We start from the raw sequence: 59,393 nt of genomic DNA on the forward strand, positions 1-59,393 counted from the left end.
TAATTTGTATGAATGAAGAATACCAGATTATCCTGTTTGACTCGTCTTGGTTAGATGTTATATGTGATGCATTCGACCAATTACTCCACCTAAATGTTTCCAAGTTCTCTCATTAGTACCTAATTCTGTTAAACAGTCCAAAGTAATAGAAGTACTTTAGGCCTGATCTTTGTCCCATAAAAGTGTGTAATGACTGCAGTGTGTCTTGTCATCAGCCACCTGTGGATCCCACCCAGCATCTGCCAAGATGGGGGCTGGGCCAGGGGCTGGTCGGCACACTTGAGAGGGGACGCCCTGTCAAAAGAACCCTAGTGGGGTTCTTTTGTGCAGCTGTTGAGTCTTGTTCACCCAAACCCCCAAGAGCCACCTGTCATTGCAACTGGAAAGCGGGGGATGCTGAAGGAAGTGGGGGTTGGGTGTGCAGATTTTCAGTCTCTATTGAACATCCAATGGTGTGCCTTTACTTGTAATTACATTTTCCCTGAAGTCCTTCGTGCATTCACACCATGACGGAAATATTTTCTTAAGATCCCAGTGCCTCCAAGCTTATTAAACTCTGTTGATTCTATCTGAGAACCCAAACCTTGCATACCTTGTTGTAGATTCTATACTCTGAATAGGATAAGACTGAAACAAGAAGCTTCAGAGGTCGTGGATTTCAATTGTAAATTTCAAGTGTTTTGCAGATACGCATTTTTAGATCCTTTGTGCTCCCTATTCAACAAGCACACTGACGCCCTCAAACCCTTTTCACCCTTTCTTTCCCAATCTTTACCAGCTTCTCAAGTTGACATGTTTGCACACACTTTGATCAAAACACTTGTTAGACACCAATATACCTTAAATCACAAATCATTTTAAAATTTTCATGAAGCATTTTCTTGATTTTTATTCTTAAATTTACTTTAAAAATACTTTTAAGAGGCTGATAATACATCAAATGAAGGGAAAGTAAGTTTCTTTCCTTTTGACAAGATCTTATATTATCTCTTAGAAAACATTAAATATTATATCCTGCACACTTTAGTACAGAACTGTTGCATGAGCCAACAATCTCATAATTATGAAAAAAAGAAATCAAAGACTAACGGTAAAAGCATTCCTCAGTGTGAAGAGTGTGTTCATGCATCACACATGTGCAGGTGAGTCATGCAAAGTGAAGCCTAAAAGGGACACCAACTGTTTGGAAGGGTTGAAATGTTGTATGATCCTCAAAGATTCTGTAGACTAAAACAGTCTGCACAAATAAATAAATCTAGTTGTTGTTGTTGTTTTCTTACTATCAGTTTAATTCGTAAACTTTGAACTCAGGTTAAATGCATCAGTGAAACACAATGGGGGACCTCACCATGCACAGGAAATGAAGGAAACACTCCTCCACCCTTTTGTCTGTTCTTTTAGGTAAAGATGTGATTTCTGGGCCTCAGCTTCACTCCTCATTTAACACAGAGTGCCTCCATACCTCCCACACGAGCACTCACACATGAGATAAGCCTCTTTTGATCACTCTGAGCAGTGTTTGTACCGAAAGAGGGCAGTAAATGGACAACGCTGCATGTAAACAAAAATAAATTGGTACCAAAAAGACATGATTGCATCAATACACAAACGTTCTGAACGCAGATGTAGTTATTCAAGACACAATAGAGGAGAAGAAAAAGGGCCACATAAACAGAGGAAATCTGACATGCAATAGTCGACAGAATAAGATACTGCTGGACAGAGAGGAGCTGTTGACAAGAGTTTATCAGAGGAAAGATTGCATCCTGAACCAATTGTCTCTGAATTTGAACTTTTTAAGCACTGGGCCAAGTGTCGTTCTTTAATCAGTTTATTTGCACATTTTAAGTTAATTGTAAGCATGAACAGTTTTTCAAGGAAGACAGTGCTTCAGTTTGATTGAATATTTTGCAGATTCGTAACTTGAGTACCAGCCTTGACAACGACTGAGTATAAACGTGAATTGGTTAATGATGAGTCCAGACTGTCCCTCAGCTCCCACTGACGTAATTGACTGACGTAATGCCTTTACATCTAACCATATAATAAAAATCATTTTTGTGCCACCCTGTATGTATGGCCAGCTCTGCTGGACATAACATATATAACTTACATGAAACGATCCTCCCAAATAATCTCTTTGGTTGCTCAAATTTACATAGATTGCCATAGCACGACTCTGCAACATGCATTGTCGAACTGAATAGTTTTTGTCATTTGTTTGTTTTGTTTTGTGATGCCCTTTCTGGGATCCAAAACTCCAGCCCCCAACACCAAAGGTCAAACTTAACCAAATGCTCCGGCTGGTATTTCCTGGGTAGGTAACTTATCATTTCCGCTGGCTACTCATCAGATAGGACAGTAAATTAGCACAAACAGGTGAAACAAATATCTGAGTCTGAATTCACAGCCGATGTAATAATAACATTTTTCCTGTTAGCTGTCAGGAAAAAAAAATAAAATATGATTGAAATGCATTCCAATGTGGACATGACTTTTTATACAAAATACATTCTCTCAAACTACATCGCTCATTCAGCACCCATGTTTTTCATAGAAAAATGTTTGTGGGCAACATTAAACATCTAAGTGCACGAATTGGACTCAGAGTTCTGGAAAAAAACAAACAAAAAGCGAAAAACAAAACCCAATCGCCATCTCCAAAACTATTTGCAGATCATCACCTTTACAGAAAGCGCTCACATTCAGTTTCTATTCGAAGGAGAATGGTCGCCACTGCCACCGCCGCCAAGTCTAGAGGTCAACTCCTGTGAATGGCAAGGGTAACCCTCATCCTGGTAATGAAATAACAATAGCAAGAATGTTCAGAATGTCCCCAGAGAGAACTGACCCTGCCTATGGTATAGACCAGTCAGTACACTATCTCTGCCTTTAACAAATGCAGCATTTTACCAGAAGGGGTGGGCTAACGTAAGCAAAGGGTGGGTATGACTCCGAGCAGCCATGATTGATGTAATGCTGAAATATGTTTGCTTGATGCATTGAAGGTAAAACTTTTAGCAAAGTTTTTTTTCTCATAACACAGGCGTGATTTCATTGACGTTTGAATAGTCCGTTGGTTCACTTTGCTGTCGGGTCTCAGGGAGCAGGCTCTATTTTTGTGACCACGCCATTGTCTCTCAGCAGGGTGAAAGGTCAGCTGCACCTGTAGGGGGGCTGTACTTTCAAATAATTTACAGCCATGACGTCTTTTGTTTCTTGCGGTGTGATTTAATCATGTCCTACATGAGATATCACATCGGGAAATTGTGTGCATACATGCCAGCAGAGACAGAGTGTGGGAGAGTTGCCTGTTTCTTTGTATTTCTCTCTAGGGTGCTGGGAAAAAGCACATCGTTTGGTCTGCATAATCTGAATTTAGCCTACCTCTCTCACTGCCTTGTGTTTGGGCTGGGAGGCCTTGCTGTATTATAAGTTTCACATCCAGAACTTCAGTCATTTGACTACTTTAGAACAGTTGTCTGCTACATTGCATCCAGACAGGAGAGTGCATCTTTGCTGATACATGCCGAACTCTGAAAGACACAAAGATTTTATTACAGGACGTTAAATGAATAAACTACAAATCCCACACACGGAAAATAGTCTCCTGTCTTGATAATATTTCCAGACATAATGCGCCATTTGCTCTCACTGCCGCACTGATGCCTCTGTTCACAAATCTTAGTGTGAGACCACAACGCCAACCACTGCTCCACTGCGCCAGTAATGTACCAGCACTCTCATAAAGTCAAGGACTCTAAAATGACTGAGGGAGATGCATTAAAGACTGCAGCTGAGTAAAGTGATTTTTAGTTCCTACTCTTAGCAGAGATCCAGGTTTAAATTTCTGATTCCCACATATTTTTTTTATGTTTGGAAAGTTTCAAAGTCACATTGTTCACATACTTTCACTGTAAAATGTTTATTTTGTGCTTTTTAGGGAAGAAAAAGCTAACTTTATGCATACAAGTTATTTAGTTGTTGCACAAAAAAAATCACCTCTCTCCACATATATGGAGTGATGAACACAAAAATGATGTTTCTAGATCATTGATTTATTAATGGATTTTGAAGCTTCCAAAGCCTAAATAAATAAATACATTTAAATGCATTTTCATGTCATTGTTTGCAAGTTTCAGCAGTCATGTTATTTTACTGTTTTTTTTATATAGTATAGTGAAGACTGTGGTAGTTAAGGCCTTTTGAACTTCTTTGAGCTTTTCTCTGGCCTCCGCAACAACAGGTGGCCTTACCAGCCGCTCCGCTTCCACTCTTCCATGAGGAATGAGATTCCACAGCAGAGAGCCCCGCAGACCATGACGTAATGGCTGAAAACGTGTTATCTGTTAGAAACAGGACCAAAACACGTGGAGTTGGCTCCTCTTTCCGTTCACCCCCGAGGCCCCTCTCTCTATTCTCCTTTTCCTCGCCTCTCCCTCTCTCTCTCTCTCTCTCTCTCTCCCTCCCTCCCCAGCCCCTCCACTTCCCTTCTGCTCCACCGCACTCTCTGTTTATGAGTGCATGAATTGCTCCATTTCACTATTACCAACTCCCAGCCCACCGCCAATCCCACAACTGCTTCAATAATAGAAACACCCCCCCCCCCCCAAGTGCTTTCATTTCCATGGCAACCCCCCCCCCCCCCCCCCCAAAAAAAAAGGAAGGAGGGAAGAGAGAGAGAGAGAGGTGAATGAGAGGGTGGGAGTGCCTTCGTTTGACCTCTGGTTCAATCTGTAAGGAGGGAAACCTGCACCACAACAGACTGAGTTTGACTGGGGTTAAATGAGCAGACATGAGAGCACCGTCAACAGCCAGCGATGCTGCAAGAAGACTTAAAAGAAAGAAGCAGGCTGCACGCTGCTTTTTATCACACACATGCCAGAAACTTGAGTGCAAGCATGGCAACACTATAGGAATTTGTCAGCTAAAGAACATGCTGTTTTAGCTGTTAATCTTCATGGATTAGATGATGTGAGTAAGTAATGTAATGTATGCATCAAGTAATGTAAAAACACACATTTTTAACTACAGGAAAGTACGGTACTGAGAGAAAACCCACACATGGCTGTGAATTCATAATATTGTAATAGCAATAATAATAATATCACATTAATTGCACATTAAGAAGTAGTAAGCAGTAAGAAGAGAAGACACGTCTTAAAATACAGATGACTACTTTTTGTCTTCTGTCAAAATGCGAATAATATTAAGAAGTCAAACAGTCAGACCACTGGGATGGAAATCAGTCTGCAGTGCGACAGAACGGCAAGAGAGATAAACAAAGGGTTAAAGATCTTGAGGTCAAGCCCTGGAGGAGCTGTGCAGCACATACGTATAGACAGATGCTCATGTACACCCAGCTAGATTACGCTTTCTTTTAAATTAAAGTCTCTAGATTACAGCCAGGATTAATTCTACACCCCTCAGAACTGGTGAGAGTATTTTCAGCGCAGCTGGAAGTATCATCGACCGATACATCCAGTGCGGTGTCTGTTTCTGGCACAGACGCACAGTGAAGGCAACACTATTGGATTGACGTTAATTGCTTGTAAGATTGTTTCCTGCTTCTCCAGAGGGTCATAAAGATGTGTCAGATGAGGGAGACACACACGAAGATTGATATACAGTTGGTCCATGTGGAAAACTGTAAAGAAAATTTGCGAATGACAGTTAATCTCTACAGATAATATGTAAATATTTTTACCAGCTTGAAATTCCTACAAAATAATGTCACACAACCGCACTTGCAAAGACATTTGCTCTGCACCTGAAATAAAGTTTGTGTCACAAATATGTAATGACGCAGTTCATATGAGCCCCAAAGCAGAAATGCATAAATGAGCATGCACTTGCTTTAATTTGAATCATCCCTGTGTACAAGATGTTTTCTTTCTTTCAAATTAAATCCAACATTTTGTCCTAAGCTGAGTCCAAACAGTGGGATGACCTGTCCTCAGGAAGCTGGCGAAGAAGAGGGTGAGCTCAGTAATCCCCGGGGTCCTCGGCCTCCCAGTGTGGCGTCCTCAATTCCCCCAAGTGCGTGCCAAAACTCCCCCCTGACAGCAGTCCTTATTATTTGCCGATCAGTGGTTTTGGTCCTCCAAACAGAACGGAGATGGAAGGATTTCGGGCACATACGGAGAGATAAACTGAAGGCAATATGAGTGCCACGTCTTTATAAATAAAGTAATCTCAAAAATAAGGGCAATCCAGAAAGCAGAAATACTGCCAGAGGGAAGAGAAATTCAAGCTAAATGCTTAAAAGAAGACAGATATAAGGTCAAAACTCCTACTGTAAAAGAAAACAAAAACTAATCAGCTCAAATTTAGGGTGCACTCAGAAATGTAATGCGTCTGCTGTGTATGCCAGTGTGTCCGATCAAAGCCAACATGTATCCTATTAGCTGGACAATCCTAATACCGCCGTGTGACAAAGCTTATTAGAATGAGCGAGACTCAGGGGGATGCACTCAAATAATATTCAATTATCCGTGAAAAGAAATAAGCTGAAGGTGACAGCTTCTGCAGGTTTTTCAGCGATAAGGCAAAATGAGCCACAGTCATGAGGAAACACAAGAAATCTGATTTAAACAGTCAAATAACGGTTATCTTTAACATTTGTAATTGGACATTCAAAAAAGTCAAAATGAAAAAACGCTGCATTGCTTTAAAAATGCAGAGGGCATTTTGTTGTGTTGCAATCATATATTAATTTATGAGACGAAGAATTGAGGTGAGGGGACAAGAAGACAGAAAATTGAATTTGCCTGATAACATCTGCGTATCAGTTCTCTTCCTGACACACTCCAAGGACATAAGAGGAAGAGGCCTTTATTTATTATTCACCTTTTGATCCGTTTTGCATCCTGGATCATTGGAACCGTAAATCAAAGTTTGTGATCTTCACAAGAAAATCAAACCTGCTCAAGGAGAGAAACCTGATGATGCCAAAGACATAAATCATATGATATAAGGCGACATCCCAGCATCACATTAATGTAGGAGTAGTGAAGACATCTGGACAGGAGTGGATTTTTATTATCAGGTTGACAGCGTGCAGAAAGGCGTGCATGGTCAAGGGTATAAAAGATAAAGTATCCTCAAACATCCACCTTTCTTCAATGTCACTATATTCATCCTGGGGTCATGGTCAGCTGCAGATCATCCCTGCAGACTATCTGCAAAAATAGGTTTTGTTAATTTGGCTCAAATGTATCGTTTTGAACAGATAGCGAAAACCTGACTACCATAAGAAAACCCATGTATGCACAAGGAGAAATGGCAAACCACACACAAATATACATAAATAGCAAAAAACGTTTTCTAAGTTATATATCTACAAATAAAACAATAACACGTTTTCAATATGAACAAGGAGAAGGTTATTTGGTTAATAAAGTCATAACCTGACTGAGGGAAACTGTGGCGAGCATGGATCTGATCATTCCAGTCTCCCGTTTCTGAACCTAGTCATGAGCCTTTCTTTTAAGAATCAACATTCCAAACATTACAGTCCCCTAAACGTGTTTCCCAAAATTCAAGCACAGTCATGAATTGAAAATGAGACAAAATCATTTCCCAGAAGATAATTCCACATTAAACAGTAGATCTACTCATATGCGGTCATGCAGCACAGACACACAGACACACACAAAGTCCATGCAATGGTTGCTAAGGAGACGTCAACATTGTGAAAACAGATGAGGAAACACATGTGGAATTTAAGGACTGTTCACTAGTTCATCACTTCTTCCATGGCTCGTCACTCCGTCAAAAGAAGAAAAAAAAAAAAATCTGTCCATGTTGAGAACAAATAGCTTCATTCAGACAGCAGGCCAGCCAGTTACTCAGTGTTCCTCTTCAGTATTTGGAGTATTTTCAGCAGGATGCTGCAAGGAATCGCACTTGCCCAGAAGGCAGATGTATTGATCTAAAACGTAATCTACCCCCAATAACTTTGATCTCGGTCTGTCAGACACATTACCGAAGCACCAGGAGAAAGATGCTTTAAATGTCCAATACTGAAGTTAGGTCAGTAATAATCTCATATTTTCAGAGATACAAACACATATAGTACTATAATATCAACATAGTAATTCTGTAGAAAAATGCATAGAGCCTATATTTAGCAGATATCACATTGAGGAAAAAAAAAACATTTAAGCCCTCCAGAAATGTGTGATATTACATCCTCAGCATTACCCATCTTTCCACATTTCTTTTAGAAGAAAATACCTTACAGAATTGCACTGCATATAAATCCAAGGAAACCCAGTGAGGTGGCCCGAGACTGTTTAGATCACGGCACCTCATACAAAATAACAGCAGACAACAAACAAAACACACATTTTCATTAGCATAGCACTTGCTTTTATTGCAGCCCCCCTCGCCAAAGCCCTGAGAACCTTTAAAAAAATACTGCTGGTAAGACCTCACTTTTAAAAGACGTAAACAGAGGTCAGTTTCTTAAAAAAACAAATACATTCACAGCTTAACAAAAAACTAAAAGCGATCATCATCCATGTTGACCAGTGTCTCTATTAGTCCAAACAACACAGGGCCAGCCTGCCAGTAGACCTGTCCTTTGAAGAAAGAGATCAAGCGCCACTAGAGGAGCGTGTCCTCGCCGTCCTCGTTGAGCGTGCTGAGCTGGGTCTTTCTCCGAGCCGTGATGGCGGCCCAGACGCGACATAGCATGCCACCCCTGAAAGGGCGATTTCAGACACATTTAAAGGCACAGTGTGGAAATCAGATAAAAGAAAACAACAGACACAATGTTGTCCCATCACCGCCTGTGTTGGGCCGTGTTTTTAACATTTATAGATTTAACCAGCTCGTCGAAACTGGTTTGGACTCTAAAATCTAGTCTGTTTGGACCAATAAGAAAAGTAAGTTGAAGAAAGAAAGGCGGTACCTTGTGGCAAATATGAAACAAACTGTTAAAACTCAGACGGAAACAGACAAAAGTTGAATTTATGGCAAACTCGGTACTTCAGCGACTCCATACTGCCACCTAACGCACATAGATGGTACTACATAAATGTACACACTGTGCCTTTAATCACATTTTTTTAAGTTTCAATGTCACATTATTTTTAAACATAAATTAACAGATATCATGACTAATTACTATAAAACCTTAAAATAGGTAAATATATACTTAAATATTAAGCATTAGGTAGCAGTAATAGTCGTATATTCTTTCTCATTTCAGGCTTAAATCAAATATATAATACACCAAAAATCAGATGTCACCACAAGCAATGATCAATGTGCAAATTAATGCAAGATTGACTAATTAAAAACTAATTATATAGCAGAAAATCAATCCATGCAGCTAATCATGATTATTCAAATACAATCACACCACACAGTAAGTTTGAAAAATCATCCAGTATCTAATCTTATGTTGTTTTCACTCTCACAGCACTCGTTGCTGTTTGTGCATGAAGGGGCTGAGTGAGTGTGACGTGTAGAAGCAGCTCACCTCAGTCCACAGTACATCAAGTCGTCCCTGGAGGCCATGTGGAGGAGACAGTCCAAGGTGAACTCATGAGAGAGCAGCTAGAGAACAGGATCACACAGGAGTGGATTAACAGTAGGTGGATGAGTAATATCTACCAGCCTCGGGGAAAAAAAAAAGGCAGGGCTCCAACTGAGTTTACCTTATCAATAGTGTCTTGATCGACAGGAACAGTCTTCAGCCAGCGCACCATGGCCTTTGTCTCTGGATTAGCTGTTTTCTGTGAAGTCGGCTCCCCATCTAGTGACATACGGGAATGTACCCGTTATGTTTCGGTCAGATTTTCATGTGAAACGTGAACGTGCTTGTCATCCGAGCACATGAGCCACTGATCTAGCAGTCTGCGCCTCCCACAGAAAGCAGTCGGGCAGAAATCCCCCATCAGCCTACAGCTGAGGCGTGGCTCAGTCTGACTGGTAGAAGTGTGAAGAAAGAGTACTGGGAATCAATAGTTGATCGTAATCCAAAGAGGGCTTGGTCCCTTCGTGTAATACAGGTCATGTTGCTTCTTGTGTAATTTTAATTCCCATATTACTGACTGAGCCTCGACCGCCTCGTCGAGAACGGCGTGTTTTTCAGGTGGCGCAATATGAAGGATGGGATATTCGTGAGGAATGATACCCTGCTCAGGTTTTTTAACTTGCATGATACTAAATTGAAATTATAGAGTTGTGATTCCAAACTAAATATCTGAGCTACAATATTGGAGGTGTCTTCTCCTCCCATTCTTCAATATTTTCAATTCAGTCTGATATTTAAAAAAAAAAAATCTCTTTTCAATTGAGGTAATTTCTCTCTTGGCTTTTTTTATTCTGGCTTTAATTGTAATGCAAAGTGGACCAAATGTATTGTGCAATAGTTGGGTCAATGAAATTAGCCTTTTTTAAATTTGAATTCAAAAAAATCCATTCAAACCTGCATATAACAATAACAGCTCCTCTCTCCAGATAGATTCAGTGATGGTGTGATCGGAGCAGGCTTACCTTCAGTGACTGCTGCTATCCTCAGGGCATCTATCTGCTCCTGTTTCCTCTGGACTGATTTTCTCAGCAGGTCCTGGTACTCTCTCTCCTTCTCACTCAACTGACTCAGCAGTCTGAAACACAGCAAAGCCACCGACGAGAGGACAGAATAATCATTACAAGCCATTCACGCCACAACAGTGCAACATTTCAATTCCAAATGTTTTATTTGTTATAAGGCTCAATGGAATAATCCACAATTATAGCAACATGTGGAAAAATATTTAAAACATGAGGAGATCAGCTGAATCTTATACCTCTTGGTCTCCACCCTCATGTCTCTCAGCTTCTCACTGAGCGGAGAGTTCGTGGTGATTACGAGGTCCGTAGGGGAGTTCGGACTGGACGCAGACAGGAGGTCAGTTGTGGAGTGTGTGTCTGTCAGCACCATCGGCTGGTCCGGGACAAGAACTATAGGAGTGTCTGGGTCAGGCGACGGTTCCCCCTGAGTGTTCTCCTCCATCTCAAATGAGGACTGAAGCTGGATTTTCAGTTCTAGGACACAGACGTGGAGGGTGAGGAAGGTTAATGAACAAAGTGAACAAACACGCTCAAAACAAACACATGCTGCATTAAAACAAGTCCATGTTTCAGAATGACCATCCTAAGCATTTGTCACCTCGGATGAGACTCTTGTTCTTGACACTTCTTAAACAATAGAGTAAAAGTAAGCTCTACCTGGAAGCAGCACAGTGATGGCGTCCTGCACCGCCTGCCTCAGAAGGTTGTCCAGAGCGAACATCCAGTGAGGTTTCACCTGCTGCTGTCTCAACACTTTCTTCACCTACAGTGCAGAAGAAATATATTGATATTACAGTGTATTTCTATAGATGCCTTTCTTATTTTTGTTTATGGTCTCAGAAGTGACTTACAGCATCTTGGAAGCTAAACAGCACCGCCTGCAGGCTGTTCAGAGGCACTGATGCGGCGAGCAGCGTGGCTCGCAGGTCCAGCAGGCCGCTGGTCAGCTGCTTCCTGTCTGGGGAGTGGATGTTGTCTCGCAAGCAGGTAATGAGTTTAGTGATGTGGGCTGCAGTGAGCGAGGAGCCCTCACCATACTTTAAAAACAGAGACAGAACAAAGGTAATGAGGGTATAATTCAAGTTTCCTGAAAGAACGTTTGGACTTAAAATAGAAAATAGATACATAAAAATAGATCCATATTTCCGCATTTTGAATAGTGTTCAGCTACAAAATATATTTCTCTGCTCCTGTATATCATGTTTTTGTAGTCATTTTTAAATGATTTTTTTTTCTGTTTTGAAACTGAACAGCCTAAAACACAAACATGTTTAGATCTACAAGACAAAACATCAGTATTCCTTGATATAAATGATATAAATGAACTACACAAGGACATTTTTAAAATATTTTCCATAATTTTAATAAATGCAGGGTTGTCAGAGAAATGCTAAAAAACTCCTATAGAAGGTTGAGAAGCTGCATATGAGATGATACACTGGCAACCTGAAGTACTGTAAACAAATAAGTATGAAAATAAACCCGTCACATTTGCAACTGTATCAATGCGTGTATCAATAGTGCAGTGTCAAGATAAAAAAACATCTGCTGTGTGTGTGAAATAATAAGCTTAAATAAATACATTTATAAAATAAATTAAAGAGGAAACTGGACTTGGTGTGGGGGTGGAACCCTCGCTAACCATCAGTTTTATATCCCACCTTAGCTCTTCAAACACAGAGACACGCCCAGACTCTCATCCAACACTCCAAATGAAAAAGTGAAGAACAAATAAAAATCCTCAATATTCAAGAAAAATTCTCCATGTGTGTTGCAAAAAGCAATGCAACAATAATTCAGCTTTTTGAACGAGAGCTATGACTTTTCTTTACTCACGTGAGGCACGGCCTCCTGTATATTGGACACCACATTATTGATGTAATCGGTGAGAACCCGGTGCAGCGTTGCTCTCCTCTCGCTGTCCTTTCTCAGCATGAAGAGACCGATATTCTCTTCTGTTGCAGCTGGACTGCTCAAGTCCGTGACCGAGTCATCTGGAATCCTGGATGATGAAGACATGAAACAAGATCAACAAAGAAATATGGTTGTTAATTTGTTCCCATTTTGCAATTTGGCCTTTTTCTACCTCGACAGGATGTAACCTGACCCGGCTGTCAAGCCGAAGCCTCACTGCGGTGTACCAATCACGCAACAGATCAGGCTTTGAATTTGCAGTTGAGCAATAATCTACTCACGGCAGGAAGCGGTTGGTACTTGGAGGGCTCTCGGAGATTTCATCTCCTCTGAGGTCTGCCTGGTTCCTCCGCAGGTCGAGAGAACAAGAGAGGTCTATTGAGCCCGAGTATGAGTCGGTATCTTCCACAAAGATGGAGACGGGCACAGACAGGCTGCGCTGATAGTCAGCTGCAAACACAACGAGACAGTGACTTTTAGATACTTCAAGTGAACACAAGTCAGAAATCATTTGCATTCAGTCATTTTTGGGTGGATACAACACTCCCAGATGCTCTTCACATAAAAAAAAAAAAATCATATTATCTCCTGTAGTATAGAAGATGGATGGATGGATGATATGAGGACGGTTTGTGAATTTCAAGGCCTCACCAGAACTAAGAAAGTCTTTTGGGTCTGACTCCTGGACAACTTTGGCTTTCTTCCTGGGAGACGAGCGGAGGAAAGGATCCGCCAGCAGCTTTGTGGCAGTGGCCCTGTCGTCTGGGTTTGGCACGAAGCACTTCATGATGAAGGCCTTGGCCTCGTCCGACATGCACTCTGGAACCTGGGGGTGGATCTTGAACATGCCCACCTGGAGACGGTTTGTGACAGAGCAATATATTATTTCCACTTCATAAGGAGCCATTTCATTTCAGAGATATCAGTCGTCTAACAATGGAAGGCCAGTCGCTCTCTGTGACTGCAGGGCAGCTCACATGCTGAATGATTTTACAGTATTGACTGTTAGCGGCGAGGTGGACAGAAGTCCCCCACAACAAGTCACTGCTGTCTCAAACAGGATTTAAATCCTGTTATTGCCATGCATTGGATGTCTTTGTACAATGATGATCATTAATTATGAATAAAGGAATTGATGCTAACTTAATTGAATTGGAACAAGAGTTCCAGACTGGGCATCACCACAGCATTAGTATTTAATCCTCCAGGGATGATTAATGATCTGAACATAACTGTGCACGGATGCTTTCCATCCAACGTGACAAAGTTTGAGCAGTGCTGCAAAAAAGAATGGCCAAAAATAACTGTGCAAAGCATCATATTCTTAATGAGCCGAAGCTGCACTTGCTGCCATGAGTGATTCAACATCAACAGAGATTTGAGCAAAGGAGGTGAATTCATGTGATTTCCTTGTTTTTCCATTTTTAACAGATGTGAAAGCATTTCAAAACATCTCTTTTTCAATTCTTGTTGTCATTATGGAAGAATGTGTGTAGAATTTGTAGGAAAAAATTGTAATAGTGCTGCAACATAACAGAATATGGAAAAAGTGAAGTACTGTGAAGATTTTTTGGATGCACAGTCTCTAGTCTCAAAAGCAACTTTCATTACTCAGAATGTATTTTTATAAAGCCTTTTTTTTTCTCTTTTTTTCCATTATAAGGTCACAAATGGGCATGAAACACAGCTTTCTCTTCATTACCTTGAACATGGCTGCCTGAGGGCTTCCCAGCTCGTGGAATGGTGTTTTGCCAGTTGCCATTTCTATAATAGTGCACCCCAGAGACCAGATATCTGCAGGCTTCCCATAACCCCGAGGCCCCTGGTCTATGATCTCTGGGGCCATGTACTGAAGAGTTCCTATTGAAAAAGCATCATTGAAATTATGAGAAGCAGTTAAAAACACTGAAAAAAGTCATTGCGATCTCTTTCGATAGTCGAGACGTGAATGTGTTTTACTTACCAGCAAAAGTCTCTGTGCAGGGGTTGATCCCTGCTAAGCGTTTAGACGTTCCAAAGTCAGAGATCTTCAACACTCCGCTGTACGTGTTGATCAGCACATTGTCGCCCTGTGGCAGAGAAACAACACAGATGCTACTTACGATGTGCAGATTAGTGGGGTTTTAAAGCGAGGGGTGCGTTTTCCCCTTGAGGGTCGCCAGTGATCCTCAAAGAAAATCCCCGATCCAGAACATAAAGACGATCGATCCGCGCTTGGCTGACCTTGATGTCTCGGTGGACTATCTGATTATCGTGGAGGTACTTGAGTCCCTCCAGGATCTGTTTGGTGTAGAAGATGATTGTGGCCTCATTGTCTTTCAGAGGACCCCACTTGGAGCGTAACAGAGATGACAGACTTCCTAGAAGAACCAAGCAAAAAGAAAAAGAGTTATTTCTATACAGAGGACGATAAAATACTTTTTTTTTTCTTAATGTGAAAACTTTCACAATGGTTTCTACTGAATTTTGCAATATTTATCAAAGCTATGAGCGGGAGTGGTTTCAACAGAGTGTTTCAGTGGTTTTTCTCGTCACAGCTTGAAGTTCTCCTCCCGACAATGGATGGAATCACCCACTTCTTTAGAACCGACATCCAGTGGATGTTACGTATTTATTTTACAGACACATGACTTCCTCAATGCTAAATAAAGAACATATCATGTTGCAAAGACACACACGAGTGAAGAAATGCAGACTAAAAGTGGGTGAATGGTTATCTGCATATTTTGAGAAGTTTCCACCAGAAAGACAAGACTCCTTTCTGATCTCCCAGAGAGGGCAGAGCGCCACCTGTTGACCGGCCTATTAATGCACAATTACTAAAGGATAGATTCCAAGAAAGCGCAACTAACTGTCAGCTCAGATTTATACATGAGTCATGTTTCCGAGTCAAATAAAAGAGAAAATGATTCAGTAGTTGGACAAACAGATGTGATCACACAAGAAATGAGCTTAGCTTAAAGGAAGGGTTTTCACCCTATATTTAAATGGATTTGTTTTAGTCAGGAATTCATTCTGTACACAGTCTAAACTGACAAACAGGATATCTGCATGCAATACTGTAAGATGTTTGATACCTCCTGGTACTTCTTCCATGAAGATCTTGATGAATCCATCCTGACTGACTGAGCCCAGATACTGGACGATATTCCTGTGTTTCAGCCTCTTGTGTAGAGCGATCTCCTCATGGAGAGGCTGGGAATACCTGGGAAAAAAAAACAAAACAACAACAACAAAAAATGAATACGTGTGTGACAGAGGTATTAAGGATATTATCTTTACATGAGGAGGAGTTGCTGCTTTGAAGAGAACAGTCTAAAAAAAAAAATAAAATTGACGAGCTGCCAAGGAAGCTTTGAGTTTTCCAGAACACAGATGTCTTAGTAAAAGCTTGGATTTGTGGTATATTTGCAGAATTCTTCTTTGTATACAAAAATATAATTGAAGCAATGAGAAGTTTAAATAGCTTCTCCAGTATTAAACAAAAAGCGCAGTGATTATGTTTGCTGAATTCCTTCCTTTTAAGGGCATCTTAAAGGCATTGTGAGAAACAGAGAGGCTTCCCGTTCCCGAGCGAGAGATTACTTGGACAAAAAAAAAAAAAGAGTGTTTTCCCGTACGTGCTGTCCTTTTCAGGGATCTCCTTGATAGCGATGCGTACTTGGTTGCTCAGGTCTCTTCCAGCATAAACCACCCCGTATGTTCCTTTACCAAGAACCACCTTGTCACCGTTCTCATTGGTCTCATAGATGTACTGCAGAATGGGGAAAAAAAAAGGGTTGAATGAAGATTCAGTAGAAGGAAAGACTGCAGATCTGTGAGGAATTTCACATTCACATAATGAAAGAAAAAAAACTTTGGAGGAGAGAAATATGACATCAAAACAAGAATTCTCCAACACTCCACATAGAAAAACCATCTTGAAATGTAATCATGTGCTTTAAATTTGACATTCCCATGTAGGAGCTGCTGTTTTTCCTTCTTGTTGAGACACTTGAGAACTAAAATCATGAGAACTGGACAGAAATGACGGACGGCGACTGACCTCCAGCACTCCCTCGGTTAAATGCTGTGGGTCCTGCGCAGGGTCCACAGCCTGCTGGAGCAGAGAGTTCACCAGCTCACAGAACCTGGCGGGATGTGAACGAAATGAAAGGAAATTCATGGAAGAACAAGGTTTTAAAGAAGAACACTCGAGAACTAAAAGGCTTTTATTCATACAGTCAAAGCAAGAAAGAAAGAAAGAAAGAACCATGTATCTTTGTGAAAACAATCACCTGCGCAGGAATGTCACCTTGCTCTATTTCTCGGAATGATGCTGGTTTCTCATTAACTTGGTTTTGTCAATATATCCAACAACAGCTGCTTCTCAGTGTCGAGTAAATCAGAGAGACAGAATCATGCAGACGCCTGCGGCAGTTCATAACCAAACATGCAGAGCGCTGCCTTTACTTTCACACACCCAAGACGTCAGAGAAATCCATGACGGCTCCAACTGTGAGGAAGTTAAGCAATATAATTAAAGATATATTAGATACTGCTTTATCCTTCCATCCTTTATACTGTATTGACCCATTCTGGTTTTCCCGTCTGAAAACAAAACCTTCCAAATCAATGCAAGAGAAAAAAAAAACTTAGTGAAAAAACATTCATCTCTCAATAAAAAATGATTGATATGAGGTTAAATCAAAGGAGTGGATGTGCGATGGCAGGAAAAGGACACATGAATGGAAAAAAAAAAAAAACAGAGATACTACCTGTTGCGTAAGATGGCACCAGAGGAAATGACAAGTGTTGTGATTTGGGTCAAGTACTTTCTGCAGCAGGAGTGAAGTAAAGATCTGGCCTGAGGGGACTTTTAAGAGGGCAACAAAGGATATGACTCACAGAGAGCGAATAGCTGACGCCCACTTCTGCACGTCACCAATTACGCTAATTCTAAAAAGAAAAATGTCTTTCCCATTCTCCTGCCAGCATCAGACTGTCCTCCTGCAGCTGGTCATGATGGCCCGTTTATCTTTATGGAGGTGATTCACGGCCCATTGGTCAACGACAGGCTGCGGTTTTACAGTAGAAAAAACAGGCAGAAGCGAGGAAATGTGGGGGGGCGGGGGCATCCCTGTCTGGTTGTTGCGCAAGTCACTCAACGGGCTTCACACAAATGCAACACACTGAAAAACACACACTGTCCTGTCGCATCTCTGCAGATGTTGCTCACCCTTTGCAGTGGATCTCTGAGGGGAAGCAGAGCTGGAAGTCGTCGGAGTTGTAGTGTACATACAGAAAGCAGCTCCTCTCGTCAATCTTTGATGCACTTTCGAGACAAATATTCAAATATAGATTTTAATTCCACATTAAAAAAAAAAAAACACTGACATACACAACATTCACACACATTCCAGATAAGTTCATCTCTTTGTATTCTGATGTTAAGATTCCTAAATTGTGAGCATTTTAAAAGAAGCCTTGCAGTCGAGCATGTAACAAAGCTGAAAGATAAGATGGACCAAAGTTCACAGAAGCACTGATCCCCAGTGAAGGGGGGCCGGGAATCCATCCACAAACGTCAAAGAAGAAATGCCAGAAACTATACTGGCAGCCAGTCCAGGGTTTCCTTGACAACTCGTATGTTACGGGTCCTTTAGATTTCCTGTGTTCTGAAACACGCCCTGAACTGCTGAGAGGAGATGTTTACACACGCTGCGCTCCACTTTACCTCACTCCCCGGATTGCAGATGCTGGGAAAGTCCACTGGTGTAATCCTTTCTGGAAAAAGTGTGCATGAGTGAGTTACCGAGCAAGAAGATTACACGTCAATTAAGTTTTTTCTGTGCATGTGTGAGGGAAATTAACAGCTCTGAGCCAAGAGAAAAGAATGCGCGCGCGCACACACACACACACACACACACACACACACCTGAAGAAACGACACGCCCTGATCTTTATCTGAGCAAACATTTTCCAGAACATAAGTCTTCACTTTCTGACACAATTCTGAGCAGGTAAAACTATCAGGATTTAGCAGCGAAGGGCAGCTCACCTTTAAGGAAGTGACATGTTGCAGCTGGACAGTGCGACTCTCGTCTTCCTCACTGACACGGACTATTGCCGGCTGAAGGAATTTACTGGGCTCCAGAATGAGCACCTGAAAATTTTTTTAAAAAGTTGAAAAAAATGAGTCTCCGCTGTTTGCATTGGCTTCTATTGCTACATAGTTTTCATTGATATGTTCTTCTTTTCAGTTATATTCCTTTATTGACTGCAATCGCTCCAGTCCCAGTTGTAGTTAGACACACACACACACACAGAAATACAGCAACATCAGTAGGGAAAGGAGCAGCGTCACAAATGTATGATATCTTAAAAAAGATTAAAAATGATGAGTAAAAAATATTTAGATGAACGAAGGGATAATGTCAACAATAACAAAAGCTAAGCAGACGAGCAGACAGGTATATGCACAAAAACATGGACATACTTCCTGCTGCAATCAAGACAATGACCACACAACAATAAAAACTGCATAGGAAGGAAGCTTCCTTCCCCCCCGCCCATCTCTATGCGTCAGTTGAACAGTTAATAACCAACAAGTTTAGTCTGGAAGCCTGAGATCACTGATTTGTGTGACAAAAGGTTCATAGAATTCTCCCTCATTTCACATGATATATTTGATTTGATTCATTGAACTGACTTCATCTCTGCAGCGGATAGTTATGCGCTGCTGCAGATCGTATCGGAGTGCTGTGTGTCGTCTCACCGGGCAGCGGTCTGTTGACACGGTGGGTTTACAGGTCTGCAGAAGCAGCTCCATCCAGAAGTCCACCGTGTCTTGTTTCGGCGATCTGACCTCGGGGAGCTTGGCGAACTGACGGTAGAGGATGTACGTCTCCATGATGGATGCCACATACCTGAAACAAACCCATTTGTCAGTCCACAGTGGAAAGAATACATACCTTATCCCTTTTTTTTTACTGCTGGTAAAAACAGATCATTTGATGGATGACTGAGTCTTACCATATAGGGGCCTTGAGTCTGTATAACTTGTCAGAGGCTTCAATAACTTTCTTGTGTTCCTTGGTGAGGATGTTTGCACCGAGGTAGAAACCTACATCCCAGTAGTCCTTCATCTTCTCCAGACTACCCTTCCTCCCAAGCAGGGTATTTAAAGTCACACCTGGATTCAACACAAGAGCACAGAAAGGGGAAAAGGCTGAGAAATACTCACTAGATGCATAAATGCAAGAGCATTCAACTTTCAGGGAGCCGAGATGGACCAAAGATTAACCGCAGCAGCCTCTTTTTAAAGGTAAGTGAATTATTTGCAGAAAATCAGATTAACTTTTGCATTTGTGGGTTTTCTCTAAGGTACTTTGGTTTCCTTCCATTGTCTAAAATAAAAATATTCCGCTTTGTTGAATAGTAGATCTCTGAGATATTTAAATTTATGATAAAAATTGAATGTTAAACAGTGAGAGAGTGCAGGATAATTAATATCTTAAACTTCCACTTATACATTTGCAAAGGCAGCCAGTCTTGGAGGGCTGTAATCCTGCATGGTTTATTGCTTCCACTTCAACACATTCGATTGTAAAGAGCGGTTCACTATCAGGCATCCTGCAGAGCTTCATGATGACACATTTATTAAATTCAAGCGTCTAGAAGCAGGAAAACATTGAAGACGTAATGGACCTGAAGTGTCTGGGTTAATGTGTACACTGCAATACCGCGGCATTTACAGCACAATATAAACCTGCAAAGAGCAAACAGGGATCGTCATCAAAGACTTCCTCTGGAGGTAAAAACCGCCTCATAAATCACCTATTTTGCGCAGCTCTATAGACGTCTCAAATTCATGTCCAGCCGCCATGAGGAGGACCACGCTGTTGATGCCTGAGTGGAGCGTTGGTTCTGTCTCAAAAGCTTTTCCATACCTGCAAAATAACCAATAAGTACTTGTGTAAACCAGGGAAAAGAAAGTGCATTGCAAAAAAACAAAAGCTACCTTTCTCAAAAGTGGAAAGGTTTGTGTGACAAGTCGTAAAACAAACTGTACCAGTAGCAGGCCTGGTCTCTGCTGCGCTGGTCAGTGAACCCTGAGCTCATGAACATGTCTTTGTAGATCCGTCCGCACAGGCAGTAGACATCTGATCCCACTTTCTTTCCCGACTCCACAATGGGAAGGATTTCCTCTAGAGCTTTAGTTCGATCTCCTGTGTGATTCCTCCTGACATGAGAAAAAAAAAAACCCCAAAAACATTAATATGATTCCGCTTTGGCAGCGACGTTTCTATATCGCCTGTTTATACACAAAGCAACTACATGCTGACAGCTGCAAAAGGCTCAAAAGTGAAACTGAAGAACTGGAAACTGTTTACAGGTCACTATGCTGACTCGCCACAAAAAAAAGCCAGGACATGCAGTAGGTGGTGTGAGGGCGCGGGTACCTGTTCAGAGCAAAAATATAGTGAAACTTGATATTCTGATGCCTTGCTACCATGCACATGGGCAGCTCAGTGAGAGTCTCCACCAGTTTGATCATGGCATCATAATCCTGAGGAAAACAATTCCCAATTTTAACATGCAATTTACTTTTGGCATCATGAAAACAAAAAGCTGTTTTTTTTAAAGATGTGTTTTTAAGTAAAAAAAACAAACAAACAATGAAATAGTAAATAACTATTCACAATAAATTAAGCAATAATTTTGTAAGTATTTGCACATTTTCAGTAGTTTCTGTTTTTCATTATTTTGCTAAATGATAACATGCATTCGAAAGGAACGGTGCTCATGTTCTTGCATTCAGCCGCAGACACACATACATAAACACAATATATAAACACAAACCTGGATGTCTCTGTAGGACAGCAGCAGGTTCATGACGATGTCCGGCGTGAGCAGCTCCACGCTGTCCAGGCGTTTCTGGATGCGGCTCAGCTCCTCGCTCAGGGCCTGGCCGCTGAATCTCTCCCTCGCCATCCGGATCTCATGCCTGACCGACTCCCGGAAGTACTCACTGTCAGCACAAAAACCCAGACGAGTAATTCCACTCTTTCACAATTTCCACAGAGGCAGCCGGCTGAGGGTGGAGGAAGTTGTTATTTACAGCATTTATGTGTTATTCTTCACATGACGATGAGCCGGCCCGTACCTGGACTGGACGTGCACGTTGTTGAGCAGGTGCACCAGTCTCTCCACCAGCGGCGTGAGGAGCGGCTCCAGCTGGAAGGTAGGCTGCATTAACTCTTTGATGCAAGTCATCATGGTGGCATCGCAGGCGAACACTTTGCCCTGAGGTGACACCGTGTAAGGAATGAAGGTGTAGCTACCACACTGCTCCTGCAGGAAGACAATGTGGACATTATGTGAGAACAATTCACACTGGGAGGCTTGGTCAGAAAAGTGTCACCTTTGATCATTCACCAATAATTACAAGGAAGTTTTCATCATTGTAGGCAATATTTCAACTAATATTCCCTGTCTATATATTACATAATTACACTGCTTATTATTATAGCTTGAAATATTTGTCAAGTTCGGTTGCTTCTCTCACTTTTTACGAGTCAGATTTTAATACTCTGATCTTAAAACCTTTCTTTTAGTAACTCATTATTTTCCTTTCACTATTCTGTCTTATAATATTTAATTACCAACATCACTTATTATGTATTCATGGTTGAAATGCAGTTTTATCTGGTGTTGAAAATAAGTTCTATAATGATTTTATCTTTTATTCATGTTCTAAAATATATTTCCAATCAGGTTTTCTTTTTATGAAATTTAATAATTAATATTAGTCTATCTTTTAATCATAGTTTTCAAATCTTGTGTTGGACTGACTGTCCTTTGCATCACTGTCAATCATCTGTGAAGCCCTTCAATTTGAACCTGTATGAAAAGTTCAATAAATTGGGCACACAGTTATTCAAAAAGGACAGTATCTACTAAAATTGTTCTACCACACGCTGGTTTAAGGGTTATTTTCTAAATACTTTTGTATTTTGGTATTTCTTTGCATGTGTGAGGGTCAGAGTTATGTCTTCTCCCAAAATCTTTTAAAATGACACTTTTTTCTTATGAGTGCAAAGTGAACAAAGGCCATCTTATATTTCCAATTATACTGGTCCAACTTGCTTACAGAGTTAATCTTTTCATAATCTGTGGCTTTGAGACATGTTAACAATAGTGTAGTGTGAGGTGAAAGGTGAGAAACATTAGTTTTTCAAACACTCAGCCAATCAGCACAACTTGAGAGGAAGGGCGTGTGCAAGAGCTGGGGGCTTGTTTTGGGGACTCGTGGACCCATATTTAGGGGAAAACTCCTGATCTTGAGCCGATGGGGTTCGTATATGTTTACCTTCACAGCCTGGAGGTCCGTGTCTTGCTTGTAACAGTACAGGATGATGTTATTGGTCATGCTGAAACTTTCTCTCACTCCGAGGTGATAAAAGAGCGAGGGCTGGCAGAAAGTGTCGCTCATCTCGACCACCGCTACATCTGCAGGAGGAGATCAAAGTGCGCGTGAGTTAAGTTTTGCGTAAACACGCCGCATTCCCCTCGGCGTGCCTGCACTTGCCTGCGTTGTAGAAGTGATCCAGGATGTCTGTGGTGCCCATGGAGATCCTCTCAAACGAGATGGTCTTGAAGGCGGCGTGCGCGTCCGCGCACGCTTCCTTCAGACACTTGAGGGACAAGTTCTCCTCCGTGTGCGGCACGGACGCGTCCTCGCTCACGATGTAAGTCACGGACACCGGTCTGGTGCGGCTCCGCGGGGAGACGAGGTGCTTCCCCGGGCCGCTGCCTGCGCTCAGCTCTATGGCCAGGCTGTCCTGCCACAGACTCCCGGCGGACACCCACACCGGATCCTTCCTCCTCAGCTCGTGCAGGCTCATCCGCCTGCGCTCCGTCGTGTACATGCTCCCGCTTCAGCTGCGCGGATCGAACTCGGCGCGCGGTCTGCTTCCCGGCCGCTTCTTCGGAACACAAATGTAACAACTGTTGCAACTCTCCCCAGGTGAGTCACCGCCCTCGCTCGAGCCAAAGATCCAGCGCTCCTCTCGCCTTGACCCGCCTCCTGGCTCCTCTCCTCGACCTCCCCCGCCCCCGTTCCGCGCTCCGCCCGCCGGCCTGAAACAGGACTCCGCTCAGGCTCGACTCTCGCATGATCTCTGCTGGAAAACTATTGCGTGATACCAAATTGTAGCTCACGTTCTTCTTCTTCTTCCCATGCGCGTCTTGCTGATCCAGGTTTGATCTCAACTGACTGTGAAACCACCGAACCACGACATGTCCAGACAGCAGCAGACTGTCACACCATCAGCAGAGTTCTTCAGTCTCGTCATGGACAGGAGCCAAAAGTGCATTTCAGGCTGTGACCCAGATTCCCAACTCTTTCTCAGGCTTTCTGTTGCCTCACTTGAATGTTTTTCTTTTTAAATGCGCCTCCTTGTTCCTCTCCAGCCCACTTTAGTTTCTATATATCCACATGTGTTGCATTCAAATTCAAACTGATTCTGTTAATTCTGCTTTATTTCCTGCATGTCTCTTTTTCTTGAATGTGAAGTAATTTGTGATTTTTACCTGTGGAAACTGCAATGAAATAAAATAATTGCAGCAGATTTCTTAGCAACATGCCAAAGATGTGAAGAATTATTTTTGTATATTTTTGTATTATCTTTTGAATGAAAATAAACCAATATTTTTTTTTAAAATATGACTTAAGTATTTCAGTCTTGTTTTCTCATTCTCATGTTCAAGAAAACCAATTTCAGAAAAGTCAATCCTCACAAAAAGATCGGATATTGACGATCAGGATCAATAATTTAAGTTGTAGTCTAACACTTTGTTATAATAACAATGTAATTGTGGCATGGCACAGACTGACTGTTAATTTCACACTATTTACATGAAAGACAACAAACATGTGGCATCTCGCGCTTTCTCACTCAGAGATGTTTTTAAGTATATTTTCATTTTGTTGTCACGCCAGCCTGCTCATTCTTGGCCCTGTTACACTTAACATTCACATACGAGTGAGTCACTACTCACTCATTTGTGAATCTATAAACAGCTACCTACAGCAGAAATGTGGACAGCTGCTGGCTCACAGGTCACATGTGGCCCACATTTCTACACTTTGCATTTTTTGAGCCAGAAATTATTAAATTTGGGCACTATTTGGCTCTGAGGCAGTGAGAATTCTGTTTTTCAACCTGAAGGCTGATGGTTCCAGACTGAAGCCCTTCAATCACCAACTGCTCACACTGAATCACAAAGGGTTTCCAGCTTAAAACTTTTACCAAATTAAACATGAATTAAGTTCTAGCCAGCAAAAATTCTCACACCATTTAGGAATCAAGCGGTTTGTTGAAAGCCCCATAAGTCAATGTCTGAAAATCAAAAAACCAGTCAATCATCTCCGTTAAATGACTTTTTCCTCAAACAACTTCACTTACAGCTGATGACAAACCATACAGGCCCAACAGTGGCTGGTGACAATGTGCCACGATCTTTTGATGAATGACCTCATGAAGAGAAGAATTTCATGTTAATCTAATCTAAAATTCCTGTAATTACTTACTTAAAGTAAATTATCTATGGTAGAAGCACTGCAGACATTTGAAAAACAAGCAAAAACCTGGCTATAGGTCAAATAAATTATTCAGGCAGTGTAAATCTTAAGTCTTTATTGATATAGTACAAAAATGAAAACTGACTATGAATGCCTCTGAACTGATGAAAACGAAAAGGGAAGAATTTAAATACACACTGGGAACCACAAAGAAAGCATCTGCGTCTTTCCCCACACTAAACAAGGCTTTAAGCAGTGTGTTTGTAATGTTTACTCTGACAATAAGCAAAGCTTAATGACAATAACTTGAGTTCACGTTCCAATAATGTGATGTACACTTCCACGTATAGAACAGACGACGAGTTAGTACTCAGTGCAGACACCCAAAATATATATATATACTATATAAAATGGAAAAAAAAAGAGAAAGATCTGGCACTGAGCACTAATTTATGGTGAGCGCTGTCCAGTGTGAGAACAGTCATGCATCACACCGACATTACACAAACAACCTGAGAATAGGAAGTCTTCTTTGAGACAGTTGTGGCGAGTTTAAGCAATAGTTCAGTAATTACACAGTATATGCTCCAAAGCCAACCTTGTTCCAATAGTGAACCTGATTCCTGATTACACCAGATCAATTTGTTGCTCCCAGAAGGACCTTTTTGTATCTTGACACCTACGATGCCTTTAACTAACCTGAATTAATTTTAGCCAAACAATATGCTTGAACGGTTCATTCATCGAGGCCCTCGTCTTCCTCATCTTCTTCTCCCTGCTTGGCGTCCACCTCGCTGGTGTCTGAGAACTCGTGGAGGAGGACGTACTCGCGGCTGCTGAAACCGAATTTCAGAACATCCTTCTCTTTGAGCTCATAGTAACGCTGGGGGTCGATGCGCTGGTTGTTCAGGTAAGTGCCGTTTCCAGAAGCAAGGTCAATGATGTAAGGCTTCACTCTGCGGCCAGTAGTGCCATCTGCCCGTGTGAACTCCACAAGTCTGCAGAAGAAAAGGAGGATATTATTTAACTGTTCAGTAACAGCAACAAAACAGGAAGGTATCAAAATCTGCAAAGTGGTACTAGAATGTTTCACTAATATTTTAGCAGAAGAATTTAACTCCTACCTGTACTGGAACACTGCATGTTGTTTCGAGCACGATGGGTGGTCAATGGGAATATCAGCAATTTTCCGCTGACGTCCCAACAAGTAGGCACTTTGTCTGTGGATGTACATGACTGGGAGCGGTTCGTCATTCTTGAAAGGGTACAGTCGCCATCTGCGCTTCGGGATCCGAGCCTCGGGTGGCTCGTTGTACTTGATCACCACTCCGCGGAATGTGTTGGTGTCTTCTGTGAGCGCCCCCGAAAGTTCGAAGTTGGGCTTCTCCTTCTCCGCTGGAGGAGCGTTTGCGTCACTGCCCTCTTCTGCCGGCTGTCCAAAAGCCTGTTCCTGGTTTTCTTCGCGACGCTGACGGTTCTCCCTGCGCCGCTCATCGTGCTGCTGTCGCTCCGCCTGCTGGGATGCCAGCGCGTTACGCTCTCGATTTCGGTCTCCACCACGATCTCTCTCCCGCGGCCTGTCGGACTCCCATCTGCTCCGCCTCTCTTCTGGTTGATCATTTCTTCGTCTCCTCTCATCACCGCTCCCCCTATGGTCATCCCGTTCCTGTGACATTTTTAGAGGGAATATATTGATTATAAACAGTTCAATCCAATTACACTTTTGTATAAATATGGAATATAATGGATTATAACCTAAGTATAAATATTTAAGCCATTAAAACTAAAGCTTTGTGATTTATAAAAATTAAGCTCAAAAGACAAAAAAAGAAATAATGCTCGAACATGCCAAGATCATTTACCCTTATGGTCATACTCTGTTTCAATCAGTGTAACAGCAGGTTAGTAATAGTGACACTGCAGTGTTGAAACCTACTCACCCGCTTTATCTTCACATCGCCTCCGCGGTGAGGGCTGCGGCTCCTCCGGTTTCTGGGGGATCTGCTGCCTCTTCTTGGGGGAGAGGGCTCCCTTCTACCCGGTGAGCGGTCCCTCGTCCGAGCAGGAGACCTACACAATGAAGCGAATATAGATCGAATCGTTTCCACATTGTTGATTCTATTTTAAAACGCCACCAGTTGCTATGTGTTGAAACAACTCCTTTTAGCCTTCGACGAGGATCAACATGAGTGTCGTATAACGTTAAGTTAAAAAAAAACAATGACAATGAAACTACTGTGATGTTAACTTTTTTTGTGTTTACCTGCTTGTTCTTCTCCTCTGTGGACTGGAGCTGCCGGGGGATCTGGACCTGGAACGGCGGGATGTTTGTGGCCTAGGCGGGCTAAGCTTCTCCTGTTTTATTTTCACCTCCGGAGAGTCTCTTCTCCTGTGCCGCTTCTCTTTAGCCATCTTTGTTTAGTTGTACTCGATCGAGTGTCGTCTAATAAGCTGAACTAACCATGTCGCCAGTAAAGAAAACCAAACAAAAGCTTCGCAGTGACAGAAACTTCCACACTCTCACACGACGCCTTTCCGCTTAGCGTGGTCCGTCACTGAATAGTGTCCGGTAGGACGCTGTCTGCGTTTCTCTTTTGTTCCGCTGAGACTGCCGTATCTGTATCTTTTAAAGTTTTATTTCCTTCAAAAGTACCAAACCAGTGTAAAACATCTGTGGCCTGATATTGTCTAAACACGTTGCCAATATTTTGTTAATGTTTTGTACTATGATATTTTACAACAACAAACATTTGTGATAAAAGAAAACCGTTCGCCACTAATGCTCATAAAAACTTACATCAATATTAAGGTTTAATTTCTTTATTACCTGTTCCATTTGTCTGTTATTGCATATATGTCTCTGAATTAAATTGATGCGGATGTGGGAATAGTTGGTTTTTTCTTCATTTTATTCACGGTTTTATTTTTTTCTTAAACTGAAGATGACAAACATAAACGTTTTATTTTTTCATCACAGAAACAAAAACAATGCTTTCATTTAATGTGCTATTTAGCCGTAAATGTTATTCGAGTCGGATAAAATAAAATGAAACGCATGGGCACTGTTGTCATGACAACATAAACACAGCGACATCGGAAACAGCGATATACATAATTTTTTTAACTCACATATATAAAGACTAAACTAAGAAAGTTCTTTCCAGACATTTTTTTTTCTTCCACCAATATACGCGATGATTCCACCAGCGGATTCTCTTCTGAAATACGACAATCCAGTTCTGATCAAGAGTACAGATCCAGTGTCACCAAAGGTGAGTTCACGGGAGCTTAACGTTTTGAAATATGAAGGACAGGTAATTGTAAAACAATGTAAGATGTATCTTACTTAATTTCATGATATCCTGTGAATATCAATATGTCAGTGGATGAAAAACGTTAATTCAACGGTAAAACAGCACAACAACAAAATAAAAAACTTTTTTTGATGTATATCTAATCGTCAGTATTTTTACAATCACGACTTTTAAAAATGTTTCCGAAACATGTCAGTAGACAAGCGTTATTTTAACATCCAAACAACGTTGATCAATTTACCATAGAAGAAGTGTTTATGGGAATGTTAACCCCGCCTTGTATTTCTTTTTCTTTGAGTCTGTTTTCATTGTCTAGTAAAGATAGAATTATGTCTAAGAAAAGAGCCACCAAACGGCTAAATTTACAACATAATTTGATCAAATTGTGAACTTGGGTGAAACACAAAACAAACATTTTAAAAACCACCACTTTGCTTCAGGTGTGTTGCACCGTATTTCAGGACAAGTAGTTTTCTGCAAACTAGTGGTCAGCCTTCCATCTACATACCAAATTGTCAGCTAAGGATGTTGCTCGGTCGTAAGTTCGAATCCCGTGTTCATCCATCTCCAATAAAATGCTGTAGTGGCAGTTAGAATATGCCTGACCTTCAGACTGTAAACCCGATGGTTAGATTATCTACATTAATGGTCAATTTGATTTATATTAATCTGCACTTTTGCTGCTTATACTGCTCAGTGTAGCTAAAACCAGCATTGACTCATTGTTGAAAACATGACATTGAAATAACGGGATTTCAACCTTGAACATACATATGAAACATTCAGTTTGGAAAATATCATTTCTAGTAAAATAAACAGTAGTTTGAAATGTCAGTGATTCAGTTTATTACCCTTACGTTTCCCTCGTTTTCCATGGAGGTTCCTCACGTCACATTATATTCTCGTACTGACCACTAATGTCTTGTATTTTCCACACAGGCACGACCTTTGAGAGTGAGCCCTCAACAGCTGGTTGACTCGGGACCTGTTCCACCTCCCCCCAAACCAAAATCCCCCTCCGCTGAGGCCACCAGGCAGCAAAATGAGGAGATCTTGAATGTCATCCTTCCACCCAGGTCATAACTTCCCAGCATGTGCAGTTTATGAAACTCAAAACATCATCACCTCATTTGAGACAGCAGTAGAAGTTCAAATCCCATTGCTGACTAAAGGAGATGATTAAAGTATCTGACTATAAATATTATTCTGCATTTACAGGGAATGGACAGAGGGAAACCAACTGTGGATGCAGCAAGTGTCGAGTGCACCTTGCACAAGAGCGGATGTTATCAACCTGGAAGAAGAACTTGATAAAAAGATCCAGCAGAGACAGGCCAGAGTGACCGGCGTCTGCCCCATCCGCAGGGAGCTGTACTCCCAGTGTTTCGGTGGGTCACCGTGGTTTCAGTGCAGATGTACACATAAAGATGATCCCATTCAACTGTAAGGCATGGAAGAAATCACGTTTCCACAATCAAGTGTTATTTCATTTTCAGATGAACTAATCAGACAGGTGACAATCAACTGTGCCGAGCGGGGTCTGCTGCTGCTGAGGGTCAGAGACGAAACCCAAATGACCATCGCAGCCTATAGGACACTGTATGAGAGCAGTGTGGCTTTTGGCCTGAGAAAAGCACTGCAGGCCGAGGAAGGAAAAACCGAGACAGAAAAACAAGTAAGTCTCTGTAGGATACAGTCAAAGCAATTGGAAAATAATTGAAAAGTTAAATGATTTGTCAGTTTGACACTTAAGGTTTCAAGGATTAATAATTTTCCCTAATTGTGGCGTTTAAAGGTATCAGTGAAAAAAACATTTGTGTTCATTAAATTTTCTACTTCAAGATAAAAAAAATGACTTAGATAAAATAGCCAAGAAAAAAGGCATTGGATATTTCAGTTCACTGTAAAATACATATTGATTTTTTTGAACCATATTTTAATTTTTACACTGTAATTTCACTTCATGTCCAACAGAGAGCACCAATTAGCTACTTTAGAATCACAACAGTGACTAGCAGACTTGACTGAGCAACAATTTTTTTTTAAATTCTCAATCATATTCCCAGATTCTAGACCTGGAGAGTGAGGTCCGAGACCTAAAGAAGCAGCTGAATGAACAGAAAGCCAAAACTGAAAGTATTGAAAAGAGAGAAGCTGAAAAGCGCCTGCTGGAAGAAAAGAAGCATCTCGAGGCCATTCATCTCCTGAAAAGAACCAATGAGCAGCTTAAGGTGGTGTTTTCAAACAATAACATATTGCTTTCCGACAGCAGTCACTGTCATCTGTCTAAAGTTTTAAACGGCCTTTTTCTTTTATTTCAGACCCAGCTGGAAGGGATAGTCACACCAAAGTAAAAGGGGAGCAAGAATCGATTTTTTCCAATACTTGATGTTAATAAATGAAACCTTTTTTTTATTACAGTACTGTATGACAAGTACACTTCAATTACTGTACATTTTCTCTTGAACACTTGTAAATGATGAATGAAACATCATTCACAGTTCTGGGCTGCAGTGAAAAGACAGATGTGAAAAGGTCACATACAAGACATCCTTTCCCTGATGTCAGGGGTCATTGTTAGGCGCCAAAAGTCCTTTTCAGACTGACTTTTTACCAGTGAGCTCTACACCTTCTGTCAACTTGTTGGTATCAATAAAACAGATTTATTAAATATCTCGTGTGATTGTGTTTACATCTCCAGTTCAGTGCTTGGATCTTTTGACCCTCTGACCATCTCTGGGTTCTGTCGGAGCCTTTTTGTTCTTGTTCTTGTTTTTGACGTTGTGGGAGTCGTAATAACGAACACCGACTTTCTTTGTCTTCTGAGCGCGATCCTGTGCTCTTCTCTGCAGAGGTGGAGGGAGGGAGGAGGAGTCAAACTTCTTTCTGATATAAATTCTTGGTGCATCCATGAGAAACAGACATTTATTTTGCGTGGAGACTGTTGTGTGTTTTGACGGCGGAGAGAACAAACACTGCGTACCTGTTTGGACGTCAGTTTCTGTGACTGGGTTCGCTCCACTTCCTCGGCTTTCCTCTTCTTGCCTCGCTGGTTTCCAGCTGAATTCACAAGAATTAACACAATCAAATGTCAATACCTGATCAGCTTTGTCTGGACACGCAAATTATAAACACCAAATTCACGTTTGTAAACGGTGCAGAACCACAATTTATGTTTCATGTTCTGATTAACTGGAAATTTTGAATCATTACTACTGAGATTAATGACAGAAGTGTTGACAACCTTTGTTCTGAGCCTGCTTTGTTGTTGCTGCTTGTTTAGTCTTCATGTCTGTGAGCGCTTTGTCAGAAAGTGCCTTTGGTATCCTGTGCAAAGAAATGACAGAGTAAATAGTTATTCGACATAACACAATGTTTACTGCTGCTGGATTCTGCTGAAATGAAAAGTAATTAAATTATGCTTGGAGCAACTATGCAGCCGCTATTTGACTTTTGTTTTTTCCAGTGTGTGGGCTGGAATCAAACAAGAGGAGATTCAGATTAAAGAACACAGTGACACACGGAAACTATGGAAACGGGCCACTGATCAGACGGCTAAAACTCTGACTGCTGGCCATGGATGGGTGAGGGGTCACCTCGCATGCGTGCCATAATGAGAACAATACAGGAGACTGAGAGCGCACGGAGTGGGGGGGGGGGACTGGGAAACGGCTCACTGACCGGATCGCAGAGAAGCGCTTGGATTTGGCTCGGTCCAGGAACTGTTTGTACTTTGCGATCTTCTCGTCCAGCTCTCGTATCACCTCCTTTGAACTCTTGCTGCCGCCTGCGTTCTCATCCTGGGGGGTGCCGGACTCGGGGGCCTCCGTCTCCTCGGCGGCCGGCTCGGCCCCGGTCTCGTCTTCCTCTTCCGCCTGGTCTGCCTCCTCGCTGCCTTCCTCGTCGTCGGAGCCGGAGAAGTCTGACATATCCAGGTCAGGCATCTCCACTGGAACCAGGTCCTCCTCGCTGAACTCGGGCGCCACGTTGATCTTGCCAAAGTTCTGCCGAACATTAGCCAGGATCTTCTGGACTTGCTCCTTCTGTCGGTCCTGCTGTTGCTCGGAGGTGGCGTCTGGATTGTCTTGCTCTTCCTCCTGGACGTTCTCTTCTACCTCAGCTGGCCCTTCGACTGGCAGAGGCTTCTCCTCCTAGAGCAGTCACACTGATGAAAACAGACACGCACAGGCTGCTTCACAAACCACGACGAAATTTCCTTTCCTTACCCCTTGATCTCCTTCGGGTCCGGGGGGTTTCACAAAGAAAGGGATGCGCCCTCTCTGCCAATCGTTCAGCACCATTTTGGAGACTGTGGCAAGATCTGGTTCACCACCCTGTGGACGAACATCAAAGACTTAATAGAAGCACTTTGTGTTGTCTTTGTTTGAATAAATGAAAGTTTTCGGAAGAATTCAACCTAAAATATAAAAACCACCAGAATCCTGCCAGCATCCAGCACTTCATCAAGAGGATACTCAAAATACTTTGATGAAACTGAAGTAAATACTTATTTTGATGTGAAGTGGATGTTTGCAACCATTTTTTTGGTCTCTGTTCGAACCGATGCTGCACATACTTGAAAAAACATATCACTATTGTGTAAACATGTGATAACAGTGTGATTTGAGATAAATAAGACTGATGCAGATCAGCCTACATGTTTCTGGGATCACATGTCTGAGATTCCTACAAGGAGAATATCAGAAGCATCACTTTTTGACTTGTTTTTATTCATTTTCTTCTTTTATTTTTGCGCTTTAGACTTCTGTCCTGTGACCACAGTTCTGAAATGATCCGATCTGTCAATCAAATCAAATTTCACATTTTATGTGAACTATTTTTTTTCTTCATACTCACAATTGTGGCTTTTTGATTTTGCGGAGCATGAATAATGAATGAGAAAGTCAAAAAAGTACAAACAGCTTCCAAGGCTGAGCCAATAATCTGTCGCAGTTCAGTCTTTTGCAATATGTATTTTGGAAATTTTGTCATAACAGTAAAGATAATCGATGAGGGGTTACAAAAGGCTCTCTACACAAGAAAACGAAAGCTCAACCTTCAGAAGTTTCCCTGTGCGAAACGCCAGCTTCTCCAGAAAGTCCTCGGCAGACGTCCACGAGGGGATGCGGTAGGTTTTCTGAATGTATTCTGGTTTGGCGCGCTCCAGGACGGCGCCGATGTGATCCTCTGGGTCCTTGATCTTCTCCACTTGAACCTTTGAAGAAAAAAGGAGGCAGAAAAAAGCTGAGTGATGTGAGGATAGAAACCTGCAACCGCTCGGGTAAAACTCCAGACCCCGGAGAGGATATTGAGCGTCAGCGTCGCCGTCAACGGTAAAGAAAGAGACTCACCACTCCTTTCAAGACGATATCAGTTTCACTGTCATCTGAAGGGTAGACCACACCGGGGCAGTCGATGAGGAAGATGCGCCTCATCAGAGTGATGTACTGCCACACCTGAGAGAGCAGCCAGAAGAACCATGAGCACATCAGAGATGACAGTTCGAGTTTTCCATCTATTGATCTTTAATCAGGATGGGAATCAAAAAGCATTTCTTCGTCTTTAAATCCCTTGGACTCATTCGCCAGTTTTGCAAAGGATTCCCTTAACCCTTAGTAGACCTAAAAGTAATAAAACACTATTTTGAATGCACTCACAAACAAATTAGTGTTTTGTTTCCGTGAACAAGTAGATCTCAGTGCTGAAATGGAAGATGTGCTGCAAGACATGAGGTTCACGCTGCGTTCACCAGTGCTGGATGAGCGGCTTGTATCAAAGATAAGGTGAGAAATAAAGAGACGCTGGCCGTGAGCCCATCAGGTTCACTGAAAAGGTGAGAGGGGAAAAAAACTGCTTTGTTGTGGTCCAAGTTTACAACTTTGGCAAACAAAGAAAGCTAATAATTCCCCTCACTTTCCCCTTGACCTTTCTATGGACTCTGGGCGGTTTCAGTACCGTGTTCGTTTCCAGAGAGGATAAGCAGCCCAGGAGAGAGGAAATTACAGATAAAAAGTGTTGTTGTTCTTTCACTCGGTCCGATCTGCACTCAGATCTCCAGTCATATAGTGAAGCATACGTAGCCAGTTTCATTCTGTTGCTGCAGCGATCAACAACTACCGAGTCGTCTCACCTCACGCCACCTCATCGCAATCAAAGCACAATTTACCAGCATATAAATCACACACTGCGATGCAAGTCAAACACTTTTCACTTTTCAATAAATGCTCATTGACAGTACCTTGGTTTCTCCAGCCAGAGGAGCCACGTTGCAGACCTTCTTCGACCGCAGAGTGTTGATGACTGAGCTCTTGCCCACGTTGGGATAGCCAATGAAACCCACACTTATCTGTTTCTTGTCGGTGTGGAGCTGCGAGAAACCAGCAGACGAAAAAAGAAAGTTAAGAATGTTGTTAAATCAGCCATTAGCCATGTGTAAGAGAGTGCGATATATATATTTTTCCCCTGTTTACCTGCTGATAAACTCACGACTCGTCCAGTTTGATTGTTTCGTTACTCTGAACTGTGCTCTCTCTCTTTCCCTGTGCGACCGACCAGGTGTACTACAGATGATTGTTTTATTGTAGCTCTTTTATCAGGAGATCCAGAAATGCCTACAGTCAGCTGGAAAAGGCTGCAGGTCTATAGAAGCTCCATGGATCACATGTGCTACGAATCAAGGTGGCGTTATGGTATTCTACTGATATCCAGTACATGTACTGACCTGCTGCCAGTTAATGTACTTCATTGTAAAATGCATCTGCAGTTCTTAACCAGTGGACTCCATTTACCAATGAACACAACACTTCATTAAACCCAGAGAGAAATTCTTTACATGCAACAGAAAATAGCCTTAATCTTCAAATAAAAAAAAAGCTCTGTCGACCACTGATCAATTTCTGAGGAGAGAGCAGGATCTGTGGTGTGGTACGTCTTCTTTTTTAGCAAATAAGTACAAGAAATCCAAGATGCCTGTGAGTTTCTGCTCACCTTGCCAAACTGTCTGAGCAGCTGGATGAGCGAGCCTTTCCCAAACGAGTTGGTGAGGCTGGCGTGGAAAGCCAGAGTCGGGTACTCCTGGGACAAAACAGCCACCCAGCGTTTCTAGTTCAAAGACAGCAGCATGAATTAAACACTGCGACAAAACAAACAGCAGCTCCCGGTCAAATGGAAATCATGAGAAGTGGTGAAAAAGACTGACCGTGACCCAGGTGGGGATGAGATCACACTTGTTCAGAACAAAGATCAGATGCTTCCAGGGCTTCTCTTTCTTCAGATAGGACTCTATGTTCTGGGACCGGGTTCCCATGGGGTCACGGGCGTCCAGCACTTGGATGATCACGTCAGACGAGTCGATCACCTGTCACAGTGCAAGAGAGGCGTGTAGAGCGACCTCGCAGCAGAAGATCTGCGGCGGCGTGAGGCTCGGGAGTTGAGGAGACGGAAACGGTACCTTGTAGAGTTCTCCCCAGATCCTCTTGGACTGACCCTTTTTGAAAATCTCTTCCCGTACTTCCTCTCTGCCGCACAACAAAAAGAAAAAGAGAAATTTAAAGGAAAATTCTGCAGATTTACAAAAGATGACTTTCCTGTTCATAGGTTGTGGAGCGAGACTCTCACCGGACCCCCGTGTCCTCCGTCACAAGGTTCTTGTCCTTGTCGGCGTCGTAGCTCATGGCGGAGGCCTCAGCCTGCTCCAGCAGGTCTTTCACATCCCCGACCATGAGACTGGGCCTCTTCCTTTGGGCTTTGGGTCCAAATGTGGTTTCAAACGCCTCTGTGTCCAGAATATGCACCTTGGAGTTCTGCCATCGTAAAAAGCACAAAAGTTTGTAAGAGCTGTGAAAAATTTATTCTTCCAAGAACTAACAAAGACTGTGCCAGGAGATCTTATATTAAAGTTTGACCACAGTTTTTAGTTCAACAGACTCAAAAAACATTGATACTGACAAATTACGGTTGAGCAAAAAAGACAAATAAATGGAATTTTCCCTATATATTATTGTGTAATATCATGTACTTGTTATCGTTGGGTTCGAACTGGAGTTGGAAGATCATGTCTTCAACTAGATCATCATATTATTGGATTTACTTCAGACATGACTGCGAGCGTGACTACAGTTCATACCAGCAATTATGCATCTACCACGATCTCTGGTAGCATCACCAAGAAGAGAGAAAACCCCCTGAACCAATCCTTCGAATCAACAATCAGATCGTCCAGTTTCAACAACCTCGGTTTTTCGTCAGCAGGAATAAAATGCTCTGAAAATACATCTACAAGTTACAGCTGAACCGCTGAGCTTTCGAAGTGCACAGTAATGTTTCATGAAGATAAACGCTCCACACAGAAAAAGGCTTCTTGGCGTCGTTGCAAATTTTTGATACAGTTACTGCGATACGGCGAGTGACAAGTTATTTTTAGAGAAACTTTCACAGGAAAAGGGTCAAAGTGCGCTGCACAGGGAGCCTTAAGTCAAATAAAAAAAAAAAAGTCCTTCAGAAGGCCGAAGACAGAAACAGAACAAATGTATACAGAAAACAGAACCCTCAAATATGCAGCGACAAAGCCAGTGAACCGCTGAAGGCTGTGCCAGTGCTGATTGCATTTTCCAGTGACCTTCAAAACACAAGCCGTCAGAAATGAGGCTCTTTTTAGCGGCTGCCAAAGTCTTCAGACAGGGTCCCCTGTTTCTTTTAAAAAGTAATTTCCCCGACCAAAACAAAAGTCTGGTGATTACTTCATCTGTGTCTTTGGTAGAAGGTAATCAGCCTGCAATTACCTTCATCATCAATTAATCTGTGGATTATCCTTCAAGTGAAAGTCAACCAGTTTTCCAAAGCCTGACTTGCTCCCGTCCTACTGTTCACATACGCATTTTTAAACGCAGGAATCTGAGACTCTACTTGAAAAAGTGCAAAAAGTATTAACTGACTAGGAAAATAACTGTAAATACCCAACTGATTAAGCCAATTGATCATTGCAAACTATAAGAGGCCGACTAAATAAAAAAAAAAAAAGCTTCTGGGCCAGTCAAGACATTAACTTATTGACCCCAGGCGGCCAAAGCGAACAGGACGGGACATGAACAGAGACAGAGACAGAGACAGAGACGGGTCGGTCAGGCTGTTATTCGGAGCCTCGCCGGTTCTGGAGTGAATTTAAAATTCTGCAGAAGGCGTCTTCTCATAAGCTAAACACAATACTGGTGACCTCGGCTTCACAGCCAGCGTGACAGGGTTGAAAGAGGATTCAAATCTGTTTTCATTTTTATGTCACAAGATAAATAAAAAAAATCCCAGGAAAGAGGAACTTCTCTGCATCAAAGCCAGGTCAAATTGTTGAGATGTTTAAATGCCAATGTAATGATGCTAACTAAGATTTTTAAAAAACAAACTAAATCAGAAGCATTTCTTTCATACTCACATGGGCTTTGACTCGATCGTGTAACAGGGACATTGGAAGTTTGCTTTGTCTCATCACAACACGATACGGATCCTTCTGTATGGCTCCCATCTCTTCTTGGAACTTCTGGAGGGACGACTGCTTGATCACACGGGTGTTTGCTACAGCAGAGACGATGCAAGATGTCAGTATGGACAAAATGCGGAAGCTTAAATAGCCTCTCTTTTCCTAAGGTTTCTTGTCATTTCCAGACAAGTTACATCAGGCCAGTTAAAACACATTAAACACAAACCTTCACAACTCCAGGATATAAAATCTTTCCGTCAACAAATACCATCAGGCAAACCAGCCAATAGCATAGAATGAATACAATGTCAGTGCTTCAACTTTCCCGGATAAGCCATGGAAGATGGATGGATGGATTGATGCTTCAACTTTTCCAGACGTCATTGGGAAAAACATGTTTACCAAGTCTTCTTGACAAATTGATCTTGGAATTTAGTCGGAGATTAAAATGTGGCAGCAAAGAGCTCACTGGATCATTTGAGCCCTCCTTCAGATGATCATCTTTTCAGAGTGTTAGATATTTGCAGCTGGACAAAGCTGATGGCAGAAACTGACAGCAACAACGAGCTTCACCTTGACACACACACTTAAACTCTCTTTGTCTTGCTCTTTTAACGAAATGCCTGTGAACACCTTATTAAACAGGTGCATTTCAACATTATCAACAGGAAACATCCCTCTTTATTTCCATGCATGTGCACAAACGAAAGTAAATAATACAAAACACAAAGTGACAAAAAGGCTCCCTCAAATGCTAATCATTTCTGTAGCGTGCACTGCAGTACCATGGAGAATATAGTCGAGATGTATACTTACCGAACCATTTGATATTGGGTTCAACTCTGGCCACAGTTCCCGGTGCGACTGTGGACTGAAACTGAAGAGGTTTGATGACTTTTCCACGGCTATTGCTGAGGAGAGAATAACCATCCTCAAAGTCAATACAACACTCACATAAACACAAACTAACATCGAAGCTGCAGCTCCTGAGATTTTATATTAATTACCATCTCTGCTTCTGTCTGTACATATTCAGACGTTTGATTGTGGCTCGGTCCCTCATGTTGTTCCCACCAGCACCTTTGACTCGATCTATGAAACAAACAGAAGAGTTCACACTGATGATTCATCTGAAACTGCAATGCAGTGTTTCCATTAATCCACATGTTTCTAGAACCTTAAATAATCGACTTTCAACAACTTTTTGGTTATTTTTGACTGGAATGGCTATCCTATACCTACCAATAAAGTTTTAAAAACTATTGATGCTACTATAGTATAAAATACTACAAGAAAGCATGTGTTAAGAAAACATGAACTTTTCAAAGAATTTAAATTGATAATTATAGTTATGGGTAATTTAGAAGTCAATATGATGAGAAGTTTTCATGTAAATGAAGTAAAATTAACATTACACTCTGTCTGCACCATAAAGTCTGAAATCTGTGTGTTTGGAACTGAATTTCAACAACCACACTATGAAAACTAAATTAGCCTACAACCATCCAAAGAATAAAATCCAAGGATCCCTTTTAAAACTGTACACCTGCTCTATAAAGCTTTGAATGGTGTAGGGTCAATATACACATCCAGACCCCTCTTGTATTCAGAAGAGGTTTACTAAACATTACCAGAGTCAGAAGCAAACAAGGTGAAGAACTTTTAGTTCCTAAGCTTCTCACCTGGAGAACAATCGGGGACTCTCTCACAGACACACTTCTTTAAAACCAGGCCTTGATCAGACCTCCCTTAAACTATTAATTTTACTTATTCAATTTCCTTTATTTTAATCATTTTTAAGCTTTTCTTAACTGCCTTGTTTCAATATATTTCCTTATAAAGTACTGTGAACTGCCTTGTCTGAATGGTGCTACAGAAATAAAATTGCCTTGCTTCAAACTTCATTCATTTGTGATGGAAGCTCATTTGAATTCTACAGACTTATCAAAGTATCATCTAATTGCAGACACGAGGTTTTATTTCTATAAATTATTGACTGTAGTCGTAAGTCAATATATTTATAAGTTTAAAGGGACCAAGTGTATCAAGGCAGTATATAACCTGAAGCAAACGTTGAGTTAAATCACAGGAACATAAAAGGATGTATGTAGACATAAAACGTCGAGTCAGGGGTTGCATTTCACAACTTGCTGAATTTAAACAGCTGGAATTAGTCCCAACACCGGCTAGCAGCAGTTAGCATTAGCTGTAAACAAACTGCTGCTATCGTGGAGTTAGCTCACCGGGGTTGCTGCTGGACGTGGAGGGGTTTATGGAGCTTTTCCCCTTAAACCGCGGCTTCACCATTTTGAACACTTGATCGGCAAAGCCTTCCGAGGAGAGAAACAGAAGAGACCACACGACACTGTGTGTAAAAGCCGAGTTTGAGCGATGCTTTCCCCTTCAGCTCGGAGTCCCGCACCGCACACGTGTTCCTCTGGTGAAACAGGAAGTGTGACGTCATCGGAGTGACAGCCACAGTAACCAATAAGAAGCGCCGCTTTCTCAGCAGAGCTTCTCAGTACAGTAAATATGAGTTACTATGAAAATTATTTGAAAAATAAAAATTGTTTTGTAAAAAAGTATAAAAAGAATTAAATACATGATAATGTTTAAAAAAATATGTAAATGCTTGCTCAGAAATGACAAATTAAGAAGAAATGTTGTGATGAATGTTCCATAGAAAGTCAAGCTGTCACTGAAATCCAGAAAAAAAAAAACTACATTTCACTGCTGACCTGCTCCAGAAGGGGGTGCTACAAAATGTATCTGTCGCAGGAGTGTGCCATGCTGTCTTCAGACACTCGTTACTAGGCTGTTTGCAATTTAAACTGAACAATAAAGGTCCGAGAAAGCCCCTACATATACAGGCTGGAGTGAGGCCAAGTGATGACTCTAATTTCCCCCACTTGCATAAATGTTACAGTGTGTGCGTGACTGTTTTGCTGTGTATTAAAGATGGACCCGAGGGATGGATGGATGGATGGATGGATGCATGGATGGGTAAATCATAATTTCAGATACAGAAATCAGATTTTCCAAAAACTAGCTTTTATGTTGTATGTTTCCTGTTACTGGCAGATTTTCTGTCGGTTTCTCAAACATGTAAGTCGAGATGCTGAACAAAAAGACAGCTGTGGTCCAGCTTAAAAATATTTAAACAAGTCAAATCGGAGGAACTACACATTTCAGATAAACCATATGTGAACACTGACTAATCATAAATGTCTGTTTTATTCGGATCAGGTTAGTTTTATTGAACAAAAAAAAAAAAAAAAAAGTATTTCAGTTCAGCCGATGATTTCCATTAAAGCCGAACGGATCTAATCCTTCCACAGGACTCTTTGATTCCAAAATGTTTGAAATATGAGTTTGTCTGGATGTGGTGATGATGCTGCTTTCACAGTGCATACGGTACGCTGCACAAGTGTGGCTCACTGCCAATATAGGCAAGTTCGTAGAGACTCCGGGTTGGAGACTCGCCATCCAGTCAGTATTCAGTTTATACAGCAGGGAGACTGAGGAATGTTCTCTGTTCATTTTCATGCAGATGAAATTGGAACAGACTGTATCAGTGAGCCTCTGCAACAAATGATTTTTAAAATTAGATAATAGACCTATTTCCCTCATTAGGCAGAAAATTAAGCGGAAAAAAAAATCACAGCCGAGAGAAAGAGTTTTTTTGTAGTTCTGATATTTTCAAGACAAATTGTTCTCACAGAGCCGTTTCAGGAAAATCCTTATCTTAAAATGTAATTCCATCATATCTTTTTTCTTTACGGTTGATAAATTGTCGATAAACTCTCCTTGCAAACAGTATCTTCATATGAAACCAATCATCCTAAAGCCCTTTAAAGTCATTATTCTGACAGCTGAGTTCGTCACAATGTTCTAAACCACTGAAGAAAATGATACACGATGAACCTGATGAGATTTCCTGCCACTTAAAGCCAGTGAAAAGAAATTGAACACAGTTTATGTTATGTGCTCTCAGTCGTCTGTCATCATAATGAATGCAGGGTATATTTTGTCTGTCTTCATATCTGTACTCAGAGGATGTACGTTTTACAGCTGCTAAACCAACAGGTTGGCTGAACTTGACGCGACCCTCTTCAAGTGATTCGCATGGAAACGTCTGGTTAGACGAGGCTTCCACCACAAAGACCTTTAACTGATTGGACAAGCATTCAGCAGAATTTGCATGCAGAAATTCAACCAGACAAGGATTGATCCATTTATCTAAGATCTTTGAAGCAAGGCTTACAATTTCTGCGTAGAATGAAAAACACAGCATACCAAGGAGAAGCACATGATGGGATGCCAGGAGAGAAACTGCGGTACCGTAAGAGGAATTCAACGTTTGCAGATGACAATGTAGTTTGCAGTGAGAGTTAAGATGTAGTGAAGGAGGATGTGGTGGGGATACGGTAAGACGGAGACTGATGGTCAGCTGAGGTGACCTCTGAGCAGGGAGCAGTCAGAAGACAAAGAACAAAATGAAAACATAACAGACCGACACACAAGTTACAGTTTTAAACCCGTGACAGATCACATGCGGAACCTGACAAATGAAAACACTCAGTGATTTCCTTGCCAAGGAGAAGAAAGTACAATAAATTTAACAACATAACATCTGGTGTTGTTGTCGTTACTCCAGCCACACTAACAACCATGTTTAATTCCAGCCGGGGCCTTTCTGTGGTGAATTTTGTTGTTTCTGCTGATGTCAACAACAGACTTCTTCTTTTTATTTTTTTTTAATTAATGTAAGCGAGATCTTAACCAGCTTCCCTGTAATCCATGTGTAGATGACTAAGTAATAGAAAAAGAATGTCGACTTTTTATTATGTCTGTGCCAGCTAGGTTCATCCTGGTGTTTGTTCTACAGAGAGAGCTTCGAGTCTAACATCAGAAATATCATATTGAGGAAGCAGTTTATCTCACGACAGACAAAAACCAAAATTCTACAGACTCAGAACAAAATGATGAGTACAATTCAATTTTAATATTTCTGGAGCAGCCAGATTGTCTATATCTGTCAAATAATATGACTGAAACTACAGCATCAATCACTGGAGCAGGTTTTGGACGTTCGCTTTAAGTCTTCAAAGGTTGTTATTGAAGATTCTTAAGTTATAGGGAGAGAGTGTCAGCAGTTAACACACAAACAGCTGCGTCTGATAAATTATGACAGGACCTCGTGCAGATTGATACCTTAACCGAAGCATGTGTCTGACAGATTTCTTGTTTCCAGCTAAAGAGATTCATTCCACAGTGACATAAATGATGAGAAGACCAGTGCAAAACACATGACACATTCTTTTGAAGTGAACAATAGTGTGAAAAGCATCAAAAGTAAAAAAAAAAAAAAAAAAAAAAAATATTTTGACCTTGATAAAGGAAATAGTTCTGGAGTCACACCTGCTTGAACATTTTTAATATATTAAGTGCATTTCAACACAGGCAACACAGAAATTGAACCATTCTGGAAAAGAAAAGAAAAAAAAAAAGAAATAGGAGAGAACTAAAAACAATAAATTAGATTTGAAAGTGATTTCATTAATGAAAAACAGTGAAGACCTGTAAAAGCAACACTACATCAGAAAATAGGAAGATTTTAATCATAAACAAGGTAATTTCGTTAATACTTTTTTTTTCCACTGTTTTTGCTGCAAATATCACAATCCTTTGTTTTCAAAATGCTCCTACAGCCCCCCACAGTCGCATAGTCACAGGGTGACAGACACCAGAAGCTGTGGGTTTCTTTGGTGCAGTTATTCACAGTTTCTAAAATTTATAATACAAAGTAAGACAGGAATCAGTAAAATAGGGTTAGTGTGACAGACGCTATTTCACATCTCAGCGGCGGTGCATTGAAGCGGCCCATAAATGCTCATGTGGATGTCTGCATTTGTGGATAATATTTCAGCCTGGCTCACTCGCAGAGTTTCTGCTTTGAGTCAAAATCGGAACTCCAGATAGATGACAGAGCGCAGACACCGGTGGGCCTGACTAAACAAAAACAGAAAGCTTGACAAAGGCCTAAAGAATGCCTCTCTTTTACCGCCGCCCTCTTGAAACTGTTTGCGATAAAAAAAAGCCTGAATTTCTGCTTTAATTGTTTCCTGGAGGGCTACTGAGGTGCTAAGTGTTGACACTGTTGTGCTATGCCCTTATTTTAATGAATATGTTCTGTATTTTGATGGAAAATCTCCATGTGAAAAAATGTATATTGATGAAGAAACACATTCTTTCTCCACGAAATTTAAGTGAAAGCAGCAATAATTTTGGATAATACCAGCAAAGTAACTCAAAATAATGCTGACATATTGAAGATGATTGTCAAAGTTACTTTAAGTCATTATTATTTATTAATTAAGTGGTTTTCTTAAAAGATAACAATAGCAGCACAAGATACCATGAAACAAAGTATTCATGTCAAAGGGGAAAATGTAAAAATATCCAATATAAAACCTTAATTAGATTAAATTCCAAAATATGAATTGCTTCTAGCTAAACTTTGGTTGATAAGACATTTTGAAATACTATGATCCTCATGAATAACTTTGGATTCCTTGCAGTTAAGCACTTCAGGATGACACAAACACCTCATTTATACTGAAAGATAATATTGCATCTCCCCAAAAAAAAATTGATTGACAAAAGAGGTAATAATGAGAAGTGCGCACCATGAATCATCGAGCAAATGAAAACCTAATGTTGGAAAAACCCAGCTGGAGATGAAATGATGGAATATGTTGTTTTTCAAGAGAGTTGGTTTCACTAATGCGTAATCGCCCCCGCCATTTATTTTCACTCAGCTTAAATCTTCCACTCGTTCGGTTTGCAGCTTGTCGTGGCCGCGAGTTTCACACTACATAAATCAAAGCATAATCTGTTGGCGAGGAGCTTTGGGAGGCGCTCGCCGAGCGCTTAAATGAATGGTGTTTATGACTGCTAATCTGTGGCATGTAAACCACAGTTTTTTTTTCTCCTGAAGATAAGCCTCAGTAAGGTAATTTTTTTATTTCTTGGTGTAGACCCACACCGTGTGAATAACTGAATAATTCAACTCTTAGTGTGAGGGATAATACGAATATCAGGCCAAAATATTTAGAGTTTCCTGACGTCACTGAGGATGTTGAGAACATTCACAAGCGTCACTTTGAATAATTCATCGACGGTTGCTTCACCCCTGACATGGAAACTGAATGTGGTTTTTAGGAAGAATTGGGTTTTTACAAGAAGCCATTTGGTTAGTCTGACACTTTGTTTTGCTGCCCCCACAAATCCGTTGTGGTTAGTATTTTTGCCTGATAAGATTGCTATCTTTTACAAAGCATGTGGGAGCTATTACATACCTGGAAACAATCTGTGAGGGTCTAAACAACCACAATTTCAAAGGGATTTTAAGCGAAAAGTGTTTTGTGGCAAACCACAGAACATGACGGATCAAAGAGAGACAGGCTTGTGTCTTGCACATTTGATGGCAACGGAGCATCAGCGAAGCCCTCTCACACATTGTAAAACAGCCAAGATTGTCTACATAGCGCAGAAAACAAGGCAAGAATGCGAGTTATCCCGCGGTAATAAGATGATTACCTTCGGATGAGAAAAATATGTGTATGAAGAGTTTCTCAGAAACTTAATGCTAATCTGAAGCGAATAGCCAGAATGCTCCCCTCATGTAATTTTGATGTACCAAGCTCTTTTAGTTGCTGCTTGAACACTTGCTCAAAGTAGCTGGCAGCAGGTCCGTCTTCCCTTTTGTCCAAGTCAAACACAGCGTAGTCCAAAGATGAGCTGTAGTGAGGTTCGGGCCCTTCCTTTCATCGCGCCCGTGCATCTGGTCAGCAGCACCAGCTTGACCTTGCCAACTGGTGCTCATGCAGACGCAGTTTTTACTTCCACTACCCCGAGTGTCGGTAACAAGCCCGTATGACGGCCATGACGTAAACCGAAAGGGTCAGCTGAAATTAAGTGTTGCGTGGCAGGTTTTTGGATGGGCGGTTTGCCCTGAGTCTTCCTGCCAGTAAATCTTCCCCACTTGAATCGGAATAGTGTTCGCTGGCGGTGGGCACCGCCACCCTTCTCCCCTCGCTCTGCTTGTTTTTCTGCGGCTCACCAAGACTGCTTGTCTCTTGCATTTATCTGCTGCCCTTTCAATTAGATAGGGACAACAGAGAAGCCTATTTGGACGGAGGTCTGTGTCACCTCAGGGCTATGGCTGCCACTGCTGAGGTCATGCAGTGAAAGGGAAGTGAAGCACTACTGTTTCCCCGGAGCACTCTGGAACACAAGTGATTACACTGACTGATCTGTCCAAGAGACCCCAGTTGGTGAGGATCAAAGGCAGCCTGGAGACCACCTGGAACCTCTCTTGGCAGCGGTCTTGGCCTGAAGAGGAGTGAGACACTCTGGGAAAAGCAGCAGAAGCACCGAGCCTATCAATCCCCGTCCTGATCTTCGTGAGAACACTGGCTCTTTGAGTGAGGAGCTTCCATCACTTCCACGGTGGTTTTTTTCTAAGCTTTCAACGTCACGTTCACATGTCATGAGCTAAATCCTCCCCTCTCCGGTCGCTCATCTTTAAAGACAAATTCTAAAGTCTACATGAAAAACTTGGCTTTATTCTGATGGGTTCTGAATAGACTATTGATAAACTGCATGGGCCACAAACACTATTGAATAAATAGGAATTGGCTCAGAAAAAAAAACAGACACAAACCCAATAAATATGGAATCATGAAACTCATAAATTATGTGATTAACATCTTATTTTCTGGCAGCAACAATTTTGACATATATTTATTACATAAAAAAAAATACTGTGATAAATGTACTTTCTGAAATAATAAATGTATTTTCATTTTGCACTAAATCAGAAAACAATTGGTCTGAAATGAATAAAATCCTATGAAAAAGGAAGAAATATGGAAAATACTGAAAATCACAGAGGGATGTAACAAGAGTAAGTACAACATTGGACCAATTAGCTCCTAAATTCCTATCTATGGGCCAGTAGTGTGGTTTGGCAGACACACTATCCTTCTTTCTACTCTACGACAAACATACCCAAATGTTTACTCAGTTCAAGAGAAGAGACACATTTGGTCCTGAACTAAATGGCAGAGTTCAATTTTCCACATGCAAACTGAATTAAAAAGACAAGGAGAGAGGGGGAGAAATTTAGGATATAAAAGGTAATCCCAGCGGTCTGGAAATATGTCTGGACACGAATTGATGTTGCATGTGGGCAACGTGATACAAACTCCTCACATATCTGCGAGAAATCAATTTATGGTTCTATATTAGAGACACAAAAAAAACTTTAAACATTATGTCAGCTGTACCTAATAATGTTTAGTTGCTTTCTTGGCTTGTCACGAACAGCGCCATTGTCCTCGTCTTCTCCTGATCATAGACAATATGATATAAGAGTCTTAGTAGTTCTTAACGCTATGCATCCCCATCCTGGAAAAAGTCAAAGAGATTGCTCAGACCAAAAGGTTTTGTTTGTTTCTGTTTTCATTACAGTCACCCATGGCAGTGTGGTAGATAATGAACTTGGCTCTTGACGCAGAACACCAATGCAAGTAAATGCTCCATAACCTCTCCAGCTGCCAGTGGAAAGGGAAAAAAAGAAAAAGAACCAAAGCTGTTTGATTTAACCAAGTCATGTCTTTTATAATGCGTGTCTCCAGTTGTTGGAAGATGTTATCGTTTCCCAACCTGTGTGTCCTTGGCAAAGTGTTACGGCGCTTCAAATATTACCTTTAAAGGAGAATTCAGCAGCGAATGATCATCAGTGTGAGTTTCCACTTGACTTCTGCGGTATCTAACCTGTGGCAACCACACAAGACAAGAGGACCCAGGCACACTTTGCTGGCCTTCTCCCACATAGCTCTGAAACATGTTTACTGAAGAGCAGCATCGGTCCTACCTGATGTTTAGAGAAAACTGGACCGAGGTTTACTGGCGCCGTGATTGTGCTGAGCTGAACTATCGCTTCTGTCAGGTGAGGAAGAAACAAACAAAAAAACCGTCAATCTCCCATCAGCACGGCCGTGGTTTTAAGTTGTGTGGTCATTCATCCATCTTTCTTACCTGCCTCATCCAACTCAGAGCTGTGGCTGTGCTTCTAGTTCCTATTTAGTTCTTCCAAACTGCATTTCGTGATCACTTAACACTGGCTACATTTTAGTGAGAAAAGCCGAATAAGGCTTGAGAGGAGCAACCTGTGTTCACAATAACACTGACCACAGTATAACTCTCTATCTGCTTTAGTCTGATTATGAAGTTCAGCTGAAACCTTTACTCTGGTTATCAGAGCAGCTGCCATGTTTGGAAACTGGTTATCCCCATAAGATTGGCTCAAAGTGGGGTGACTTCCCAAATCTACCAAGAATGAACATGGACAGAAGAGCTCGTGCTCCGGGTTTACAATGTGCCCAAAAGCAATCTGTGTTTATGGGAGATAAGTGGCATTAGACCTGCAAGGGCTCTGTCAACTTTCTGATTTGGTCCAGTTGTCAGAGGCCTCAACTTTTCTGTTCTCCACAAAATAAATCTGTTCTGACATGCAATCTAAAACAACGTAAACAATTTCTTGGCCCCCTTGACTGGAACTCGGAGTTCTATCCACAAATATGCAAAAAAAAAAAAAAAAGAAAGAAAAAAGAAAAACAAAACAATGATTTACGTGGCTAAAACCCTTGACCTGCAGCCAGAAACAACTCCTTGGCATATTGACAAATAAGCGAGACACTCCTCTTAAGGGTCGGGCCTTAAGGCTGGGTGGTGAGAAAACCTCTCTCGGAGTGGTCAAAATTGTTCTAAAAATGACAATTAGTGAGTCTGCCAACCTCCTGCTGTGAGCTATATGAGATCTGATATATTGGCTTCCACGGGGGGAGTTAGGATAAAGAGCCAACCTGCGTCCGTCTCCCGGAGGAACCAAACATGTGTCTGAAGGAATGTTTCAGACCACAGAGAGATTCTGTGGAGCAGATCAGAACCCAGACTGGTCGGCCATTGTGAAGGGATTATTCGTTCCCATGTAGTCCGTGTGCCCTGTTGCCCCCCCCCCCCCCCCCCCCTCTTCCTCCTCCGCACTCGTCTTTGTGTGTTGCTCTCCGGCGCCGGGTCCAGCGAAGTGGGGGAATTTGCTCCTGACGGATATAGGCCTCACTCATGACTCAGCATCTGTTGGTGTTGATGTGGAAGAAGTTTCCATGTCAGTCAGTGCAACATTTCTCAAGAGCGTGTTGACCTCAGATCTCTCAGTGACTTGCCTTTCTTCTCTGATGGTTTCACTTTGATCTGACTGGAGGAGAACATAATCTGCCATTGGCTTCAGTTTTGGCACTGAGACAGCGCTAGCCAACCATAACACTCTCTCCACGGTGGGCCTGAGGACCTGTAAATTAGACAAGCTTGCCCAACGCCCCTGTTCTCTTTTTTTTTTTTTTTTTTTTGATGAATTGACTGAATCTAATGGTGTTCTTTATCCAGGCAGACAAAAACAGCGGATTTGGCTTCACCCCGACTGTCTCGCTGTGCAGGGTCCCATAAATTTTGCGCTGAGTTTTGGTGTTACTGAGGTCGATCTGCCTCTCGCCTCACTCCGTCTGTCTGGAGGATGAGGAGAGATGAAGACACTCAGCTTGCTCCTGTGGTGTTTTGCACTGGGGTAATGTTGCGTTGAACCTTTCCAAAATCCTGGGCCTGGTAGCCTATTTATGGGCTCTTTCATGCCTCACCTACTTTCAAAAACATTCCATCATTTGTGCGCCATTAAGTTTGGTGTAGATGGATGTGAGATTCCCTGGATCACTCTTTCCAGTCTCCCAATCTTGGATGCAATTTTGACACGTTTGTGACTGCGTTTCTTCTCTGTGCTCGTACGCTATGTTAGCGGACAAACATAACATCAATGAAAACTGTGGGGACAGCGTCTGCCTTGCATTATTTTTGGGGATACCAGAATAAAAAATGCTGATATCACAATATCCATGGAATCATCCTTTATCAATATCAGAAAATCATCTTTAATCAGTTTAAGAAATATCACAAGCCTGAGCGAACACAATAAAAAAACTGTATAATAATCAGCCTGAGTTTGTTCAGATGTACCAATAATGCACTTGCTTTATGTGTTTTAGATCTAACTTTGTTTTACTGTTACTGCCTTTAAACTGCCAGTTGCTAAAACACTTTTTTTTTTTTTTTTAAAGTGTAGCCGGGTGGAGAATCAGGTCCTCACATTCACCAGTAGGTGGCTCTGTATGTTCAGAAACGGTAGTGTAGAACCCGGAAGAGGAAGAAGCTTCACCAACACGCGGGGTAACTTCGGCCGTGTCAGACCGCCGCCGTGGGTGTTGAACCTCGGATTGATTTGAGCAGGAGTTTTGGGACACAAGTTCACTGTAAGTTGGGTTTAACTGTATTTATTTTGTCCCTGTTCCAAGTGTGAAACGTTTATGATCTATTGCATTATGTGATGTTATTTTTTTCTGCTGTGCAGAGCTGCATGACGCATCACGTGGCAGTTCGCCACTGTATTCTGTTGACTCTGCGTCTTTGTGAACTTCTTGGAGAGTGAGTATTTGAAATATGTTCTTGTAGTTTCTTTATCAATGTATTGTGTCAATGTGAAGTGGAACTGATATGCAGTTGTTTGTTTTGTCTTTGTAAAGAGAGACTACTTCAGTTGTTCATGTACCCTCTGTTTTGTTATTCTTCACTCAGTGCATTTTAAGTTTTCCTCTCCTGGTGATCATTTCTGTGATTGAGAATTAATGTTTAAAAGATATGGGTTCAATGGTGGATGGAGATGCCCACCTGTGAATGTATTTGTTGGCATCAGTCAGAGGAAACGGAAGAAAGGCCACTCTGCATCTTTAGATTCATTTAACGCTGCTCATGTCATCTTTGATTTCTTTTTGGCTGAGTAGTCAAGATTAAAGATCCCACAAAATTAAGTTGTGTCCTGCGGATTGTCATTTTTACCCGGTCACATCTTTTTGGTACCAGGAGTGGGGTCTCTGAAATTTGAAGCTGCATGAGAGAGCCATGGAGACGCTTGCTACATTGAACAACAAGTCATACGTATATGTGCCCAGAGAGCGTCAAATTCAGCCTTTTAGTGGTGACCCTGTGAAAGATGGCCGCTCAGTGGATGAGTTCATTGAGGAAGTTGACCGGGTTATTAAGGCCAGGGGCCAGTCCCCTGAAGACACAGTGGATTTCATTTTGTCCCTTTTGAGGGGACCTGCATTAGAGGAGGTCAGGCTTTGCACAGATGAGGAGCCAAAGGGGCCTTATGAGCTGTTTGAGTTACTTCGAGGCGCGTACGCAGAGAAACGCAGCGTCACTCAACTGTTGCAGGCTTTTTATGGCCGACACCAAAGGGAGGATGAGAATTTTCAGGAGTACTCGCATGCTCTTTCCCAGATCTTGCGACTCGCCCTGAGACAACAACCCGATGCAGTAGCTGATTCAAGGTTCGCTGTCCGAGATCAGTTTATTGAGGGGTTACGGGACCTCTCCCTTAGGAGGGAGCTGCGCAGGATGGTGAGAGAAAGACCCAAATCCACATTGTTGGACGTGCGAGAAGAGGCCATCGCCTTGTCTCTTGAAACCAGTCCTTGTAACACCAAAACCGCAAAGAGCAGGAAGGTGCTGTGTGAAAGTGCTGGAGAAGAGCACCAGCATTCTGGTGCTGTGCGAGGAAAACAGGCCCCCACTCTTGAGGACGTTGTTAGGGTTGTCACCGAACAGAGCAAAGCCATTGGAGAGTTAACGGTGGCACTGAAAGAGAGCATGGCGCTCAAAGAAAAACCGGACCAATACAAAGGGGGAAGAGCCCGTTCGAGGCCGCAGTTTACAGAGGATGGCAGACCCATATGTTTCAGATGCGGGGGGGTGGGACACATTGCAAAAGAATGCACACCACGCAGACTAATTACCCCACCAGCAGTCTCCAGTGTTTCTCCACAGGGAAACGAGTCCCCTCGGATGCTGTGAGCCAAGCAATCCGAGGAGAGGCTAAGGGCTCGGAGATGATCAGTCGGGAGCTTTTCCTTGAGCGAGCAGTGGGTGAGTGTAGAGGAGTCACTGTGCACATTAATGGGATTCCAGTTAGGTGTCTCTTGGATACGGGGAGTCAGGTCAGCACAATATCGGAGTCCTTTTTCAGAGACCACCTAATGGGGAAGGAGGGGGATGTGTTCCCCACCTCAAAATGGCTCAGGCTAACAGCAGCCAACTCCTTGCCCATTCCATATGTGGGATACATTGAGCTGGATGTAGAAGCTATGGGGCTGAACATACCAGAATGCGGTTTTCTGGTGGTCAAAGACCCACCACGAGAAGGGTCTACTGCCGAGGGAGAAGCAGTTAAGCCCCCAAAGAGTTTTCAGGAGATCATGCCAGGTCTCATTGGCATGAACATTATCAAGAGATGCAAACAACTGGTCACAGCAGAGTTCGACACCACGCTCCAAGGGCAACTTGACTCTGACTGGAAAGAAGCATTCCAGAAGGTGCAGACCTGTGAGATGGTGGAAAAGACCTCCACCGCCAGAGTTTTGGGCAGAGAGTCAATTCATGTGCCAGCCTTTTCAGTTGCCAGAATTCTGGTGAACGGCGCAAAGTCAGCACCAGATGATATGACACACCTGCTGTTAGAACCGGCCCAGGCTCACCTACCAAGTGGATTAGTTGTGGTCCCCACTCTAGTCGAAAGCGGTCAGGTGGTGTTTCCAGTACAGGTTGTGAACTTTTCTCAGGAGGATGTGTGGTTGCGCCCTCGGACGAGGCTGGGCATTCTATCTCGAGTTGAATGTGTTGATCAGGATCAGACAGAGGTGCGGTTTCATCGCATCTCTGCAGGTCAAGAAGAGGTGACAGTGGAGCAGAAACAGGGGCATGCAACAGGTGACGATTTCCAATCTGTGTTGGGCCAGCTCCATGTAGGAGGCACTGAAGAAGAGAGGACTAAATTAACTCTGCTCTTAGCTCAGTATGCAGATGTGTTTGCGTTCCAGGATGAGGACCTTGGTTACACTGACAGAGTCAAACATGAAATCCACCTAGTTGATGAGGTGCCTGTGGCACAGCCCTACCGTCGTATTCCTCCCACGCAGTTTGGTGAGGTGAAAGAGCACATCAGCAAGCTCTTGAAGAAAGGTGTGATTCATGAAAGCACTAGTGCTTATGCCTCCCCGATTGTTTTGGTCAGAAAAGCCGATGGTAGTCTTCGCCTTTGTGTAGACTACAGGAAACTGAACGCTAAGACACGGCGTGATGCTTTTCCCTTGCCTCGTATTGACGAGTGTTTCGATGCTCTGCATGGTGCCAGGTTTTTCTCAACCATTGATCTTGCCAGCGGGTACCATCAAGTTGCTGTGCATGAAGACGACAGGCATAAAACCGCCTTTACTACACCCTTTGGGTTGTATGAGTATTCTCGTCTACCTTTTGGGGTGTGCAATGGGCCAGCCACTTTTCAAAGGCTGATGCAGGTGACAATGAATGACCTGATCATGCAGATCATGCTCGTCTATTTGGATGACATTCTGGTGTATGCACAAACATTTGAGGACCACCTGGCGAGGCTGGAGCTAGTCCTACAGCGTCTGAGGGAAACAGGACTCAAGGTTAAAGTGGAGAAGTGTCATTTCTTACAGAGTGAGGTGCGGTTCCTTGGACACCAGATTTCTGCAGAGGGCATAGGGACAGACCCTGAGAAAACAGCCGCTGTGCAGCAGTGGGAGGTTCCCAGCACAGTTAAGGATTTAAGATCATTCTTGGGGTTCTGCAGCTACTACAGAAGATTCATTGAGGGCTTTTCTCAGATAGCTGGACCACTTCATGATGTTGTCAACGCCCAACTCCAGAGCTCCAGGTCATCCGGCTCTAAACAGCGGATTGGAGATTTGTGGACCACTGAGTGTCAAGAAGCATTTGAGCTCCTCAAGGAGAAGCTCACCAGTGCCCCGTTGCTGGGCTATGCGGACTTTTCCTTGCCCTTCACACTGGAAACTGATGCCAGCAGCTTAGGACTCGGCGCCGTTCTGTATCAACATCAGGGTGGAAGGAAAAGAGTCATAGCTTATGCTAGCAGGCGACTGCGTAATGCTGAGAAGAACGACAGGAATTACAGCAGTATGAAACTCGAACTGCTGGCCCTCAAGTGGGCAGTTTCAGAAAAGTTCAGAGGATACTTACTGGGCTCCAAGTTCACGGTCTTAACTGACAACAATCCCTTGTGTCACCTTAACACGGCAAAGTTGGGCGCAATTGAGCAGCGCTGGGTTGCGCAACTAGCGGTTTTTGAGTTTGACATCAAGTATCGCCCAGGCCGCTGTAACACTGCTGCAGATGCCCTCTCAAGGCAGCCGTTAGCAGGGGAGCCTCAGCCTCTTCCAGATGACCTGGATTTTGATGACTGCATAGCTATATGCAATGTGAGCAGGGGAACTGCTCTGGGGCCTGAGGTGGGTACAGCAGGGAGTAGATGTTGCCAGGTGAGACAGATCCGTGCTTCGGGGACCGAGCAGAGTTTCAGAGGGGAGGAGGGGCAAGGCAATACCCCTGCTCTCCCTGGTTACACCAAGGAGGAGCTGAAGCAGTTCCAATGTGCAGATCCCACAGTCAGTGCATTCAGAGTCTTTTGGGACAGAAAACAGAAGCCAACATTTAAGGAGAGGACTGGGCTGACTAAACCGGTGTTGTCTTTACTCAGGCAGTGGCATCGTGTCAAAGAGATCGAAGGTTTGCTCTATCGGGTGATAGATGATGTCTACCTGGGTGAGTGCAATCAGCTGTTGCTCCCAAGCTGTTTGAAAGAAGCTGTCCTTTCAAGTGTGCATGATAACATGGGGCATCAAGGGATAGAGAGAACGCAAAGCCTACTCAAACAGAGATGCTTCTGGGTGGGCATGTATGATGATGTAGACCAGTGGGTCAAGAAGTGTCAGCGGTGCGTCCTCACTAAGATGCCTCAGCCCAAAATCCATGCTCCGATGAAGTCATTTCTAGCCACACGGCCGCTGGAAGTCATCGCAGTTGATTTCACTATCTTGGAACCAGCCTCTGATGGTCGTGAGAATGTTCTGGTCGTGACAGATGTTTTCACGAAGTTTACCCAGGCATTCCCCACTCGAGATCAAAAAGCTGACACCACCGCAAAGGTCCTTCTCCGGGAGTGGTTCATGAAATATGGCGTACCTGAGAGGTTACATGCAGATCAAGGAAGGAACTTTGAGAGTGAGGTCATTGCAGAGCTCTGTAAGCTGTATGGAGTTAAGAAAACCCGCACTACTCCGCATCACCCCCAGGGAAATGCCCAGTGTGAGAGGTTTAATCGAACTCTCCACGACCTTTTGCGCACTCTGCCCCCTGAGAAAAAACGCCGGTGGCCAGAACATTTGGCAGAGTTGGTATATGCCTACAACGTGACACCTCATGCTACAACTGGCTACTCACCTCACTATTTGCTGTTTGGGGTTCACCCTCGTCTTCCCATAGATGCACTTTTGGGACAAAATGCAGGGACGGACAGAAAAAGTGACTGGTTGGAGATGCACCAGAGGCGACTCAATGAGGCCCACGCCAGAGCAAGAGAGTACACTGAACAGAAATCAGCAGCACGACTGGAGCGGGACAAACCCAAAATACATTGTCCCCCAGTGAGTGTGGGACAGTTAGTGTACCTCAGAAACAGGCCACACGGTAGGAATAAGATCCAGGATGCATGGGGACCTGTTATTCATAGGGTGGTGGAAATCCAGGGTACCACCCATGCAGTGGAGCCAGTGGAAGGAGGTCCTGTAAAGAGAGTCCACAGGGCTGACCTCAGACCATGTGAGTTTCCTGTGCCTGCTCCTCGTAAGGACAAAACCAAGGTTCCAGTGACATCGACTGCTCCTGTTGACCCTGTACTGGGGTGCCAAGATCCGGAGTATGTGGTGTTGGAGGAGGCTCCGAGCCTGAACTTGGATTTAGGAACACAGGGAGAACAGAGCACAGAAGGGGGTTCGAATGAGCAAACCCACAGGCCCCCACTTGAAGATGTGAGTGACTCTGAGTCAATAGGGACCACACCAGTCCCTGCACCACGCAGAACACGGAGAGAAAATGCAGGGGTACATTCAAATCCTCATCACGTACCTGTCTCTGCATGTAAAGCTATCTCCCTCAGTTCTGATGTACTTTCTGAGTTGCTGAGTAGTTTGGGAGCAGCATTCTTCCGGGAAGCAGTGAAAGAGGTACGGACTGCGAACTAAGTCATCGAGGACGATGACGTTTTAGCAGGGGAGTATGTAGCCGGGTGGAGAATCAGGTCCTCACATTCACCAGTAGGTGGCTCTGTATGTTCAGAAACGGTAGTGTAGAACCCGGAAGAGGAAGAAGCTTCACCAACACGCGGGGTAACTTCGGCCGTGTCAGACCGCCGCCGTGGGTGTTGAACCTCGGATTGATTTGAGCAGGAGTTTTGGGACACAAGTTCACTGTAAGTTGGGTTTAACTGTATTTATTTTGTCCCTGTTCCAAGTGTGAAACGTTTATGATCTATTGCATTATGTGATGTTATTTTTTTCTGCTGTGCAGAGCTGCATGACGCATCACGTGGCAGTTCGCCACTGTATTCTGTTGACTCTGCGTCTTTGTGAACTTCTTGGAGAGTGAGTATTTGAAATATGTTCTTGTAGTTTCTTTATCAATGTATTGTGTCAATGTGAAGTGGAACTGATATGCAGTTGTTTGTTTTGTCTTTGTAAAGAGAGACTACTTCAGTTGTTCATGTACCCTCTGTTTTGTTATTCTTCACTCAGTGCATTTTAAGTTTTCCTCTCCTGGTGATCATTTCTGTGATTGAGAATTAATGTTTAAAAGATATGGGTTCAATGGTGGATGGAGATGCCCACCTGTGAATGTATTTGTTGGCATCAGTCAGAGGAAACGGAAGAAAGGCCACTCTGCATCTTTAGATTCATTTAACGCTGCTCATGTCATCTTTGATTTCTTTTTGGCTGAGTAGTCAAGATTAAAGATCCCACAAAATTAAGTTGTGTCCTGCGGATTGTCATTTTTACCCGGTCACAAAAGAATAAGAGCATATCAAGTCTGCTGCACACATCCTGAGATCAAAATGTGTTGGTTCAGTTATAGAATATCAGAAATTTTCAAAAGAAACTAATAATTAACTTCCCAACATCCTGTTCAGCTGTTTGGAACAGAAAATCTTAAGTCTCTATATTGTAAAACCTGATGAAACCTTTTCAACTAACTAGAAGATGTGTGTTTTATCTTTGGTGATGGACCAGCAACTTCACCAGGTCCATGGATGGATGGATGATAGATCTGTGGTTAATGCTGGCAGGAAATAGTTTCTTTATATTTGTAAACTGTTTGAACCATTGAAAATTTATTGTATTTTCAAAAAAGTGAATATGAAACCCTGGCAAATCATAATGTCTTCTAACGTAATAAGACATGATAAATGCTGCATCCCAGAAACCATCCTCGGTCAGTCGCAGACGTAACGTATTACGGGAAGGAAAATTCAACCACAGTTGCTAAATGTTGTTTACAAGCCAATCAAAGGCTTTAAAATATTGCATCCTAAAAGCTGGGGTTGGTAATCAGGATAACAAGGAAGAGCATGAGGAAACACAAGAGGGACAACAGCAGTGGCAGTTAACTTTGTTCATTTTGAAAATATTTCATAAGCCTGGTTATAATGAAGGTATAGGATCCTAAGTTTGGTTTGAAGAACGACAGAAAAATGCTGTATGTGTATTATGAAAGAGAACACGCTCCTGTGTTTGTGATTATGTGGCAATTTTGGAGTTGATCATCTTACTGTTTATTTATTCCAGAGTCTGTTGAAACAAAATGTTTCTGAACCGTGCAAGCTAATAAAGCCTGAAGGTTTTTCAATGATTGATCCAGATATGGAATGTCTTCATTCATCATGACAGTAATTGCGCTAACAGCAGAGTTTGTGGTTAGCCAGATACTGCAGGGATCGTTTTTCTTCTTCTCCTCCTTTTTCGAAGTTTCTTATTTCTTAAATAAATGAAAGTTATCTGTATTATTCCAGAAACACGAGACCAAAACATATGTGAAAACTTTTTCAGTTTATATTTTGACAAGAAATGAAAAGAAAAAGTAAGTTAAAGGTTTTAGGAAACCCTTACAGCTCTTACAAGTTTTGTTGAGATGAGCTTTCGTGTGTATGAATTGTAATGTGTGTGATTGGAGAATGCGTTTGTCGGTGTTTCCTCGCTCACTTCTCTGAACCACATCTGGAAAGGATCCGCTTTAAAGGGCCGGAGAGCATGAAAAATTAAGAAGCACTTAGCATGCAACACTATATTTAAACTGAGCAGGCAGATAGGATGTGTGAACTCCACTCACTTGCACTGAAGGAATGTGAATCTGCAGAACCTGTGAAACATGCATCATTTGAGTCATGTGGGCCCCCTGCAGGGTTTAATCTCCTCTTTTTAATCTCCTCTTACTGAATGTAGAGAAACACTTTTTTGTTTTTTTTTTTGTTTTTTTTTTAATCTATTCAGAGGACATACATAATTCAGAAAATTTAAAATATTAAGATTTATTTTGCTGTAAAAACACTAGAATTTCATTATATGAAAGCAAATAAGCTTGTCAGGGCAAAGCAAAGATTGAATGCAAGTGTTTTAAATGCTTAAGAATACTTTTTTTGTTATTATATTTGGGGCAAATAAATGAAAAACATGTCATTGGCACAGAGCAAGGTTAGATTTACTGTATTTGTCTTTATTTGTCTGTTTTAATCAGTGAGCTCCCAAAATAAGCAATTTTGAATATCTTATTTTCTGTATTCGTGAAAGCTCAATCATTTAATGTCTGAAGCAAACATTGGAAATGTTGTTATCCACTCTGAGCACCAGGTGTGCCTGGATGCTTAGGAGAGCTCTGGGTCATAGGTCTGCAAATTTGTAAGGATGCTTTAAACACCGTCTTCTGCACCAAAGCAGTGGTTCCTTTTCAAACAGCTGGGACGAATTTGAACAAAAACCAAGATCAGTGTCTCATTTGCTGTTCTTTTGCGAGCACTTCTGGGATTTACTTGATGTCCCTTTGTGATCCGTTTGACTCACTGTATCTGTTGAGGTCACCGCAATTCTTGCCTGACTGAAACGACTAAAGATAATTCAAGTGTTGAAACCACTTTTCGATATCAGCGCAGGATTTTCCATGAATTTTAACACGAATCATTAAACCACAGCAGTAATGATTGACATTGACGGTCCAGGCCACAGATCACTGATTGTGCTGCAATAAAACCAAGAAATAATGAAAGCTGATGATAGTTTTTTTCAATAGTTTTTGCAACAAAACTAAAATAAACCATAAAGGTTTTTATCAGCTTGTATTCATAACACAATTGTTAGGAATTTCCATTCAATGTCATGCTATTGGTTACTGTAACTGATAGTTTGGTTCCTGAACGGAGCTCTGCTGGTTCCCTCACCCTCCTTTTCCTAAGTAATCAGTTGTT

The 59,393-nt window shown here is 42.2% G+C and overlaps 4 protein-coding genes across 5 annotated transcripts; 1 reads left to right on the forward strand and 3 right to left on the reverse strand.

Annotated features, from left to right (window-relative positions):
* Positions 1-6,998: 6,998 nt before the first annotated feature.
* LOC115397136 (mitogen-activated protein kinase kinase kinase 5) lies at positions 6,999-23,505 on the reverse strand. Its single transcript, XM_030103333.1, has 28 exons — positions 23,057-23,505; positions 22,838-22,977; positions 21,632-21,819; positions 21,328-21,496; positions 20,928-21,034; positions 20,537-20,707; positions 20,302-20,414; positions 19,498-19,657; positions 19,241-19,391; positions 18,524-18,628; positions 18,200-18,249; positions 17,702-17,797; positions 16,529-16,613; positions 16,104-16,237; positions 15,561-15,688; positions 14,707-14,843; positions 14,447-14,552; positions 14,186-14,343; positions 13,135-13,336; positions 12,765-12,933; positions 12,406-12,571; positions 11,421-11,606; positions 11,227-11,332; positions 10,806-11,043; positions 10,510-10,622; positions 9,669-9,766; positions 9,491-9,567; positions 6,999-8,707 (listed from the first exon to the last, which is right to left on the reverse strand). The coding sequence occupies exons 1-28, from the start codon at positions 23,394-23,396 to the stop codon at positions 8,611-8,613; spliced, it is 3,990 nt and encodes a 1,329-aa protein (XP_029959193.1). The 5' UTR covers positions 23,397-23,505; the 3' UTR covers positions 6,999-8,610.
* A 1,646-nt stretch (positions 23,506-25,151) lies between these two features.
* snip1 (Smad nuclear interacting protein) lies at positions 25,152-27,595 on the reverse strand. The gene is made up of 4 exons (XM_030103686.1): positions 27,315-27,595; positions 26,992-27,121; positions 26,176-26,717; positions 25,152-26,049 (listed from the first exon to the last, which is right to left on the reverse strand). Exons 1-4 carry the CDS (start codon positions 27,461-27,463, stop codon positions 25,788-25,790), a joined length of 1,083 nt encoding a protein of 360 aa, XP_029959546.1. The 5' UTR covers positions 27,464-27,595; the 3' UTR covers positions 25,152-25,787.
* Positions 27,596-28,245: 650 nt separating this feature from the next.
* Positions 28,246-30,719, forward strand: dnali1 (dynein, axonemal, light intermediate chain 1). The gene is made up of 6 exons (XM_030103412.1): positions 28,246-28,323; positions 29,305-29,441; positions 29,584-29,753; positions 29,862-30,040; positions 30,432-30,596; positions 30,687-30,719. The coding sequence occupies exons 1-6, from the start codon at positions 28,246-28,248 to the stop codon at positions 30,717-30,719; spliced, it is 762 nt and encodes a 253-aa protein (XP_029959272.1).
* Positions 30,664-40,266, reverse strand: gnl2 (G protein nucleolar 2). 2 transcript variants are annotated; one of them, XM_030103411.1, is made up of 16 exons: positions 40,078-40,266; positions 38,842-38,926; positions 38,651-38,745; positions 37,790-37,929; positions 35,983-36,167; positions 35,816-35,882; positions 35,564-35,722; positions 35,353-35,466; positions 34,604-34,732; positions 33,717-33,821; positions 33,422-33,580; positions 32,592-32,699; positions 32,047-32,513; positions 31,610-31,692; positions 31,349-31,425; positions 30,664-31,211 (listed from the first exon to the last, which is right to left on the reverse strand). In XM_030103411.1, the coding sequence occupies exons 1-16, from the start codon at positions 40,139-40,141 to the stop codon at positions 31,068-31,070; spliced, it is 2,181 nt and encodes a 726-aa protein (XP_029959271.1). In that variant the 5' UTR covers positions 40,142-40,266; the 3' UTR covers positions 30,664-31,067. The 2 variants fall into 2 exon arrangements, with proteins under 2 accessions (XP_029959271.1, XP_029959270.1); XM_030103410.1 differs by having other exon boundaries at positions 30,665-31,211; positions 32,047-32,516.
* Positions 40,267-59,393: the final 19,127 nt, after the last annotated feature.

The sequence above is a fragment of the Salarias fasciatus genome, chromosome 11, assembly GCF_902148845.1.
Source record: "Salarias fasciatus chromosome 11, fSalaFa1.1, whole genome shotgun sequence".
Classification (NCBI taxonomy): domain Eukaryota; kingdom Metazoa; phylum Chordata; class Actinopteri; order Blenniiformes; family Blenniidae; genus Salarias; species Salarias fasciatus.

Bases quoted from the DNA above. Each gene is read 5' to 3' on its own strand.
- LOC115397136 (XM_030103333.1), bottom strand. From the start codon at position 23,396: ATGTACACGACGGAGCGCAGGCGGATGAGCCTGCACGAGCTGAGGAGG. The intron at 22,978-23,056 runs GCAAGTGCAGGC...CTCCTCCTGCAG, and splicing joins GGATCACTTCTACAACGCAG to ATGTAGCGGTGGTCGAGATG. The intron at 21,497-21,631 runs GTACGGGCCGGC...TTGTGCTGACAG, and splicing joins AACGTGCACGTCCAGTCCAG to TGAGTACTTCCGGGAGTCGG.
- snip1 (XM_030103686.1), bottom strand. From the start codon at position 27,463: ATGGCTAAAGAGAAGCGGCACAGGAGAAGAGACTCTCCGGAGGTGAAA. The intron at 27,122-27,314 runs GTAAACACAAAA...TTCATTGTGTAG, and splicing joins CAGAGGAGAAGAACAAGCAG to GTCTCCTGCTCGGACGAGGG. The intron at 26,050-26,175 runs GTAGGAGTTAAA...TTTCTTCTGCAG, and splicing joins CATGCAGTGTTCCAGTACAG to ACTTGTGGAGTTCACACGGG.
- dnali1 (XM_030103412.1), top strand. From the start codon at position 28,246: ATGATTCCACCAGCGGATTCTCTTCTGAAATACGACAATCCAGTTCTG. The intron at 28,324-29,304 runs GTGAGTTCACGG...TTTTCCACACAG, and splicing joins CAGATCCAGTGTCACCAAAG to GCACGACCTTTGAGAGTGAG. The intron at 30,597-30,686 runs GTGGTGTTTTCA...CTTTTATTTCAG, and splicing joins GAACCAATGAGCAGCTTAAG to ACCCAGCTGGAAGGGATAGT.
- gnl2 (XM_030103410.1), bottom strand. From the start codon at position 40,141: ATGGTGAAGCCGCGGTTTAAGGGGAAAAGCTCCATAAACCCCTCCACG. The intron at 38,927-40,077 runs GTGAGCTAACTC...TTTGTTTCATAG, and splicing joins CACGTCCAGCAGCAACCCCG to ATCGAGTCAAAGGTGCTGGT. The intron at 33,581-33,716 runs GTGAGTCTCTTT...TTTTCTTCAAAG, and splicing joins ATATCGTCTTGAAAGGAGTG to GTTCAAGTGGAGAAGATCAA.